At 43.6% G+C, this 61,706-nt stretch overlaps 2 protein-coding genes across 3 annotated transcripts; one reads left to right on the top strand and one right to left on the bottom strand.

Moving 5' to 3' along the window:
• Positions 1-1,119: 1,119 nt before the first annotated feature.
• Positions 1,120-53,618, top strand: doc2d (double C2-like domains, delta). 2 transcript variants are annotated; one of them, XM_036954422.1, is made up of 11 exons: positions 1,122-1,336; positions 9,352-9,805; positions 12,610-12,689; positions 13,734-13,808; positions 26,516-26,625; positions 31,914-32,040; positions 32,190-32,246; positions 34,132-34,256; positions 42,731-42,812; positions 46,708-46,804; positions 49,203-53,618. In XM_036954422.1, the coding sequence occupies exons 2-11, from the start codon at positions 9,370-9,372 to the stop codon at positions 49,340-49,342; spliced, it is 1,329 nt and encodes a 442-aa protein (XP_036810317.1). In that variant the 5' UTR covers positions 1,122-1,336; positions 9,352-9,369; the 3' UTR covers positions 49,343-53,618. The 2 variants fall into 2 exon arrangements, with proteins under 2 accessions (XP_036810318.1, XP_036810317.1); XM_036954423.1 differs by lacking the exon at positions 42,731-42,812 and having other exon boundaries at positions 1,120-1,336; positions 49,203-49,334.
• A 480-nt stretch (positions 53,619-54,098) lies between these two features.
• On the bottom strand, positions 54,099-59,967 carry serping1 (serpin peptidase inhibitor, clade G (C1 inhibitor), member 1). The gene is given in 10 exon segments (NM_001124379.1): positions 54,099-54,562; positions 54,919-55,141; positions 55,244-55,383; positions 55,525-55,728; positions 55,919-56,062; positions 56,271-56,486; positions 56,700-57,023; positions 58,728-59,016; positions 59,422-59,469; positions 59,822-59,967. Coding segments are annotated over 9 exon segments (1,836 nt in total). The 5' UTR covers positions 59,822-59,967; the 3' UTR covers positions 54,099-54,314.
• Positions 59,968-61,706: the final 1,739 nt, after the last annotated feature.

The following is a 61,706-nucleotide window of genomic DNA, read 5'->3' as shown; positions in this document are numbered from 1 at the left end:
GGAGATGATTGGTGAGGATGACATGAACATGTGTTGGGGTTGACATCCATACAGCATTATACTCCGATTTTTACCCCAACATAGTGTGAAATACACATATAAACAGTAGCCTAAATGTAGGCTAATTGTGCTGGTCAGAAATGGGGGGGGGGGGGGGGGGGGGGGGGATTCTGGCTCTATCCACCACAGGGGAACCGCGTTTCCATGGCGTTTCCATGGCGTTTCCATTGTTTTGGATGAACTCTTACCTTATTTATTGGTTGAAATTTTTTATCAGAATGAGCCAGCAAAGAAACAGTGGAATTTCTCTCTCTCTCTCTAAGGGATATTATTAACTTTTGAAGCATCCCTGACACTGATTCATCCCAATTCATTGCCTGTATAGATGGCTGCAATGGGTTGAAATGTGTCAGGTAGCCTCGAGGTTAGAGTGCTGGGCCAGCAAACTTAAAAGGTAGCCGGTGCAAATACTGGAGCCGACAAGGTGAAGAATCTGTCAATGTGCCTTAAGCAAGGCACTTCACCCTAATTGCTCCAGGGACGCTGGTATGATGGTGACCCTGGCCGTGACCCCACTCCCTGCCGGTGTCTCAGGGGGAGTTGGGGATATGCAAGAAACATATGCCCATTACACACTTGTGTGTAACGGGACAAATATAAACACCTGCCTAATAATAATGATTATTATATTGAAATGTGTCAGGAAAGGGCAATGAAATTTCAATCTCTCGCTCTCCCTCTCCCTCTCCCTCTCCCTCTCCCTCTCTCTCTCTCTCCCTCTCCCTCTCCCTCTCCCTCTCCCTCTCTCTCTCTCTCTCTCTCTCTCCCTCCCTCTCCCTCCCTCTCCCTCTCCCTCTCCCTCTCCCTCTCTCTCTCTCTCTCTCTCCCTCTCCCTCTCCCTCTCCCTCTCTCTCTCTCTCTCTCTCTCTCTCCCTCTCCCTCTCCCTCTCCCTCTCCCTCTATCTCTCCCTTTGCCCCTCTTTCCCCCCCACTCCCTCTCTCTGTTTAGTTAAATCCCCTTACTGCGGAGCCACTGAGTGACAGTACGATGTCCATGGTGTGCGCGCACAACCAACTGGGAGAGAATTTAACTACAAACGTCACGGCCAAGTGAACGGGAGGGACAGGGGAGGAGAGGGAGATCGCGGGAGAGAGCGAGAGAGAGCGAGAGAGAGAGAGAGAGAGAGAGAGAGAGAGAGAGAGAGAGAGAGAGAGAGTGGGGAAGGATATATCGAGTCAAAGCAGCTCTGCTTGCTCCTCAGTGTTGTGAGGGAAGAGACAGAGGACGTGTGAGAAGACAAGATGGAGCGCTGGAACAGATGAAGACTGTCACTGGGTACGTGTCTCTGTGTCTACATCTGTCTGCCTGCCTGCCTGTCTGTCTCTGACTGTTTGTGTGAATGAATGAATGAGTGTCTGTGTGTGCATGTGTGAGTGAGTGAATGAGTGTGTCTGTGTGTGCATGTGTGAGGGAATGAATGAGTGTCTGTGTGTGCATGTGTGAGTGAATGAATGAGTGTCTGTGTGTGCATGTGTGAGTGAATGAGTGTGTCTGTGTGTGCATGTGTGAGGGAATGAGTGTTTTTTCTGTGCGTACATGTGTGAGTGAGTGAATGAGTGTGTCTGTGTGTACATGTGTGAGTGAGTGAATGAGTGTGTGTGTGTGCATGTGTGAGTGAATGAGTGTGTCTGTGTGTGCATGTGTCTATGAATGACTGTGTCTGTGTGTGCATGTGTCTATGAATGACTGTGTCTGTGTGTGCACGTGTGAGTGAATGAGTGTGTGTGTGTGCACGTGTGGGAGTGAATGAGTGTGTCTGTGTGTACGTGTGTGAATGAGTGAGTGTGCGTGTGAATGCTGAAGAAGCTGTAAGTCAGACAGTTTGAGTCTAGGCGACGTCTGTGCGTAAGTCTGACTTGGTGAGAGCGTGTGTGTGTCTGGAGGTCTGTGTGCGTCTGTGAAAGAGTAAGTGCGTGTGTATACTCAAGATGCTGTAAGTCGCAGTTTTTTTCCCTCTGTGCAGTTCTGACTGAGTCAGAGCGCGTGTGCATAATTCATTTAAGAGTGGGTGCATGCGAGAGGGTACAGGTATGCTTAAGCCTGTGCGTAGGAGTTTGGGTTTCCTAAGGAAAGACAGAGAGGTGTTGTTGTGGTAAAATGTGGGCTTTTTATTGAACCATTTCTTACATTGATGAACAATTCTGGATTGCATTCTGGTGCTAGCTTCATTTGAGGCAAAAACAAATGTTTTGTGATCTGTCTGTGTGTCTGCTCATTTGTATGTCTCTGCGTGTGCGCCTTGAGTGTGTGTGTGTGTCTTGAGTATGTGTGTCTTGAGGGTAAGAGGTTGGCGGCCCCTTAATTGGGGAGGACGGACTCGTGGTAATGGCCGGAGCGGAATCCTATTAAATACATCAAACACATGGTTTCCATGTGTTTGATGCCATCTCATTTGCTCCGTTCCAGACATTATTATGAGCTGTCCTCCCCTCAGCAGCCTCCACTGGTTTTGAGTGTGTGTGTGTGTGTGTGTGTGTGTGTGTCTGTGTGTGTGTGTGTGTGTGTGTGTGTGTGTGTCTGTGTGTGTGTGTGTGTGTGTGTGTGTGTGTGTGTGTGTGTGTGTGTGTGTGTGTGTGTGGCAGCGTTTAGACAGGTAGCCCAATCCTGATTTTTTTTCCAATAAATTGGTCTTAGGAACAATCACATCAGAACTTTTCACATCAGATCTTTTAAAGAGTTGATCTGATTGGTCAAAAGACCAATTAGTGAAACAACTCCTCTAAATTGGGCTGCCTGTCTAAACGCAGCCTGTGTATCACATTGAGTGTGTACATGTAGGCTAAGTACACAACAACACTTAAAGCAATGTTTTGTACGGATTTCAATAGCCAGTAGTGTGGTCTTTCGGTAATTAAAATTTACACTAGGACAGATGTATTAAAGAATAATGAAAGGAGAGGTACTATAATTGAATGCCCTCAATAAACAATGGGATGATTACCATTTCCATTACAGTTTATCATTGATCTTTCTTTAGAACACGATTGTTCCTTTTATAGGTGACAGACCACTGTCTGGATGGGAGAAAAAGACTTCAAGTACTGTTATGTAAACACTGAGGACAAGGTGGAGCGCGAGAGAGAGCGACGGAGAGAGAGAAGCGGAACGAGTGCAAGAGAGACAGCTAAAGAGATTGAGCTAGAGAGACAAACCTATTTTATTTGTATTCATTTAACCTTTATTTAACCAGGAAGGGATCATTGAGATTTGAAATCTCTTTTTTTTCAAGAGCGCCCTGGCCAAGATAGGCAGCACCAAGTCATTACACAATGTAATGACAACATGAAAAAACTACAGGGTAATGTAGTAAAAAAAACGTAGAATTGACAAGAGTATAACAAAATTATAAAACAGCAAATTAAAAACATTGACAGGTCAGGGAATCAGCCTCAAAATCCTTCATCAATGATTTAAAAACACCAATTGGGACAAGTTCTTCCAGTTTAAAAGTATTTTGTAAGGCGTTCCATGCCAATGGTGCAGAGTACATAAAAGCAATTTCACCAAAGTCATTTCGGACATTTGGAACAGTTAGCAGGATAAAGTCCAGCGAAAGAAGAGAGTACCCTCCACATTTCTGAACAATAAAAATGCTCAAATAAAAAGGTAGTAAACCCAAAATGGCTTTGTAAATAAAAGTATACCAGTGCCTGAGCCTACGAGTGACAAGAGAAGGCCAGTCAACCCTGGGATATAAAGTGCAGTGGTGCGTCAGTGTTTTGCAGTTTAAAATAAATCTCAAAGCTCCATGGTAAAGGTTGTCAATTGATCTCAAACACTGAGCGGAAGCATTCATATATAAAATATCCCCCATTGTCTAGTAAAGGCATAAATGTAGCTGATACTAGCCTCCTTCTGGCTTCAAAAGAAAAACCATCCTTATTCCTAAAATAAAATCCCAACATCAGCTTAAATTTTTTGGTAAATTGTTGAATATGCAATTTAAAAGAGAGGCCGTCATCAGTTAAAATTCCAAGATATATACATGAGGTTACAGTCTCAATCTCATTTCCCTGACAGGTAGTAATAGGTGAAAGGTTCAGAGGTCTATTTCTTGCTTTAGAAAACACCATTAGTTTAGTTTTGTCAGAATTGAGGATAAGCATCAATTGACACAAGGTATGTTGAACAGTATAAAAAGCAGTTTTCAAGTTCTGGAAAGCTTTTGAGAGAGACGAGGCACAACAACAGTATCATAACAGTATCATCAGCATAACATAACAGTATCATCAGCATAAAAGTGAAGTTGTGCATTTTACACATTTTTGTCTAAATTATTTATATAAATAGTGAATAAGAGGGGACCAAGTACAGAGCCCTGGGGCACACCATTACAAACAGACATTTTAACAGACATGAGCCCATCAAATTGAGTGCCCTGAGTTCTATCAGACAGATAGTTAGCAAACCATGCAACTGCATGCTCCGAAAGACCTACGCTCGACAATCTCTGCCTCAGTATAGCATGATCAACTGTATCAAAAGCCTTAGAAAGATCAATAAAAGTGAGACAAGATGCTGTTTTTTTGTTAAGGGCTTCAGTGATATCATTTAAAACCTTCATGGCTGCTGTAATTGTGCTATGCTTCTTCCTGAAGCCCGATTGCTACATTGATAAAATAGAGTTAGTATATAATAATTATTTTAGCTGTTCACTCACAAGGGTTTCAAGTATTTTCACCAGGGATGACAGCTTTGAGATTTGCCTATAATTATTTAAAAGAGTTGAATGTCCCCCTTTTAAAAGTGGTAGGACAAATTCTGATTTCCAGATCCTTGGAAATTCATTATATTCCAGGGTTAGATTGAACAGATATGCAAGTGGTTCAGCTATGAAATCAGCTGCCAGTTTTAAAAAGCAGGGATCAAGAAGATCAGGACCTGCAGGCTTTTTCTGATCTAAGGATTTCAGGGCTTTATGTACCTCCTGCACTGAGAATGGCCAAAAGCTAAAAGTTTGACCAGCTCTCACTGGTTCATCCACACAGGGTTGTACAGAGACAGAGGACACTGAATCAAACAGCCTACCAGATGATACAAAGTGCTCATTGAAACAATTTTTCCTTCAATACACATGATGGTAATTCATTAGCATTACTGTTACCAGACATAGATCTAATAGCCTTCCAAAAAACTTTTTAGGGTCATTCAGGTTATCAGTGGTAACAGACATAAAACATTTGGACTTGGCCTTCCTGAGAAGAAATGAACAGTTGTTTCATAACTGTCTAAAAAGAAGCCAATCAGCATTAGAACATGATTTCCTTGTTTAAGCCCAGTAGATTACATTCATGAATAATACAAGACAGCTCAGAAGAAAACCATGGATTAACCCGCCCTTTAACCCTGAACCTACGGAATGGGGCACGTTTGTTTAGTAAAAAACCATCATGAAAGAATTTCCTGTGGCAAGCTCAATCTTTCTCCAGGCAAAAACAAATCATGAAAGAATTTCCTGTGGCAAGCTCAATCTTTCTCCAGGCAAAAACAAATCATGAAAGAAAGCCTGCTCATTAAAACTATTAACATTTCTCTTACGAATAAAGCGTGGGTTTGTCTTAGGAACCTTAGTGTTTCTAACAGCAACAACAGCACAATGGTAACTTAAATCAAAACACACCAACCGCAGAATATTTATGTGGAACATTTGTCAATATCAAATCAATCAGGGTAGATTTCTCTGGACATTTGAGATTTGGGCGAGTGGGTGAGTTAATCAACTGGGTAAGATTCATAGATTTACAAAACATTTTAAAATCATCAAGACACCGGCTTTAACAAACACCAGTTGAGATCACCAATCAAAATCATTTCACTGTAAAGAAGTTTAGACATAAGGTGAATCAGAGAAGAAAATGCATCACCGAGAGCAGAGGGGAGGTCTATAACAGCCAATCACAGTTATAGAGAGCAGAGGGGAGGTCTATAACAGCCAATCACAGTTATAGAGAGCAGAGGGGAGGTCTATAACAGCCAATCACAGTTATAGAGAGCAGAGGGGAGGTCTATAACAGCCAATCACAGTTATAGAGAGACCCTTTGAAACCTTTGAAACCTCAAGATTCAAAGCAAGAAATTCCAACTGTTTACAAATAGTTTCAGACTTTAACACAGTTACAAGGAATTTAGTCTTTAGATATATGGCCACACCCCCACCATTCTTAACTCGATCAGTGTGATACACATTGTAACCGTTTATACAAATATCATTATCAAGAATAGACTTGCTGAGCCAGGTTTCCGAAAACACAATTACATCAGCATCCGTTGATATAGCCCAAATCCTAACCCCATCCATTTTTGACAAGCGTACATTTAAATGAAAAATAATAGGTTTAAAAGGGGGGTTGAAGACATTGCACATCAGGGCCAGGGTTAGGTTGCACGTTACCTGATGTCAACAAAATAAGAATAACTAGGCACCTCTGTTTAATAGCCTTACACGGCGTCACTTTTTTAAGAGACCTACTGCAAGTCATTTAAAACCATTAGACTTTGTTAGTGACACAAGTTCGCACTGTTCACATCATGCCACAAATGCATCGGCACTTGGACGAGTGGACCGAGTGAAAAAGAGCGAGTTCCCGCAGACAATATGTCTAATGGACGGGAGAGCACATTGTCAGATGTACTCACCCATCGACAATGTTCGTTTTCTCCAGAGTTCAGTACAGTCAGTGCATAAAGAAATACCACGAAAATTGACATTTTCTCTGCGAGATGTAAGAAATAGAGGCCAAGGAAAGGTAAGGGGAGAGAGGGACTGTGTGTATGTGTGAGTCTGTGTGAGTTGATTGAGTGAGGGGGTCGATTGAGAGAACGGGTTGGGGATTGTTGAGCTGCCTCTGGCAGCCAGGAGGAGAGTGAAGGGGAGCAGCGTGGACGAGACACTCCGTGGAGGGAAAGCTGAGGATAGAACCCAGGCTAGCCAGAGATAAGGTTACTTTGGTAAACTTCAAGTAAAGAAGTGCAAATAGCGAGAGAAAAAAATGGTGTATCCGGGTTGTGGGAGACACGCGATCTTTACACCAGCAAAACAAAATAGTTTGCACTACACAACAAGGATATTGTGGATTAGGTTATTAGTAGGTTCAAATCTACTAGTCACAGACAAACGACTTCACATTCTGCCATCTTGGATCGTGAAGGCATGTACAGTGCCTTGCGAAAGTATTCGGCCCCCTTGAACTTTGCGACCTTTTGCCACATTTCAGGCTTCAAACATAAAGATATAAAACTGTATTTTTTTGTGAAGAATCAACAACAAGTGGGACACAATCATGAAGTGGAACGACATTTATTGGATATTTCAAACTTTTTTAACAAATCAAAAACTGAAAAATTGGGCGTGCAAAATTATTCAGCCCCCTTAAGTTAATACTTTGTAGCGCCACCTTTTGCTGCGATTACAGCTGTAAGTCGCTTGGGGTATGTCTCTATCAGTTTTGCACATCGAGAGACTGACATTTTTTCCCATTCCTCCTTGCAAAACAGCTTGAGCTCAGTGAGGTTGGATGGAGAGCATTTGTGAACAGCAGTTTTCAGTTCTTTCCACAGATTCTCGATTGGATTCAGGTCTGGACTTTTACTTGGCCATTCTAACACCTGGATATGTTTATTTTTGAACCATTCCATTGTAGATTTTGCTTTATGTTTTGGATCATTGTCTTGTTGGAAGACAAATCTCCGTCCCAGTCTCAGGTTTTTTGCAGACTCCATCAGGTTTTCTTCCAGAATGGTCCTGTATTTGGCTCCATCCATCTTCCCATCAATTTTAACCATCTTCCCTGTCCCTGCTGAAGAAAAGCAGGCCCAAACCATGATGCTGCCACCACCATGTTTGACAGTGGGGATGGTGTGTTCAGCTGTGTTGCTTTTACGCCAAACATAACGTTTTGTATTGTTGCCAAAAAGTTCAATTTTGGTTTCATCTGACCAGAGCACCTTCTTCCACATGTTTGGTGTGTCTCCCAGGTGGCTTGTGGCAAACTTTAAACAACACTTTTTATGGATATCTTTAAGAAATGGCTTTCTTCTTGCCACTCTTCCATAAAGGCCAGATTTGTGCAATATACGACTGATTGTTGTCCTATGGACAGAGTCTCCCACCTCAGCTGTAGATCTCTGCAGTTCATCCAGAGTGATCATGGGCCTCTTGGCTGCATCTCTGATCAGTCTTCTCCTTGTATGAGCTGAAAGTTTAGAGGGACGGCCAGGTCTTGGTAGATTTGCAGTGGTCTGATACTCCTTCCATTTCAATATTATCGCTTGCACAGTGCTCCTTGGGATGTTTAAAGCTTGGGAAATCTTTTTGTATCCAAATCCGGCTTTAAACTTCTTCACAACAGTATCTCGGACCTGCCTGGTGTGTTCCTTGTTCTTCATGATGCTCTCTGCGCTTTTAACGTACCTCTGAGACTATCACAGTGCAGGTGCATTTATACGGAGACTTGATTACACACAGGTGGATTGTATTTATCATCATTAGTCATTTAGGTCAACATTGGATCATTCAGAGATCCTCACTGAACTTCTGGAGAGAGTTTGCTGCACTGAAAGTAAAGGGGCTGAATAATTTTGCACGCCCAATGTTTCAGTTTTTGATTTGTTAAAAAAGTTTGAAATATCCAATAAATGTCGTTCCACTTCATGATTGTGTCCCACTTGTTGTTGATTCTTCACAAAAAAATACAGTTTTATATCTTTATGTTTGAAGCCTGAAATGTGGCAAAAGGTCGCAAAGTTCAAGGGGGCCGAATACTTTCGCAAGGCACTGTATATCCTTACTGAGAAAGAGATGTAGAGAGAAAGCGAAAGGAAGATGAGGGAGAGCGATGTAGAGAGAGATGCAGGGATGAACTTGTACAGTAGAGGTATGAATAACAGTAAAAGGAGAGAGTAGAACGATACACTGTCAAACATGAATATGTATTCGGAGATCTGACATAGTAGCTCAATATTTTGACATGAAAGACTATTGAGATATTGGGAGTAGCTTACATCAGCTCAGGTACTTGAAGAAGAGCATTATGAACAGTGGGAGAGTGAGGGAGAGAGAGGGTCAGCAAAAAAAAACAGGAAGTGAGATATACTCGATAAAGTGAGTGATACTATCGCTCTGTCTCCCACCCTTCCTTTCCTCCCCTCTCATTCATTTTTCCCTCTCTATTTCTCTCTCTTCATCTCATGTCCATCCCCACCCCCCACAACACACACACACACACACACACACACACACACACACACACACACACACACCTAACTACCCACACACACACGCCTACCCACAGTCCCATCCGGCGGTCCACATGAGCGTATCGAAACCTCCTCCGCCCCACTCCCACTTCGCCCCCCCACCCAACTCTTCCACCTCCTCCCATCTCTCCATCCCTCCCTCCTCCTCCACCCCATCCTCCCCCGCACCGTCTCGTGCTACCTCCTCTGCTCCCAGATCTCTCCCTCCGCCCTCTCCCGTCAAGATCTCCATGCAGGAGCACTTTGCCATCAACGTGTGCCCGGGGCCCATAATGCCTATCCCGCAGATCTCCGACTTCTTCCCGCGCTTCCACGACTTTCCCATGACCCCTCCCCCGCCCCGGGAGAAGAAGATCCTGAAGGAACCAGATTTCGGATTGAGCAATGGAGGGGAGACGGACGGAGAGAATAAGGAGAAGGAGAGGAAACCCATCGAAGAGGACCGGGGGGAAAGGCAAGAAGGGGTGGATTCAGACGACGATGATGAAAGTGAGTGAGTGGGGGGGAGGGGGGTGGGGGTTTGGTGGGGTTCAGGGGTTAGGGAAAGGAACGCCTTGGGTCAAGTATGGTGTGTGTGTGTGTGTGTGTGTGTGTGTGTGTGTGTGTGTGTGTGTGTGCGTGCGTGCGTGCGTGCGTGCGTGCGTGTGTGTGAATCTATTTCGAATCATTCTAGTGCCAACGCAAACATTCTCAATAAGATGCCATATCCTCAATTAATCTCAATGTTTATAATAATTAAGAACATCGCTTGGTAACACGTCATTAGACAGGGTTTTAAAGAAAGAGAAGTGGGCCAAATTTTCCTTCTCACATCTCCAACAACATCCAATTAATATCGCATAGATCCCATGTTTTGTTCCAAGTATATTTCAAAGGAATGAGCAATACACAAGCACAAATGAAGTGTTTCATGGATATATGAGGACGCAGAACAGAAAGGATTAGAAATTGAGAAATCTCATTTGACAATATGATTTTTTTTCCAAAACGTTCCACACAACGCATTCACAACACATCACAACCATTGCACATTTCCTCCTGGGTGTATTTTAGCCACAACGGTTGTGCAAACGTTAGTTTTGTGCATACACTCATTAAACATATACAGTGCCTTCAGAAAGTAGTCATACCCCTTGATTTATTCCACATTTTGTTGTGTAACAGAAGAAAGGATTCAAAATGGATGAACTAAAAAACAAATCTCACCCATATTCACACATTACCACATAATGACAAAGTAAACATTTAACATTTTTGAAAATTTATTGAAAATGAAATACAGAAATATCAAATGTACATAAGTATTCACACCCCTGAGTCAATACATTGTAGAAGCATCTTCGGCAGCTATTACAGCTATGTCTTTCTGGGTAAGTCTCTAAGAGCTTTGCACGCAATATTTGTACATTGTTCTTTGAAGTCTTGAAGCTCTGTCAAGTTGGTTGTTGAAAATTGCTAGACAGCCCTTTTCAAGTCTTGCCATAGACTTTCAAGGCGAATGAAGTCAAACTGTCACTCGACCACTCAGGAACATTCAATGTCGTCTTGGTAAGCAACCCCAGGGTATATTTGGCCTTGTGTTTTAGGTTATTGTTCTGCTTAAAGGTTAATTAATCTCCCAGTGTTTGGTGGAAAGCAAAATAGTCAAGGTTTTCCTCTAGGATTTTGCCTGTGCTTAGCTCCATTCCAGTTCTTTTTTATACTGAAAAACTCCCTATTCTTTAACAATTACAAGAATACCCATAACATGATTCAGCTACCACTATGCTTGAAAATATGGAGAGTGGTACTCTATCTTTGTAGTGACTGGGTGCATTGATACACCATTCAAAGTGTAATTAATAACTTATTATGTGACTTTTGAAGCACATTTTTACTCCTGAACTTATTTAGGCTTGACATAACAAAGGGGTTGAATACTTTTTGACTCAAGACATTTCAGCTTTTCATTTTTCATTAGTTTGTCAACATTTCCAAAATACATAATTCCACTTTGATATTATGGGATATTGTGTGTAGGCCAGTGACACAAATGTCAAATTAAGGCTATAACACAACAAAATGCGGAAAAAGTCAAGGGGTGTGAAAACGTTCTGAAGGCACTGTGTGTTTTATTACAACGATTTTGACAATTGTGTACATCGATTGGTCAAAGTATGTGAGGCTCTAGTCAGTGTGGCTTGTGTTTCGTTTGCTTGTCTTTCTGAATGCCCTTATGGTTTGAACTGTGGGTGTTAAAATGTCAGGCGAGTTAATTAACAATGTTCCAGTTGTGAAGTCATGTATTCATGCATGTCTGTTTTCTCTGTTTGTCTCTGAGTGTATTTGTGTTGTGTTTGACTTTGTCTCTATGTGTGTGTATGGGTATGTTTATCACAGTGTGCACAGGTGTCAAATTGTGTGTGTTCGTGCATGTCTACGCACATGAACTCGATGGAGTCCGTGCGGTGATTTATGTAAATGAATGTGTATCCTAGTTAATCATCGGAAAACAAACACGGGCCTCAATATTCTTGCGGTTTAATCCCGACTCTCGAAGTCGCCATTTGTTTGTGTCAAAACCACTTTCTGGGTACATTTCTCAGTGTTAGCTGGCACTGCATGTGTTTAAAGCGGACTGATTGTGAGTCGAACATCTTCTCCACCGTCATTGTCTCGCGTTTGTTGTCGCTCGCTCCGAGTTTCTCCGACAGAGGGGCTCACACACACTGACAGACACACACACACACACACACACACACACACTGTGTGATTTATTTTGCTGTGTCGGAGTAATGTTATTCGGTCCTCAAGCCTCTATTTTTCTTTCCACTCACAGCGAGTAATACAAACAAGGTGTGTTTTTTTAAGAGAGTGTCAGGAAAATAAGCATTGGCGTATCCAGATTCCAGAATTGTGCAGGAGGCTGGAGTTACAGGTTTCTGTGTTTGGGGAGGTGGGGGGGTGGAAGGTGTGTGTATGTTGGTGTTTATGTTTATGTGCATGCCATCTGTGCATGCATATGTGTTTATGTGCATGCTTCTGTATGGCCATCTGTGCATGCATATGTGTTTATGTGCATGCATCTGTATGGCCATCTGTGCATGCATATGTGTTTATGTGCATGCTTCTGTATGGCCATCTGTGCATTTATATGTGTTTATGTGCATTCATCTGTATGGCCATCTGTGCATGCATATGTGTTTATGTGCATTCAGTTAATTTATACACACTTTTCTTTAGGCTGTATTCACAGCCAGGGCCAAACCAACGGCCAATAATGGATTGTCTGTGTCGATTGTTTTGTTTTACAGCTTATCTGGGCACCCTGGAGTTCACCCTGCTCTTCGATCACGAGAACAACTGTCTACACTGTACAATCCACAAGGCCAAGGTAAGAAACTCAACTGTTCTAATCTCCGTCAGGGGCTAGGCTTGAAAACAAGACTCCACTTACACCCCAAGCCTAAGCTAATCCACGTCCCCTCCACACAACGCGTCAAGACTCAAAGGGAAATTAGCTTAAGCGCTATCCAATCCACTGCAAGCCTCGGGTTAGCGTTGCAGCTTCAAACGTTACTCTATATGTATTTTCCCGCGGAGACAGGCTTAGCTCTGACCCAGCACATCAAGCCATGAAGCCGTGAAGACAATGGTGCTTGCCTAGAAAACCCGTGAGTGAACTCTATTCGGTGAGAGAGAACCAAGATTTATCTCTTAACAATGAGGCAGAGTTGAGTATTGATGTGATCCGGGCTAGAAAGATACGTTTCGCATTCAGCCCACACCAGGCAAACATTCAATATATACTCCTTATGGGTATTATGGTAGACCCATTCAATAATATAACCTGACTAAAAGTGTGTCCCAAATGTTACCCCATTCGCTATAAAGTGCGCTACTTTTGACAAGCGCTATATGAGTCCCTGTCAAAAGTTGTGCACTACATAGCGAATACGGTGCGATTTGGGATCCAGACGTAATTCTGTGCTTTCCTACTACTGTAATTTCAGGGAGTTCCTATCATTTGTCCTTTTTTGGAAGGCGATTGACTATGCTTATACCCAGATAAGCACCCCAACCCAATGGAAAGCATTGGTAGTGCTGGCACACCTACATACAAACAGACTAGCTTGAGAAATGATGGACGTAGATTGAAAACGAGTTGAGTAGAATGGCATGCGACAAAATAGACAAAACAAGAGGAGAGTTGAACACCAAAGGACGTAATGCTCTTTTGTCATGCCCTGACCTTGTCTGGCGTACAGCCTGTGGTGTATGACTGTATGCCATGTGTATGATAGCTAAGCCTTGACCAAGTGTGTTCTGTCTGTGCCTGTGTGTGTGTGTGTGACTCTCACTGTGTGCGTCTGCATATGTGTGCGCGAGTGCGTGCGCGTGTGCATCTGTAACCATCCCTGTGTGTCTCTCCCCACAGGGACTAAAGGCCATGGACTCCAACGGACTGGCCGATCCATACGTCAAGCTCCACCTCCTGCCTGGAGCAAGCAAGGTCACCACAACCTCCCTCTCCCTCATCATCTTCCACATTAGTGGTACCCAGTCTATTAGTCGTGTGTGTGTGTGTTCCTTTCCACTGAAACAGCTTGCCTCACAGCGAAGCGCTAAATGATCTCTTACCCAAACCACCATGACGCAGTGCTTACTGTAATCCAAAACGAATTTGAAGTACTGCAGCTTTCGATAGCATGGCACTTAAGATTCCTAGAAATGATTGGCGTACTTTCATGGACATGGTCCATTTTGAAATGATTCCAGTTGTGTATATTGTGGATGATATGTTGAATTCGGAGTGCTTCTCTGCTGTTTACGGGACAGACAATACCAGCTGTGAGGTTGGTCAAAGCACTGGGCTTAATCAGTGTTTTCCATAAGCAGCGGTGGTCGGCTCAACAGATGATAACAGACTCATTATCTGTGTTCAAATACTTATACTAACCGCACTAACCGTACTATTTGTAATGTAAATTGAGTATATAGAATGCTTATTGGTTGTAGCAGAAGGGTAGCCTAGTGGTTAGAGCATTGGACTAGTAACCAGAAGGTTGCAAGTTCAAATCCCCGAGCTGACAAGGTATCTGTTGTTCTGCCCCTGAACAGGTAGTGCTGGCACACCTACATACAATAAGAATTTGTTCTTAACTGACTTGCCTAGTTAAATAAAATAGTCTGGATATAGTTAGTTTGCCATAAACTCCCGGATGTCGTACTACATTCGCCAAAATATCAAGTATACAAACAGTGGACACTATATCTGTACTTTTAGGGCCCATAATGACATTCTTCAGAAAATGGGTGTGGCTTCACATCGTTTGCAGATTTGAAGAAAACGCTGGAAAATATGCTGCCGAAGTCCAACGAGAGTGGATACAAATTCATCGCTAGGGCGAGTGAAATGGTTAGAGTGAGGTGTTCTCTCATTTGTGTCTGGAAATAGCTAGCAAGCTAGCCAACGTTAGCTTGAGTAGTTGACTGCCATTGACAGATTAGAACGCTCGAATCAACCCTACTCCTCGGCCCGAGTGTCCAGTGTGAGCTCAGAGTACGAAACTCTCTGGATTTACAAACAGACAATCTGACAACGCTCTGAATTTATGAACGCCCAGAGCACACTCTGAGTGCTCTATGGCACTCCAGATTGAATTTAAGAACACACCCGAAGTCGTAAAATGTCTAGCTAGTAATTTGTTATACTAACAAGCTAGCAAGAGGTTGCATAGCAACAGCATCAACTTCCGGTAGACAGGCGAAGAGCTAGTACACTCAATTGAAAGGATACCGCTCGTTTACAGTATACTAAAATGAACTAATAGTATATAGCATGTAGTATATACTCATTAAGTATGTAGTATACAGTATGCTAGTATGGGTATTCGAACACAGCTATTGTCAGCTGGCTACTTTTTTCAACGAACTAGGCTTCTTTTCATTTAAAAGTTTCAATAAGCTCGACAGAAACGTTGGTATAGTCTTCTCTCGCCTGAATTAATGATATGCATCGTCTAGTGATCTATTGATAGGACAGGCGCGTGTCAGTCACAAAGCGAGTGATGACTGGGAAACTGCTGGTTTGTCAGTCTGCTCTTTTTTCTGCCTCGTGGTATCTGTGCTCTTCTTGTGCACTGTGGTTGGCTGCAGTCAAAGTTTGGGAGAAGACAAACCAAGACGCAGGTAAAATTGCTAAATTCCAAAACCAGTTTAAAACAGCAATTAGAATAAAGAGTAAAAAAGTAAACGCTGCAAATGTCCCAGCAGCGTCCTTAGCCAGCAGCCATTTTCCGGCAAACAGGAAAAGGAGTGGGGAAGTACAGATAGACAGTTAGGATCCTGTTCCTGTTGTGTCCAGTTGCGGAGGGAGGTGTTTAATCTCAGGGTCCTTAGTTTAGTGTTGAGCTTGGAGGGCACTATGGTGTTGAACGCTGAGCTGTAGTCAATGAACAGCATTCTTACATAGTTGTTCCTTTTGTCCAGGTGGGAAAGGGCAGTGTGGAGTGCAATAGAGATTGCGTTATCTGTGGATCTGTTGGGACGGTATGCAAATTGGAGTGGGTCCAGGTTGTCTGGGATGATGGTGTTGATGTGAGCCATGACCAGCCTTTCAAAGCATTTCTGTCACGCCTGCTCCCGCTCCTCCTCCCTGGCGCTCAAAGACGCCAGGCTGCCCATCATTACGCACACCTGCCACCATCATTACGCACATCAGCGCTTGCTGGACTCACCTGGACTCCATTACCTCGTTGATTGCCCCTCATATATCTGTCTGTCCCTCGGTTAGATCCCTGTGTCAGCATTATTGTCGTAATGTCGTTTTGTCCCCCCTGTCCAGACGCTGTTCTTGTTTTGTTATATGTCTGTTGTTTCATTAAATGTTCACTCCCTGTACTTGCTTCTCGTCTTCAGCGTCTGTCCTTACAATTTCATGGCTACAGATATGAAGGTTATTGGGCAATAGTCATTTACACAGGTTACTTTAGCGTTCTTTGGCAAAGGGACTATGGTGGTCAGCTTGAAACATGTAGGTTTTACAGACTGGGTCAGGGAGAGGTTGAAAATATCAGTGAAGACTGATACAGCTCATATTTGCCCCATACAGCTCATTCAGTGCTGTCATAGTGCCAGCATCGGTTTGTGTTGGTAAATATACAGCTACTCTCTTGGCGAATAGTATGGTCTACAGCTTATCATGAGGTACTTTAACTCGGGTGACCAGAACCTCTCGAACAGAGCTCTCCCAGTTTGTTTATTGTATGTTCACTAATAGAACTGGGGGTAGAGGTAGATTATTTATTTGCCGACGTGGTTTTGTCAGGGTTCCCGCACGTTGGCCTCTCTTACGTCGCCTTTTCCTCTTCTGAGTCTCTGGGATTAGGGCCTGGTCCGGGGGTCGGCAGTATGTCCTGCACCGCTGACTCGTTGAGGTAGAAATCTTCATCCAAATAGAGGTTAGTGATGGTTGTTTTCTGTCATAGGGAAGGATGACGGAAACATTATGGAGGTAAACGGAACGGAAGCGCATCGGCGAGAGAGCCGTTCATTTGGCTACCTAATTTGCATACGGGCAGGCTATTACTGCTTTCTGGCGAATATCTGCAGATATATTACATTCAATTGTCACTGCAGGAACAATAGGTGGCGGAGAGAGAGACTCATTCTCTTCCAAAATATGATAAAAGAAAAGAGATTGAAGGTTAACAAAGCTAATGTCATGATACTTATTGCTATAGGCCCACTGATTTGATTAAAGTGTCTAGTGGTGATTTTAGCATGCAAATCCAAAGTGGGAAAAACTCAACCAATTGTTTAAGATGCATGCCAGAAAAGCCACGACACAGCACAACACTAAACAATACATTTAATGCATTATAGCAGTGACAAACGGTGCCCACAAACTGTTAGGGCCTACAGAAAGCTGTCCCGTCAGCCGAACTTTCCTTTCAGCACCATGGAGTGAATCCTTACCACCGCTACACCTGGCTATCAACGGGGCCTCATCTGGCAGCGAAACCGTTCAGTCAGCCTAATTTACTGCTTTTTTAAAAACCATGGCTGATATGGCTGACTTGCTTAAATAAACATGGCTACTACTGACTCCTTGTGGATTTGTGTAACTCCATAAAGAAAAAAGCATTCTCCTTCAAGAATAACGAATACCGACTTTTGGACCATACACAAACATTATTATATTTATGTTCAGTAAATTCGTAATGTTTATTATCACACTTAGCTCTATGTATGAGCAAGTGCTTATTCGTTCAGCACTTTCAAACTGTAAGATAAATTCAGATAGATGTTAGTTCAGATAAATTCCAGCAAGATGTTGAGGCCTTAACTTTACTCTTCTTTGTCACCACAAACACACAGAGAGAGAGAGAAAGAGAGAGAAAACGACGGTATCTCAGCTGTTAGTATACCATTTGAAGTATTTTATTGTGTGGTCTAAAAGTAAGGAAAATACAATCACGGGGCTCCACTTTTATAGACATTAGACCAACGCAAAGACAGAGCATTGCACAAACAAAACAACCCTCGGAATATGAACTGGAATTACGTGAACTTTTTTGAATGTGAAGAGACTGTTACTGGAAAACATGGTTACAGGCCATCATATACTATGATGTTCTGGTATATAGAGAACCACGTAAGCGAATTATAATAGGCTACACAAAGTAAGCGAAACAATGAAATGCATCATTGTAACATAGCCTAAGATGATGAATAATATACTAATCCGATAGACCTGTACATGTATAAGCAATATAACAATGGAGACTATGACATTAGGGAATGATGAGCAGATAATAGTCAAGCCGTAATTTCGATTAAGACATGAGTGAGCTGAAATGTACAGCGACAGAATTCAGAACATGGGACATTCTTACAGTATTCTCCCTGTACACCAAGTCAGAACCGTAGGATAAATAACAGGGGAACATAAGCAGACAATGAAAGCTCTTACAATATTTGATGATGACATTTCTCTAAAACAGGCTATAGGCTACATGTCCAAGTCAGAAGAGTAGGCTAAGTTCTGAGGTGGAGAGGGACAACATTTTAGGGTGAGACACATGGGCCACTAACAGCTTACTACACATACACTTACTTTTTTAGCTACAGTTATTCATACAGTATGTTCCTGGCATACTACGTCACTTATACAGCAGCATTTTGAAAACCATTTTCCTGCAATTCTATATTGTTGTTTCTCAACATGTTTACTTGACAGAACACATTTTTTCTTAGGTTTTTGCCAAACAAACTAAATTGAAAGAGTACAGTACAGTTGAATGTACAGTTGAAGTCGGAAGTTTACATACACCTTAAGCCAAATACATTTAAACTCAGTTTTTCACAATTCCTGACATTTAATCCAAGTAAAAATGTCCTGTTTTAGGTCAGTTAGGATCACCACTTTATTTTAAGAATGTGACATTTCAGAATAAAAATAATGACATTCCCAGTGGGTCAGAAGTTTACACACACTCAATTAGTATTTGGTAGCATTGCCTTTAAATGGTTTAACTTGGGTCAAACGTTTTGGGTAGGCATCCACAAGCTTCCCACAATAAGTTGGGGGAATTTTGGCCCATTCCTCCTGACAGAGCTGGTGTAACTGAGTCAGGTTTGTAGGCCTACTTTTTCACACACGCTTTTTCAGTTCTGCCCCCAAATTTTCTATAGGATTGAGGTCAGGGCTTTGTGATGGCCACTCCAATACCTTGACTTTGTTGTCCTTAAGCCATTTTGCCACAACTTTGGAAGTATGCTTGGTCTTTGTCCATTTTGAAACCCATTTGCAACCAAGCTTTAACTTCCTGACTGATGTCTTGAGATGTTGCTTCAATATATATACATAATTTTCCCTCCTCATGAAGCCATCTATTTTGTGAAGTGCACCAGTTCCTCCTGCAGCAAAGCACCCCCACAACATGATGCTGCCACTCCCGTCTTTCACTGTTGGGATGGTGTTTTTTGGTTGCAAGCCTCCCCCTTTTTCTTCCAAACATAACGATGGTCTTATGGCCAAACAGTTCTATTCTTGTTTCATCAGACCAGAGGACGTATCTCCAAAAAGTACGATCTTCGTCCCCATGTGTAGTTGCAAACCGTAGTCTTACTTTTTTATGGCGGTTTTGGAGCAGTGGCTTCTTCCTTGCTGAGCGGCCTTTCAGGCTATGTCAATATAGGACTCGTTTAGCTGTGGATATAGATGCTTTTGTACCTGTTTCGTCCAGCATCTTCACAAGATCCTTTGCTGTTGTTCTGGGGGTGATTTTGCACTTTTCGCACCAAACTACATTAATCTCGAGAAGACAGAACGCTTCTCCTTCCTGAGTGGTATGATGGCTGCGTGGTTCCATTGTGTTTATACTTGCATACTATTGTTTGTACCGATGAACGTGGTACCTTCAGCCATTTGGAAATTGCTCCCAAGGATGATGCAGACTTGTGGAGATCTACAATTTTTTTTCTGAGGTCTTAGCTAATTTCTTTTGATTTTCCCATGATGTCAAGATGCAAGGTTGGCCTTGAAATACATCCACAGGTACACCTCCAATTGACTCAAATTATATCAATTAGCCTATCAGAAGCTTTTAAAGCCATGACATAATTTTCTGGAATTTTCCAAGCTGTTTAAAGGCAAAATCAACTTAATGTATGTGAACTTCTTACCCACTGGAATTGTGATACCGTGAATTATAAGTGAAATAATCTGTGTCATGCATAAATTATTTGTGTCATGCACAAAGTAGATGTCCTAACCGACTTGCCAAAACTATAGTTTGTTATCATGAAATTTGTGGAGTCATTGATAAATGACTCCAACCTAAGTGTATGTAAACTTCCGTCTTCAACTGTCGTTTTTGAGATGTAGTTTTTGCCACAATAAATTACATTGAAAGAGTAAACTAAATCAAAATCAAATCAAATCAAATTTATTTTATATAGCCCTTCGTACATCAGCTGATATCTCAAAGTGCTGTACAGAAACCCAGCCTAAAACCCCAAACAGCAAGCAATGCAGGTGAAGAAGCACGGTGGCTAGGAAAAACTCCCTAGAAAGGCCAAAACCTAGGAAGAAACCTAGAGAGGAACCAGGCTATGTGGGGTGGCCAGTCCTCTTCTGGCTGTGCCGGGTGGAGATTATAACAAAACATGGTCAAGATGTTCAAATGTTCATAAATGACCAGCATGGTCGAATAATAATAAGGCAGAATAGTTGAAACTGGAGCAGCAGCACAGTCAGGTGGACTGGGGACAGCAAGGAGTCATCATGTCAGGTATTCCTGGGGCATGGTCCTAGGGCTCAGGTCCTCCGAGAGAGAGAAAGAAAGAGAGAATTAGAGAGAGCATATGTGGGATGGCCAGTCCTCTTCTGGCTGTGCCGGGTGGAGATTAGAACAGAACATGGCCAAGATGTTCAAATGTTCATAAATGATCAGCATGGTCGAATAATAATAAGGCAGAACAGTTGAAACTGGAGCAGCAGCACAGCCAGGTGGACTGGGGACAGCAAGGAGTCATCATGTCAGGTAGTCCTGGGGCATGGTCCTAGGGCTCAGGTCCTCCGAGAGAGAGAAAGAGAGAAGGAGAGAATTAGAGAACGCACACTTAGATTCACACAGGACACCGAATAGGACAGGAGAAGTACTCCAGATATAACAAACTGACCCTAGCCCCCCGACACATAAACTACTGCAGCATAAATACTGGAGGCTGAGACAGGAGGGGTCAGGAGACACTGTGGCCCACTCCGAGGACACCCCCGGACAGGGCCAAACAGGAAGGATATAACCCCACCCACTTTGCCAAAGCACAGCCCCCACACCACTAGAGGGATATCTTCAACCACCAACTTACCATCCTGAGCCCACAAAGACCTCCGCCACGGCACAACTTAAGGGGGGGGGGGGGGGGGGCGCCAACCCAGACAGGATGACCACATCAGTGACTCAACCCACTCAGGTGACGCACCTCCTCCAGGGACGGCATGAGAGAGCCCCAGTAAAGCCAGTGACTCAGCCCCTGTAATAGGGTTAGAGGCAGAGAATCCCAGTGGAAAGAGGGGAACCGGCCAGGCAGAGACAGCAAGGGTGGTTCGTTGCTCCAGAGCCTTTCCGTTCACCCTCCCACTCCTGGGCCAGACTACACTCAATCATATGACCCACTGAAGAGATGAGTCTTCAGTAGAGACTTAAAGGTTGAGACCGAGTTTGCGTCTCTGACATGGGTAGGCAGACCGTTCCATAAAAATGGAGCTCTACAGGAGAAAGCCCTGCCTCCAGCTGTTTGCTTAAAAATTCTAGGGACAATTAGGAGGCCTGCGTCTTGTGACCGTAGCGTACGTGTAGGTATGTACGGCAGGACCAAATCAGAGAGATAGATAGGAGCAAGCCCATGTAATGCTTTGTAGGTTAGCAGTAAAACCTTGAAATCAGCCCTTGCTTTGACAGGAAGCCAGTGTAGAGAGGCTAGCACTGGAGTAATATGATCAAATTTTTTGGTTCTAGTCAGGATTCTAGCAGCCGTATTTAGCACTAACTGAAGTTTATTTAGTGCTTTATCCGGGTAGCCGGAAAGTAGAGCATTGCAGTAGTCTAACCTGGAAGTGACAAAAGCATGGATTAATTTTTCTGCATCATTTTTGGACAGAAAGTTCCTGATTTTTGCAATGTTACGTAGATGGAAAAAAGCTGTCCTTGAAATGGTCTTGATATGTTCTTCAAAAGAGAGATCAGGGTCCAGAGTAACGCCGAGGTCCTTCACAGTTTTATTTGAGACGACTGTACAACCATTAAGATTAATTGTCAGATTCAACAGAAGATCTCTTTGTTTCTTGGGACCTAGAACAAGCATCTCTGTTTTGTCCGAGTTTAAAAGTAGAAAGTTTGCAGCCATCCACTTCCTTATGTCTGAAACACATTCTTCTAGCAAGGGCAATTTTGGGGCTTCACCATGTTTAATTGAAATGTACAGCTGTGTGTCATCTGCATAGCAGTGAAAGTTAACATTATGTTTTCGAATAACATCCCCAAGAGGTAAAATATATAGTGAAAACAATAGTGGTCCTAAAACGGAACCTTGAGGAACACCGAAATTTACAGTTGATTTGTCAGAGGACAGACCATTCACAGAGACAAACTGATATCTTTCCGACAGATAAGATCTAAACCAGGCCAGAACTTGTCCGTGTAGACCAATTTGGGTTTCCAATCTCTCCAAAAGAATGTGGTGATCGATGGTATCAAAAGCAGCACTAAGGTCTAGGAGCACGAGGACAGATGCAGAGCCTCGGTCCGATGCCACTATTTTTTTCTGACCAAATTACTAATGTACCACCTCCCTCAAAGTCCCACGCACAGTGATTGACAGGTCTGAAACCCTACCAACTCTGTGACTCACAAACATCCTGCCCCCTCTCCTGACAGTTCCACCCACAGTGATTGATTGACAGGCCAAACTGTTAAAGGTCAATACAAATTGACACATTGGTTTCCTTACCCTAAGTGTCCACAGCAGCTGAGCCATTAAAATACATATTTGAAGAACAAACATAATTGTGGCAATTCCAGTAAAACTGCAAATGGTTTTCATCTCAAGAGAACACAGGTTTAAACCTGCTAATTTTTACTATTTTTCTAGTTAGATCTGTCATTCTCATTGAACGCAAGTCTAAGAAGCAGTACATATGTTCTATGTGCACTATTTCTGTTTCCTGTTCTTAAGTTTCCTTTTTGTGTCTCTTTACAACAGACTGAATTCAAATTACTTTCAGTCATTTTAAATGTAAATTAATGTCTTTCTATTCAATACCACAACTTATTTTACAAACCTGGGAGTTAAAGTTGTTAAAGTTTGGGGCGGCAGGTAGCCTAGTGGTTAGAGTGTTGAGAGTGCAAGATCAAATCCCTGAGCTGACAAGGTACAATTATGTTGTTCTGCCCCTGAACAAGGCAGTTCACCCACTGTTCCTAGGCCATCATTGAACATAAGAATTTGTTCTTAATTAACTGACTTGCCTAGTTAAATAAAGGTAAAAAAAAAACTATTCAATAATTTAGCTGTGTATTTCGGTTGGAATCAAGGCATTAAAATGTACCGGAGGCCACCAAAATAGAGCTTGTTCTGCAAATTTGATTTACCCTAGCCCGGGAACTCTACTTTTTCTATTTGACTGGCTAGTCCAAATATCAAAACTGGGCTTTGGCTTTAGGCCAAATGTTACTAGCTAGCTAATGTAGCATGTTGACATGCTACATTGACTGAAAAGGAGTTGTTTTGGCACTTCGCTGGTTAATGTGACATTTCTCTGTGCTCCACAGCAGTGTTTTGGTCCCATTTTACCGGCTTTGTTGAGATTTTTGGAGTTGTTGTTCTTGGGAATGGTTGGGAGGTTTGGCAGCTGACAATCTTCTCAGGTTGATTGTTGCTGGTGGCCATCTTGGGTTTGGCTCAACATCAAAGTAAGTTGTGATAGCCGCATGGAGACAGAGCCAGACAGGTATTATAAACACTATGTCTGTGGTCGAACCCAAAAAATACAGGTCTGCTTCTGTTAATTCCCCCCCTCCTCATTTTGTTCCACACCGTATTTCTCCATCCTGCCCTCCGTCCCGTCTCTGTCACTATCTCTCTATCTCTATGTGACCCTCTATGACCTTGAAATAGCAACACAGTACCAAGAGAAGGGCGGGAGGTAAAGGGGTGAGAGAAGGAGGGATGAGGGGGGGGCAGCAGCAGGTGGTTGTCATGGAAACTGTGCCGATTGTTACACTGCTCACGTCAACAGGCGAGTGTAGATGGGGGGGGGGGGGGGGGGGGGGGGGTGATATACGTCAGCACATACGTAAGTACCCACAAACCCCCGTTTGGTAAATATCAACCACATGAGTCTACGGCGCCGAGGAGTGGGGAGCACGTGAGCGTGAAACAGAGGATGACAGGCAGGGAGGGACTCACACGCATACACACCTCCTTGCACACACAGGGGCACGAGCACACACACACACACACACTCTCCCTCTCCCCCTTTCTCTCCCCCTTTTTTCTTACTTACACTCACACACACATACACACACATACACACACACACACAGGGAGAGACTCCCACATAGATACACACTCCTTCACACACCAGCTTCCACACATACAGGGGCACAAGCTGATTCCTCCTACTAAAGGACCGCCGGACGCACATGGACAGAAACACCTGACTAAACACACCTCCACAGAAACACACACTTGCTCTCTCTCTCTGATGCACAAAAACATAACAAAAAAATAACACACACCATTACACACTCTCTCCTACCTCACACATCACACAGAGAGAGAGATGAAGAGAGAGAGAGAGAGAGAGAGAGAGAGAGAGGGAGAAAGAAAGAAAGAAAGACACAGAGAGAGAGAGAGAGAGAGAGAGAGAGAGAGAGAGAGAGAGAGGAGGACAGAGACAGAAACCGAGAGAGAAAGTGCGAGAGAGGTGAAAAGATTGAGAGAGAGAGCGAGAGCAGTGAGAGTGGTTCTAGGTATCTTCCCGGCTCAACGTTCTCGTCTGCTCCCTGTCCCAATTGTGGCGCATGGAGAATGAGATTTCTGAGTCACAGTCTTAGCCAGTTGTGTGTGTAAGCTCGGGGAACAGGGGAGAGAGAGGGAAAGGAAGAGAGGGAGAGGGTCCATATAGACGGATGCAGGGAGAGGGAGAGGCTAAGAATGAAATATTTAGGGGAATATGTAACAGCATTGATGACGGGGGGAAGGGGGCAGGGGAGAGAAAGAGAGATGGAGCCAGGCAGGCAATTTTTTTTTTATGACACCATATGCTGTTTTGGCCGGGATGTACCTGGGGGTATCGATGGAAAAGCGGAGATGAGAAAGAGGGTGAAAAAGAGTTAAGGATGAGAGAGAGGGAGAGAGATGAAACGAAGTAGGGAGGAATGGAGGAAGAGAGAGACGGGGAGAGATTTGAGGAAGAAAGTGAGAGATAGAGAAAGGTTTAGAGAGAGAGAAGGATGGAGAGTGAGAGGCAATTAGCTCCGGAGCACCAGAATGCCCCGGGGAGTCGGGATTTAGGCTCGCGCTTGAGCGACTTGGGAGTATACAGTCCTTCGCTCTCTTGGTGTGTTTGTGCACGTCTGTGTGCGTGCGTGTGCATGTGTGTCCGTGTGTGTGTTTGTGTGTGTGTGTGTGTGTGTGTGTGTGTGTGTGTGTGTGTGTGTGTGTGTGTGTGTGTGTGTGTGCACTGGGGGGATTCAAGACCAAGTAAGTGAGGAAGTGTGCCTGGTCTCGGCATCAAAACAAGACACAGCCGTTGTGTAACCAAGAAAATAAATGAAATATGTAAAACAGCAGCACGTCCCGGAGGCAACATATAATGGAAAATAGTAGCTAGAAACGGCCAATGTGATAACCCTGCCTTCTCAATCATTCACGAAGGGGAAGTTAGCGTAGCATTATCGGACGCTAACGCTGGGCCTTTCTTCATTGAGAGGCGTTGATTTTTCATGCTAATTGTGTTAGCGCGGGCTAATTGACAGGTGTGGTGTGTTAGCGTTAGCGCAGTGCTTGTTTGCAGGTCTGGCCGGTAGTGGTGCTAGCGTCAGGCTAGGGGAGACAGACAGACAGGTGACGCGGGGAAGCCTCATGTCCTCCTGTTCTCCTCTATAAAGTAGGTGAGCAGATGTCTACCATTTCCTGGGGGAAGGAGATAAATTACGTTTCCTCTCTCTCTCTCTCTCTCTCTCTCTCTCTCTCTCTCTCTCTCTCTCTCTCACTCTCTCTGTCCTTTGCTGTATCATCTCACTCTATCTATCACTTCCTCTCATCATCCTACCCTCTCTGTGTGTCTCTCTCTTCCTAATTATTTCCCTCATATCTCTCTATCATCTCAACTCCCTCTTACTCCACCCCAATTGCCCTCTCCCGCTCCAACTTATTGCCTCACCTCTCTCTCTCTCTCTCTCTCTCTCTCTCTCTCTCTCTCTCTCTCTCTCTTTCTCTCTCTCTCTCATATCTCTTCCCACCTGTCACTTTCTCAGTCCCCCATTTATTTCCCCTATGCTCCCACACCCACTATTTTCTATACTTTTCATTTCTCTCTCCTCTCTCCCTCTTTCAACCAATCCTTTCTCTCCCCCTTTTTGAACCTCTCTTCTCCATTTCCATCTCTCATCCCTCTCTCCTTCTCACTTTCGTCCCCTGCAGGCGAACAAGCTCCGCACCAAAACACTGAAGAACACTCTGAACCCGGTGTGGAGTGAGACACTGATGTACCACGGCATCACCGCTATCGACATGACCACCAAAACCCTCAGGTACTGAACTACAGAGAACTACAACTCCTATATGTATATTATACTGGCATATTTTATGAAACAACTTGCCTACAGTTCCCAGAGGGCCATCGGGCCAATTAATTATCCAACGGACGAACAAAAAAACTGCCACACACACTGGCCAACTGTTCCATTAGCAGTCGCCGCGGTAACACACTCAGGTGGCTCTCCTCACACTTGGCTCTCCTTCAGAGTCTCAGCCCCCTCATTCCTCAAGTGCTCTTGATACAGAGCGCTGAAGTGATGTAGGTCGAGCGCGGCAACTTTGTGCGCATGTGTTTGTGTTTGTGTGTTTGGCACCGTCATGATAATGCAGCAATGTCAAACCCATGCCTCAGGGATATACACACACACACACACACACACACACACACACACACACACACACACGCACACGCACACGCACACACGCACACACATACAATGCCTTCAGAAGGTATTCACACCCCTCGACTTTTTCCACATTTTGTTGCGTTACAAGGTGGAATTAAAATGGATTTAAATGTCATTTATTTGTTAGCAATCTACACAAAATATTCTGTCAAAGTGGAAGAAAAATTCAAACTCTGTTTAAAAAATATATAAAATAAATACACTATTAAACCTGGATTACATAACTATTCAACCCCCTGAGTCAATACATGTTACAATCACCTTTGGCAGTGTTTAAAGCAGTGAGTCTCTCTGGGTAAGCCTCTAAGAGCTTTGCCAACATGGATTGAACAATGTTTGCACATTAGTCTTTAAGGAATTCTTCAAGCACTGTCAAGATGGTTGTTGATCCTTGCTAGACAGCCATTTTCAAGTCTTGCAGTCAAAACTGTAACTTGGCCACTCAGGAACATTCAATGTCATCTTGGTAAGCAACTCCAGTGTATATTTGGCCTTGTGCTTTAGGTTTGCTGAAAGGTGCATTTGTCACCCAGTGTCTGGTGGAAAGAAGACTGAACCAGGGTTTCGTCTAGGATTTGGCCTGTGCTTAGCTCCATTCCATTTATTTTTATCCCAAAAAAGTCCCCAGTCCTTGCCAATGACCTGCATACCCATAACATGATGCAGCCACCACCATGCTTGAAAATATGAAGAGAGGTACTCAGTGATGTATTGCGTTGGAATTTCCCCAAACTTAACTCCGTATTCAGGACATAAAGTACATTTCTTTGCCATATTTTTTGCAGTTTTACTTGAGTGCCTTGTTGCAAACAAGATGCATGTTTTGGAATATGTTTTATTCTGTACAGGCTTCCTTCTTTTCACTATGTAATTTAGGTTAGTATTGTGCAGTAACTAGAATGTTGTTGATCCATCCTCAGGTTTCTCTGTTTGCGGCCATGGTCTCATGTTGAAATCCTTGGGTTGTTTCCTTCCTTTCCGGCAACTGAGTTAGGAAGGACGCCTGTATCTTTGTAGTGACTGGGAGTATTGATACACCACCCAAAGTGTAATTAATAACTTCACCATGCTCAAAGGTATATTCAGCGTCTGCTTTAAAAATTTTGACCCATCTACCCAATAGGTGCCCTTCTTTGCGAGGCACAAAAACCTCCCTGGTCTTTGTGGTTGAATCTGTGTTTGAATTTCACTGCTTTACTGAGGGACCTTACAGATAATTGAATGTGTGGAGTACAGAAAGGTAATTCAAAAATCATTTTAAACACTCTTATTGCACACCTAGTGAGTCCATGCAACTTATTATGTGATTTGTTCAGCAAATTTGTACTTCTGAACTTATTTAGGCTTGCCATAACAAAGTGGTTGATCACTTATTGACTCAAAACATTTCAGCTTTTCATTTTGAATTCATTTGTAAAAATATCTAAAAACATAATTCCATTTTGACATTACGGGATATTGTGTGTAGGCCAGTGACGCACAATTTCTATTTAATTCATTTTAACACAGCAAATTGTAGAAAAAGTCAAGGGATGTGAATACTTTCTGATTGCACTGTACACACACTTCTCACCCCTTATTCTAATGCATCCGGTCTGCAGTGTGTGCTGGACAGATACCCTCTGGCATGCAGTCAAGGGCAGACACTGGGCAGAGAAGCCATGTAGCACCCCCTCCCCACAGACACAAACACACACCAAGCCCCCCTCCAAACACACACACACACACACACACACACACTCACACTCACACTCACACTCACACACTCACACTCACACTCACACACACACACACACTCCATCTCTTTGTAGATAAGGATTCAGGAAAGACCCTGAATGACCGGGGAACCCACCTGACCTCCAGCCAAGGATACCGCTTCCAGACACAGGCCAGCACAGAAGCTAGGGAGAGTCAGAAAAGGGAGGACAGAACAGAAGAGGGAGAGGGAGGGGTGCCAAGAAAGAGAGGATAAAATGTGGAGAAGAGGGGGATGCCAAGAATGAGGGAAGAGAGAGAGAGGGATGCCAAGAAAGAGGGTATAGATGAGGATAGACAGGGGGAAGGAAAGAGAGGAGAGGAGAGAAGAGAGAATTGGGGTTCCTAGAAAGAAGGGATAGAGGTGGAGAAAGAGAGGGAAACGGTGGAGAGAAAGAGGCACAGTGCTTGGGAGAGGGGGAACATGTTCAGACGAGTAGGAGAGAGAGTTATATAGAAATATATAGGCAGTGGGGGAGTGGATGCAGGGAAAACCATGAAAGAGAGAAAAAGGTGAGGGGAGAGAGTGATAGATGAAAAGAGAAAGTAATCACTGGGAATTTTGAATTAGCATAGCATAGGCAGTGGATGTGAATAGGGAATTGTAGCGTAGCATAGAGTGGATGGGGATAGGGGATTATAGCGTAGCATAGAGTGGATGGGGATAGGGAATTGTAGCGTAGTATAGAGTGGATGGGGATAGGGAATTGTAGCGTAGCATAGAGTGGATGGGGATAGGGATAGGGAATTGTAGCGTAGCATAGAGTGGATGGGGATAGGGAATTGTAGCGTAGCATAGGGACTGATAATGGTAATATGCATTTAGCATCCAGCAAGGACTTTTATTGTGTGTTATAACTTCAGGCGCAAGGCAATAGCTGTAACCTAAATTGTTCAAAAGTTCTGCTCCTATACTTGTTAGTAATCTACAGGGTTGGGTCTTGGCAATGGTGCTGTAAATGTCATCCTCTTATGTCATATTTCTCTGCTTCAAACAATAAATGTATGCCAAAGGGGAGATAATCACGATAAAAAAAACTTTTGCATTCTCCTAACTAATGGTTAAGGTTAGGATTGGGCCAGGGGAAGTTTATCCTAGATCTGTACCCAGGGGAAACTTGACCCCGCGGCATCCTACGGTCAGTCAATGGAGAGCTCCACAGCGGTGTAGAAAAGGTTCTGTTGGCTCGGTGTGACAAGACCACGGCCTCCTGGTTCAGCACCTTGTCATAGCCCAGGCAAGACCGACAGAGTGCCAGTCTGATGGCAGAACTACATTGTTCCCACCTCTCTATCTCTCGACAGTAGAACCTCAAAGACACAAACCTCAGAGGACCAACCAGTCAACTGAACAGGCAAGATTAAACCCCTCCAGTACACATATTAAATGAGGAAGAAAAAAACGTCTGTCTGCTACAGACAAACATTAAAATAAAATGTGTAATGTCTGGCTAAATTTATTAGAGAACACAATAAATCCTTTTCTGTAATGGTTTGATGCACTGTGAATTTCTGACGTTTCGGTTCAGACCTCCATCCAACATGTTCCCATCACTGAGGTCCTACTGTGTCTCTCTACACTGAGTATACAAAACAATGATATCTCCATGCCTTAGACTGACCAGGTGAATCCAGGTGAAAGCTATGATCCCATATTGATGTCACTTGTTAAATCCACTTCACTTTGTGTAGATGAAGGGGAGGAGACAGGTTAAATAATTATTTTTAAGCCCCGAGACAATTGAGACATGGATTATGTGTGTGTGTGTGTGTGTTATTCAGTGGGTGAATGGGCAAGACAAAATATTTAAGCGCCGTTGAACGGGGTATGGTAGTAGGTGCCAGACTCGCCGGTCTGTGTCAATAACTACAACGCTGCTGGGTTTTTCACACTCAACAGTTTCCTGTGTGTATCAAGAATGGTCCACCACCCAAAAGGACATCCAGACAACTTGACACAACCCGGGGGGAAGCATTGGAGTCAACATGTGGAAACGCTTTCGACACCTTGTAGAGTCCACGCCCCCGACGAAATGAGGTTGTTCTGAGGGCAAAACAAACATCTCACCATCATTTAATATAGAATGACACATAAAATGGCGACTGATCCCGTTATATAAGAATTGGTCAAATGCATGTTACTGCGACCCTGAGGTATGTCTCACACTGATAAAGATGCAAAGAACACGGTTTGGGTGAAATTGTGGGAGTATGAGAGAGAGAGAGAGAGAGAGCGAGAGAGAGAGAGAGAGAGAGAGAGAGAGAGCGAGAGAGAGAGAGAGAGAGCGAGAGAGAGAGAGAGAGAGCACCCGGGCTACAGCCCAGAGGGATATGCAGCAAGGTGAGAGAACATCTGAGAGCAGGAGGGTAGAGTAGCAGTTGAAGGAGTAAACACGACTAGCATACCGCAGTTGTCATAAAGACGTGAGACAAACCTTAGGCCATTCTCAGTTCTTGAAACGTCTCAAGTGCACTACAGACAAAGCGGACAGACAGACTTTCAGACAGGCAGGCAGACAGACATGTACAGCACAGAGTGTAGCTACAGTTAACTGGCAAAATTAAGGAAACACCAACATATGGTGTCTTAATAGGGCGTTTGGAACAGCTTCAATGCAAAGCTTCAATGCACATTGTCGTAGATTCTATAAGTGTCTGGTGGTGGAAAATGTTGTCTCAGGTGACGCTCCAGAATCTCCCATAAGTGTTGGGTTGAGATCTGGTCACATGATCATGGCATATGGTTTATATCATTTTCATGCTCATCAAACCATTCAACGGCCAGTCCTGCCCTGTGGATGGGGCATTGTCATCCTATGGGGGCATAGCCATCGTAGCCTAAGCATGCTGAGATGTTAATTGCTTAATTAACTCAGGAACCACACCTGCTTTTAATATACTTTGTATCCCTCATTTCCTCAAGTGTTTCCATTATTCTGGCAGTTACCTGTAGATCAGTGGGGCTTCTATTTCCAGCTTGGAGAAGCCCAGAGTTTACCGATAGACACGGATCCAAATGAGCGTAATGCTCACTGCTAGCTCTTGAGAGGACATGTATCTTTCTCACTTTCTGCATGTGCATGTGGCCTGCCTGTCTGTGTGTATCTGTGTGTGTGTAGGCTGTGTGTGTGCGACATGGACAGGCTCGGTCGTAACGAGTTTATCGGAGAGGTCCGGGTCGCCTTGAAGAAACTGAGCAAGGGCGAGAGCAAAAGATTCAAAATGGGTCTGGAGAGAATCACACAGGTATGTAGTGGATGTGTGTGTTTGTGTGCGCGCGTGTGAGTATATGTGTGTGAGTGTGTGTGTGTGCGTGTGTGTGTGCGTCAGTTCGCCAATGCGCTCTAATGATTTACAAACTGTGTATTGAAATCAACCTCCCTTCTCCCACTCAGAACAAAGACATCAATAAAGAAACTGTGGAGCAAGGAACACCTGTGGCTGAGGAAGAGGTACGAAGATTACCATAATTGTCATACATGTTGTCGACTCTGTCAATCACCACATCCTCATCGTCAGACTCGATAGCCTTGGTTTCTCAAATGATTGCCTCGCCTGGTTCACCAACTACTTCTCTGATAGAGTTCAGTGTGTCAAATCGGAGGGCCTGTTGTACATGCCTCTGGCAGTCTCTATGGGGGTGCCACAGGGTTCAATTCTTGGACCGACTCTCTTCTCTGTATACATCAATGATGTCACTCTTGCTGCTGGTGAGTCTCTGATCCACCTCTACGCAGACGACACCATTCTGTATACTTCTTGCCCTTCTTTGGACACTGTGTTAACAACCCTCCAGACGAGCTTCAATGCCATACAACTCTCCTTCCGTGGCCTCCGATTGCTCTTAAATACAAGTAAAACTAAATGCATGCTCTTCAACCGATCACTGCCTGCACCTGCCCGCCCGTCCAACATCACTACTCTGGACGGTTCTGACTTAGAATATGTGGACAACTACAAATACCTAGGTGTCTGGTTAGACTGTAAACTCTCCTTCCAGACTCATATTAAACATATCCAATCCAAAGTTAAATCTAGAATTGGCTTCCTATTTCGCAACAAAGCATCCTTCACTCATGCTGCCAAACATACCCTTGTAAAACTGACCATCCTACCGATCCTCGACTTCGGCAATGTCATTTACAAAATAGCCTCCAACACTCAATAAATTGGATGCAGTCTATCACAGAGCCATCCGTTTTGTCACCAAAGCCCCATATACTACCCACCACTGTGACCTGTATGCTCTCGTTGGCTGGCCCTCGCTTCATACTCGTCGTTAAATCCACTGGCTCCAGGTCATCTGCTAGGTAAAGTCCCCCCTTATCTCAGCTCGCTAGTCACCATAGCAGCACTCACCTGCAGCACGCGCTCCAGCAGGTATATCTCTCTGGTCACCACCAAAACCAATTCTTCCTTTGGCCGCCTCTCCTTCCAGTTCTCTGCTGCCAATTACTGGAACGAACTACAAAAATCTCTGAAACTGGAAACAGTTATCTCACTCACTAGCTTTAAGCACCAGCTGTCAGAGCAGCTCACAGATTACTGCACCTGTACATAGCCCATCTATAATTTAGCCCAAACAACTACCTCTCCCCCTACTGTATTTATTTATTTATTTTGCTCCTTTGCACCCCATTATTTCTATCTCTACTTTGCACATTCTTCCACTGCAAATCTACCATTCCAGTGTTTTACTTACTATATTGTATTTACTTCGCCACCATGGCCTTTTTTTGCCTTTACCTCCCTTATCTCACCTCATTTGCTCACATTGTATATAGACTTATTTTTCTACTGTATTATTGACTGTATGTTTGTTTTACTCCATGTGTAACTCTGTGTTGTTGTTTGTGTCAAACTGCTTTGCTTTATCTTGGCCAGGTCGCAATTGTAAATGAGAACTTGTTCTCAACTTGCCTACCTGGTTAATAAATAAAGGTGAAATAAAAATGTTTAAAAAAAAAATAGTAGAGATTGTCATATAGATATAGTAGTGGCCGTAGCAGGAGTACTAACATTAGTTGTGCTACTACTAGTACTGTAGTAGTAGTAATAACAGTGGTGCCACGATTACAACAGTAGTACTAATCCCAGGGTTATTGACAGTCCTGTCATTGATTTCCCAACATGCAATTCAATTAATATTATTATTTTCATTCATTTTATAACTTTAATTACCCTATTGTATGTTTTTAATTGCCTGTTTTACATGTGTTGGTTTTAATCTGACATTAAATCTGACATTTAATTGGCATACATTAAGGGCACTATGAATAAAGTTGATTTTTAGATTTGTAGTGGTGTCATGGCTAATTGTGTCACCCCTTCCCCCAGCGTGGTCGTATCCTGGTGTCGCTCTGCTACAGCCCAGAAAAGAGCTGTTTACTGGTTGGCATCGTACGCTGTGCCCACCTCGCCGCTATGGACTCCAATGGGTACTCTGACCCCTTCGTCAAGATGTAAGTCTTGACACACACACACACACACACACACACACACACACACACACACACATACACACACACAAAGGACGGAATGATGATGTGATGATGGATGGAACGAATGGAGGAAAGTTTGTTGTTGTTGTCCCTTGTCGTTTCACATTACTTGTTGTTATACATTAGTAGGTCTTGTGGTGTCCTGTTGCTAGATGCCAGTCAGCAGTCATCCCAGTTGTGCCGGCTGGATCATATAGGTCAGCAGCAAAGGCTCTCTAGCATTACTGCAAAAATGGAAGAGGCAAGTGGAAGGGGGAGAAAGTACAGAACTTGTCTGTCGGCCCTGAATTAAAGACCAAAATTGGTTAAAGAAAATTGTGCTGAACAAAAAAAGTATACCAGTGTCATATAAGGACAGCTGTGCCATATAGATTGCAACATAGTTGGGAAGAGATTTTTGCTTTAGCGTTTCCATAGAACAACGACAGATTCAAAACGTAGAGTTTTTTCCATTTAAATGACTCTACAAAGTTCTTGCAACCAATAGGATGTTGTATACAGTACATATATTGTTATACAGTATGTCACATTGACAGACTCTACCACAACCTTAGTGCATGAGTCATGACACATTGAAACTTTATTTACGCTCTATACAAATTGACAGGGGAGACTGACTGGCATAGATGAATACAAGCAACATAAATAAATAATCAACTGCTCGTACTCTCTAGAGTCGACACTGTCACTAGTCAATGTTTCCCAATCTGTTCACACTTACCCCCTCGACTGCATATTTTCTCTTCCAGTTTGGGAAAATAGCACCCCTGATTCAACTAATCAGCTACTCGTCAAGCCTTTGATTGGTTGAATCGGGTGTGCAGGATGTGCTGGTTCTGGGCTGCAGCTAAAGAATTGTGCAGTCGTGAAAGGTTTCCCAGGAGCACATTGGGAATCACTGTGGTGGCATTATGTAAGCTAGCGGGTTCATTGTTATTCATATGACAACCTGTACTGTACATATACTGTCGGCATCATGTCTTGACGGAGCATTCAGGCTGAGCCAGAGTCCCAAATGGCACCATATTTCCTGTGGGCCATGGTCAAAAGGTAGTGCACTAGGGGAAATAGGATGCCATTTGGGACGACACTCTCGGCGTAAATGGCTAATCGTTATTCATGCACTTCGCACCTGAATATGAAAATCCCCGACAGTCATTCGATTCGGGTTCTACGCCTACATGGTTTCATCAACTAAACAACAAAGTCCTTTTTGCTGTTTGCTTGTAGTGTTGATTTTGATGAGGCATCATCTGCAACTTTCGATTGAAACAGAGCGGTATATCTACATAAGATTTTTACAAAGTGTCTTTGCTGCGAGTTGAGAGCCAATGAAATCCGATCCCCTCCCGGTCGCAAAGGTTGTGCCGGTCTTCCCCTTCCTTTGAGGAAAGATTTCAAATTGGTGTTTTAAAAAAAGAGTAACGTTAAAATATCTATCATGTTACACATTTAATCATGTCAGAACGCGTTGAAAACTTCACCCATAGTAAAACCTTTTGTAGGATTTAATACAAATGTTTTATTGATAGGAGCGGGGGAAACACCAAAACACAGCAAAGACGTCATTCACGATAAGTAATCAAATAAAGACAGCACTTCTAAAAGCCTACTTTCACACCATAGCCTGCTGAATTTGCAAGATCAATTTTCTTTCATTTAGATTTTGGCACAAATGTAAATGTGGCACTGACTCGCCCGTGGATTGATGTTTCAGCGTTGTCTCAATGAAGAGTTTGGCGCCCGACTATCCACGTGCAGTTAGCAGCTGGCTAGCTTCAGTTAGCTGAGGAGATCTAGCTTGCTTCGTAGTATTACCCCTCTGATTCATAGCGTTGGGCTCTGTGTTCACTTGTTTGTAAACTGTGGTGAGGAAGGGTGGGACTTGAATGGAAAGACTATACATGCAAGTGTGTAAATCAAAGACGAGATTGGACAACGGTACAAATAATAAGAAATGTATAATCAATCAAATGTATTTATAAAGACCTTTTTACATCAGCCGTCACAAAGTGCTGTACAGAAACCCAACCTATAACCCCAAACCGCAAGCAATGCAGATGTTGAAGCACGGTGGCTAGGAAAAACTCCCTAGAAAGTCAGAAACCTAGAGAGGAAACCAGGCTCAGAGGGGTGGGCAGTCCTCTTCTGGCTGTGCCGGGTTAGAGATTATAACAGTAGATGGCCAAGATGTTCAAACGTTCATAGATGATCAGCAGGGTCAAATAATAATAACAATCACAGTGGTTGTAGAGGGTGCAACAGGTCAGCACCTCAGGAGTAAATGTCAGTTGACAGAGAGAGAGATTTGCATGCATTGGAGTGATATAGATATGTTTAATGCATCACCAACCCATATGAGAGAGTGAGCTTCTGGCATCATATTGAATCATACACAATACCTGTGACTGTGCAGTATCTCGGAAGTCAGTGGGCTTAAGGACGGAGAGAAGATGTTAGTCGAGAGGAAGATGGGTTTATAAATGACGACGTATATCCTCATTCTCCTCGACGACTCCCTCCTCTGCACTCCCCCCCCCCCCCCCCCCACGTTCCTATTAGGAAAATATGGAAAATATGTAGGAGGTAGGAACTCCGTCTAAAGACCAAGAGATGGAGAGGAGAGGTTAGTCAACAGGGGCAAAAAGAGGTCTATCACCAACCACATATACTCTCATTCTCATTCGTGACTCCCCGAAACTCGTGCTACTCCTCCAACCTCCCCATTGAGATGATTGAGCTGTGAAGCGAAGACTAGAATCAGACAAAGGAACGAAGCAGTAAGCAGACCCGTGGGGGACAAATAGAGCTGTTTTTTTTCTTTCTTCTTTTTTTTCCCCTTTTCCTCGTTTTTCTCCACTTTTTGCTGTTCATTGATTGGTTCCTGTTCTTCAGAGCCAGAGCTGGGTGTCTTATCTGCATCTATTTTGATGTACGGCAGCGATAGAGTCCTGGAGCCAAGAGATTGTCTCTGTTTTTCTCTCATTTTAATCTCTTTAAAAAAATATATTTGACATGCAGTATCTGTTGTTTAGTATGTCAGAGCTGCGTTCAAGGAGCTCTCTTATTTTACCGTCACAAATCTTATTTTAAGCACAGAGTTTCTCATATTTTGCTGTGTTTGATGTGCAGTTCAGTATCTGAGTTATGTTCAAGGCACTCTCTTATTTTACAGTCACAAATCCAATTATTTGTCTACGACATCCACTCCATGTGATTAAGTAGGCTTCTGTCTGAGTTGCGTTCAAGTCTCTTTTCTCTTAGCTTCTCATCTTCCCTGTCTCTGAGATTCCTCGCCTGTTATTCAGGAGCGAGGCCTATATCTGAGCTGCGTTCGACCCTCTCGCTCTCTCGTCTTGCACAGTCTCAACTCTCTTAGAATTTTTTTGTCGGCATACACTGCCTGTTATATAGTAGCCTGTGTCTGAGCTGCGTTCGAGACACTGTCTCTTCTCTCACAGTCTCAAATCTCTTTGAAATTCACCAGCTGCTTTTTAGTTAGTAGCCTTGTTATGTCTGAGCTGCGTTCGGAGACACCATCTCTCTTCTCGTTGTTCTGTGTGTTTTGTTTGAAGTGTGTTCAGTCAAGCTGGTCGGTAGAATCAGAAGCAGCGGAGTGTTGCAACTGCGGCTGCTGTTGTATCGCCTCAGAGCGAGGAGTCCTGTTAATCCTATTTTGACGAGTTCTGTCGTGCCTGCCTGTGTTCTTTTGTTGTTCCTCAAAGGGAGCAACTATTTGCCTGTACTGCTTGTGACGGCGGTTCAAAGACATACTCTGTAAGTCTGTAGGGAAAGACAGTGCTCAAAAGTGAGTGGAGGTGCAGCTGAAATGTAAGGTTTTACATGAGTGGGAAAAGGCGCAGCTCTCTGTTTATTTCGGTTAAAAAAGCATTGACGTTTCATCATCATAAGAATGGTGAGTCATCATTTCCCCCTCATGGCGGTCTGTATAACTTTTACAATTATAAGTCCACACTTGCTTGCAAACTGTGACCCTGACTCCTTGGCTGTGTTTGAGAGTATCATTCTAGATCTACTGACTGATCTGCAAATGACAGTTATTGTAGTTATTTAGGAGGCAAGGGTGATTTGTCGATCAGTCAGTCTGCTCGGTGAGTCAGTGATCAGCGACGGAGCAGAATTGATGCTCTGAAACACAGCCAAGATGTGCAGCCCAATTGGCATCCTATTCCCTTAACAGTGCACTACATTTCACCAGGGCCCACATGGCTCGGGGCAAAGTAGTGTTTTAGGGAATAGAGTGCTATTTGGGATGCGGCCTGTGTGATTCTTACCTGTCAGACTTATTCTCAACTGTCTGTAGGAGAGTGACTGCAGTGCGTGTGGATGCCACTATATCTCTCTCTCACTCTGTCTCAGTGTGTGTGTGTCGCTGAACCTACTTTTAAAGCAGCTAAAATCCGCTATGCCCCTGGCTTCCCAGAATGCATTGCTTCGTACACACCTGCACGGCAGTAGTTGGCTGCTGGTCAGGGACTTAGCGTGTGTGTATGTACACGTGCATGTGTGTGGGTGTGGGTGCATCTTTGTCTGTGCGCGTGCATATGTGCATGTGATATCAGCACGTATAGATATAGCCCACAGTACACTAAGCTGGAAGTTGATTTGTGTGCTGTCTGCAGTTTCACACACCTGCAGAAAACGTGTTAAGAGATTAAGTAGGGTTCAATATTTGGGCTCACATGAATTTACACATTGGCCGCATCCCAAATGGCACTCTATTCCCTGTCTAGTGAACTACTTTTGACCAGGGCCCATAGGGTAAACTTTACAGAGGACAGGGTGCCATTTGGGACACGGCATAACTTATGGCTGCTAGTCTCCAACTCTGGTCCTGGAAAGCTATTGGGTGTGCAAGCTTTTGCTCCAACCCAGCACTAACACCTCTAACATGAGGAAAGAGAACAACAAGAGACAGAGCATGATCAAAATGATCAACGCATGACACTATTTCAGAGCCATTTTTAGAGAGGGGGGGAGACAAAAAATATAGACAGTGGGGCAAAAAGGTATTTAGTCAGCCACCAATTGTGCAAGTTCTCTCACTTAAAAAGATGAGAGAGGCCTGTAATTTTCATCATAGGTACACTTCAACTATGACAGACAAAATGAGAAAAATAATTCCAGAAAATCACATCGTAGGATTTTTAATGAATTTATTTGCAAATTATGGTGGAAAATAAGTATTTGGTCACCTACAAACAAGCAAGATTTCTGTCTCTCACAGACCTGTAACTTCTTTTTTAAGAGACTAAATACTTTTTTGCCCCACTGTATATGCTAATCATCGATGAGCGAGTCAAAAGCTGGAGCCAAGAGCAAGACAAATGGGTTCCCAGAGTCCCTGAGTCAGACTCTTAATAACCTTCTCATTACAAATGTCCAGGGGCTTTCAACCAAAGCCGCCCCCCCAAAAAAAGACGGGGCAGAGCTGTGTGAATGTCAGCTTCAAACAATCAACGTTGACTCCAAAACACATTCCTTACCCCGGCATACTTCAACTGTTGACTATCCGGGAGAATTAAGAAAAAGGAGCACTCCGAAGGAGTAAATCCGATCGATTCATTGGTGGGAGAAACGATCCCCTTTCGGCACGAATCGCCTTTGTCGGAGCCTTAAGTAGGAAGAATGTGGTAGGCACCTACATACCCTTGCAGGGGAGGGTCCCACTCATGTCAATCAAGCATGTCAGTAATGTCAATACTGTCAGTAGCAACTACACAGGTTATTTAAACAAGAGTGTGATCATCATTTGACTGTTTGAAAAAAAAATATATATATATATATGCTAGGCCGGAACAAAAGCCTGCACACCCATCCAAGATTTGATGGATGATCTTGGACTAGGAGATCCCTGACTCAGGCACTCTTGTAATAACCATAGAGATGCATTATGTTGTACTTAATTATATGCCTGTGAACATCTCATTACAAACGTCCTGGGGGCCTTTTCCTATCCTTTCCGAGTTATGATTGACTCGTATGCTTGGAGCCGCCTACTACTGGACCTTACAATTCACTTAAGCATATTTCAAAATCACAATTACCCACACAACCCCTTCGGCCTTGTTAAGAATGACCAAGAGGCTACTCCATCAATGTCTTTGTAATGAACACGATGGGAGACAGAGAGCTGGTTCCAAGCGCAGTGCGCAGCAGGTGTTTATTGGTAAAGGACCACAGGAAGAGGCAGGTAGCTGTGTCCAGGGGCAGGCAGAAGGTCATACACAGGGGGTCCAAAAAGGCAACGGCGCAGGCCGGGAAAAGGCTAGTATCGTCGTCTGGGAGATCAGGCAGTAGGTTGATAACAGGAAATACGAAGTACAGATAGGGAATAGGCAAAAGCTATCATACACGGGAGGATTCAATTACAGGAAAACCAGCGCTCCGACTAGAAGTGTGTCACAAAACAAACAATACCTCACAAAGAACTGGGGTGCAAAGAACTGAACAAAATAGTGTGTGATAATGACGTCCAGGTGTTTGAACAGGTGAATAGAATTCAGGTGATTGGAATCTGGAGAGCGAGCTGCGTTCAGGGGGATCTATGTGTTTGAGAGTGTGAGTTGGAAGCAGACATTACAGTCTTGCCGACCAAAATTGACCTCTAGGTCAGTTGCTCTAGGTGGGTTGCCTGCCTTTCCTCTGTTTTCCTCTCTTCTCGGATACAGATCAACTGAAATATTAGAGCAACGTTCCATCAACATTTTAAAGACCAATATAAACCTCTCCAGAGGAGCTGGTGTGTTGCCTACTAGCCGTTCCTCTATTTTCCTCTCTCTGTTAATGCAGATGATAATTGCTTCAAACCAGACGCCATAAAGAGACATGATATAGTTGAAACAAGGATGTCAGTTTTCTGTATCCCAAATGGCAGTCCATTCCCTATATAGTACACTACTTTTGACCATGGCCTGTAAGGTTCTGTTCAAAGGAAGCACACTAAGTAGGGGTTAGGGTGCTCTTTGGGATGCAAACCCTGTTCCTCTGGTGCTGAGTGAGCAAACTGTCATCTTAGTCTGTGTTGTGTTGATGTGTGAGCCTCTGAACTGGGCAGTTAGTTTTGCTCCTCTCTCTCCTCGCTCTCCCCGCTGTCCAACTGTCACTCTGTTTCTCTATCCTCTGTCTCTGTGTGAAATTGGCTGTTGTTTTTTTTACTCTTTCACTCTGGTTTGCTCTCATTCGCTCTCTCTCTCTCTCTCTCTCTCTCTCTCTCTCTCTCTCTCTCTCTATCACTCCTTTTTTTCTCTATCTTTTTTTTCTCTGTGTGAAATTGGCAGTTTTTCTCGTTATTTCACTCTTGTCTCTCTCCCTCCATCCCTCTCTCTGTCTTAATTTTTCTCCTAGCTTAAATTTCCTATTATCCAATTTCTTTCACTGGGTTGGTTGAGGACTCTATCTCAATCAATCAACTTCAAATTTGTTTTCTAAATCCCTTTTTACATCAGCAGTTATCACAAAGGGCTTATACAGATACCTAGCCTAAAACCCCAAAGAGCAAGCAATGCAGATGTAGAAGCACAGTGGCCAAAGAAGCAACCTAGAGAGGAACCAGGCTCTGAGGGGTGGCCAGTCCTCTTCCATCTTTCTATCTCTTTATTTCTCTAAACATCCCTCTCTCCCTCTTCTCAAACAAACCCAGTTTGTTTCTTTCTTTTCACTGGGTTGGTTGAGAACTCTCTCATACTGGATATTTTTTCTTTCTTTCTCTCTCTCATCCCTCTCTCCCTCTCTCCTGTCTTGTTGTTGTGTACAAACCCCCAACCCTAGCGGCCCATCTATTAGCTTGTCAGCGAGCACGTGTTATTGACGTTGGGCTGAAGGTGGGTGGCGTTGGGGAGTGAGATATCTCTCCCCCGCTAGAACATCTTGACTTCTCCGCCTGAATTTATGCTGATGACTCCTCCAATAAAAACCAATGGCCTTCTGGGAAGCCGTCTGTCCCGCTCTTGGCTTGAGCTTTCGAGTGTCTGACTCTCTCATCAGCGATTTCTCTCACCCCCCCAAAAAAAAATTAAATGAATTTTTTCTCCTCTGTTTTTTCTTTCACGCTTTGAGAATTTTGCTAACGCTCTGTCTCTCTCTCTGTTCTATTTTCCTCCCTCGTTCAAGTGGGGTTTAATGTCACGCCGTGGCGGAAGACATAATGGCAGATAATTGGCTTTGATGTTTCAGAAGTAAAATACCTGTATAAAAGACCTGCATCAGAAAAATGGGGGGAAAGTGGCATTTTCAGTAGCCATGCTGTCAACTGTCTAATTAAGATTCCCTCTTTTCATACCTCGCTCTTCCTCTCCCTCTCAATCTCGCGTTCGCTTGCTCTCTTTCTCATCTGTGCTCTCCCTTGCCCTCTAACTCTCTCTTACTAAGCCTCTCTCTCCCCTCGCTCTTTTCTCCCCCTCTCTCTCTCTCAGTGTGCTGCAGCCTGATATGGGGAAAAAGTCCAAGTACAAAACCACAGTGAAGAAGAAAACTCTCAATCCCGAGTTTAATGAGGTCCTTCCACCCGCTCCGAGCACCACAATACACTAATACATAAACAAATATCTGTCATTTTTTCCCAATAATCACATACAGATGAAGGATCTTAATTTGAGCCGTTTGCTACAGCAGGAAAATAATCCTGCAACAACAAGACATTTGAGTTGTTATGTGGATAATGAAAAAAAATGTGTATGGGTTGATACATTGCTCGTAATGGCAAATAAATTCCCAAAATTTAAAAGGGGGAAATCAAGTTTTTAGACATTTTCTTTAAACTCAAATACATGACAAGTTTGCTGTGTGGAAAAATCCTCAGCAACAAAGGGGTGATAAAATTAAGATCCAACATCTATCTGGCAACCCATTTCTCTGACTCACATTTGGAAACCAGATGTGCACAATGTACAGTGCCTTGCGAAAGTATTCGGCCCCCTTGAACTTTGCGACCTTTTGCCACATTTCAGGCTTCAAACATAAAGATATAAAACTGTATTTTTTTGTGAAGAATCAACAACAAGTGGGACACAATCATGAAGTGGAACGACATTTATTGGATATTTCAAACTTTTTAACAAATCAAAAACTGAAAAATTGGGCTGGCAAAATTATTCAGCCCCCTTAAGTTAATACTTTGTAGCGCCACCTTTTGCTGTGATTACAGCTGTAAGTCGCTTGGGGTATGTCTCTATCAGTTTTGCACATCGAGAGACTGACATTTTTTCCCATTCCTCCTTGCAAAACAGCTCGAGCTCAGTGAGGTTGGATGGAGAGCATTTGTGAACAGCAGTTTTCAGTTCTTTCCACAGATTCTCGATTGGATTCAGGTCTGGACTTTGACTTGGTCATTCTAACACCTGGATATGTTTATTTTTGAACCATTCCATTGTAGATTTTGCTTTATGTTTTGGATCATTGTCTTGTTGGAAGACAAATCTCCGTCCCAGTCTCAGGTCTTTTGCAGACTCCATCAGGTTTTCTTCCAGAATGGTCCTGTATTTGGCTCCATCCATCTTCCCATCAATTTTAACCATCTTCTCTGTACCTGCTGAAGAAAAGCAGGCCCAAACCATGATGCTGCCACCACCATGTTTGACAGTGGGGATGGTGTGTTCAGAGTGATGAGCTGTGTTGCTTTTACGCCAAACATAACGTTTTGCATTGTTGCCAAAAAGTTCAATTTTGGTTTCATCTGACCAGAGCACCTTCTTCCACATGTTTGGTGTGTCTCCCAGGTGGCTTGTGGCAAACTTTAAACGACACTTTTTATGGATATCTTTAAGAAATGGCTTTCTTCTTGCCACTCTTCCATAAAGGCCAGATTTGTGCAATATACGACTGATTGTTGTCCTATGGACAGAGTCTCCCACCTCAGCTGTAGATCTCTGCAGTTCATCCAGAGTGATCATGGGCCTCTTGGCTGCATCTCTGATCAGTCTTCTCCTTGTATGAGCTGAAAGTTTAGAGGGACGGCCAGGTCTTGGTAGATTTGCAGTGGTCTGATACTCCTTCCATTTCAATATTAGCTCTTGCACAGTGCTCCTTGGGATGTTTAAAGCTTGGGAAATATTTTTGTATCCAAATCCGGCTTTAAACTTCTTCACAACAGTATCTTGGACCTGCCTGGTGTGTTCCTTGTTCTTCATGATGCTCTCTGCGCTTTTAACGGACCTCTGAGACTATCACAATGCAGGTGCATTTATACAGAGACTTGATTACACACAGGTGGATTGTATTTATCATCATTAGTCATTTAGGTCAACATTGGATCATTCAGAGATCCTCACTGAACTTCCGGAAAGAGTTTGCTGCACTGAAAGTAAAGGGGCTGAATAATTTTGCACGCCCAATTTTTCAGTTTTTGATTTGTTAAAGAAGTTTGAAATATCCAATAAATGTCGTCCCACTTCATGATTGTGTCCCACTTGTTGTTGATTCTTCACAAAAAAATACAGTTTTATATCTTTATGTTTGAAGCCTGAAATGTGGCAAAAGGTCGCAAAGTTCAAGGGGGCCGAATGCTTTCGCAAGGCACTGTATAATGTATCATATTAACTTTTTTTTGCTAAAGTTGAATTGTATGCCCTTGGATGTGATGGATATCCCTTACCCTTTCTCGTGCATTTGTGAAAGATTATTGTCCCATGCATTTAATGCCACAATTTAATTCCAGCACTGTATACAGTATGTGCCATAATTTAAATACATTTTCCATCTCCTTCAATACTGCTAAGGATCGAACCCTTATTTTCAATTTCCGCCTAAAATGACATAGCCAAATCTAACTGGCTGTAGCTCAGGACCTGGAGCAAGGATATGCATATTCTTGATACCATTTGAAAGGAAACACTTTTAAATTTGTGGAAATGTGTAATTCATGTAGGAGAGTATAACACATTCGATCTTGTGAAAGATAATACAATCAATCAATCAAATGTATTTATGTAGCCCTTCGTACATCAGCTGATATATCAAAGTGCTGTACAGAAACCCAGCCTAAAACCCCAAACAGCAAGCAATGCAAGTGTAGAAGCACAGTGGCTAGGAAAAACTCCATAGAAAGGCCAAAACCTAGGAAGAAACCTAGAGAGGAACCAGGCTATGAAGGGTGTGGCTAGTCCTCTTCTAGCTGTTCCCTGGTGGAGATTATAACAGAACATGGCCAAGATGTTCAAATGTTCATAGATGACAAACAGGGTCAGATAATAATAATCACAGTGGTTGTAGAGGGTGCAACAGGTCAGCACCTCAGGAGTAAATGTCAGTTGCCTTTTCATAGCCGATCATTCAGAGTATCTCTACCGCACCTGCTGTCTCTAGAGAGTTGAAAACAGCAGGTCCGGGACAAGGTAGCACGTCCAGTGAACAGGTCAGTGTTCCATAGCCGCAGGCAGAACAGTTGAAACTGGAGCAGCAGCACGACCACGTGGACTGGGGACAGCAAGGACTCATCAGGCCAGGTAGTCCTGAGGCATGGTCCTAGGGCTCAGGTCCTCCTCCGAGAGAGAGAGAATTAGAGAGTGTATACTTAAAGTCACACAGGACACCGGATAAGACAGGAGAAATACTCCAGATATAACAGACTGACCCTAGCCCCTCGACACATAAACTATTGTAGCATAAATACTGGAGGCTGAGATAGGAGGGGTCGGGAGACACTGTGGCCCCTTCCGACGATACCAAACAGGCCGGATATAACCACGCCCACATTGCCAAAGCACAGCCCCCACACTCCTTCTATCCTGAGACAAGCCCGAGTATAGGCCAAGGAAGATCTCCCCCACGGCACGAACCAAAGGGGGGGCACCAACCCGGACAGGAAGATCACGTCAGTGACTAAACCCACTCAAGTGACGCACCATCATCTTTGAAATGCAAGAGAAAGGCCATAATGTTCTATTACAGCCCAGGCACAATTTAGATTTTGGCCACAGGATGGCAGCAGTGTATGGCAACGTTTAAGACTGATTCAATGAACCATTGCATTTCTGTTTAAAAGACTGGCGAAATGTGCCTAATTGGTTTGTCAATACATTTTCAAGCTCATAACGGTGCACTCTCCTAAAACAATAGCAAGGTATTATTTCACTGTAATAGCTACTGTAAATTGGACAGTGCAGTTAGATTAACAAGAATTTAAGCTTTCTGCAGATATCAGATATTTCTATGTCCTGGGACATTTTCTTGTTACTTATAACCTCATGCTAATCACATTAGCCTTTGCTAGCTAAACCATCCCATGGTGGGGGGGGGCACCGATCCCGTAGAGGATAACTACCTACCCTACCATCAACGTGAATTTAAGTCAATGCATGTTTCACATTCAATGTTAAACATAATCTGAATAACTTTCCGCTAAGTGTGAATACATGAATACCTTCCTCTCTCTCTCAACCTCTATTCCTTACAGGAGTTTGTTTACGAAGTTCCACATGACCAGCTGGCGAAGAAAACCCTGGAGATCTCCGTATGGGACTATGATCTGGGGATGAGCAACGACTTCATAGGTAAGTGAACGGGGGAGTGAGTGAAAGGAGGAGAGGAGGTAGAGAGCTAGAAATATAGCTAAAGAAAATAATGTAATAGAATTTGGGTGTGCGAGGAGGAGAGCAACGCAGGCCACAGTGTGATGAGCAATGACGTCATAGGGAAAAGAGAGGGAGGGAGTGAAAGGAGGAGAAGAAGTAGTGAATGAATGGAAGAACTGAAGAGGGGGATGAAATGAAAACGAGCAGAAAAGAGGGAAAGGACTGTATGTGGAGAAGCAAGAGCATTGGGAAATGAAAACGAGAGCGACAGAAAGGAGTCCTCAAACCCTCGACGGGGTGAAACACCGGATTCACACGGCTTTGTGAGGCACTAAACGGCTCTGACGGGGCCCGGCGTGTACTGTATATCACAGGAGGCAGGCGCTTCGGCGCGGGGGGGAGTGAGGGAGAACCGGTGGGGAGGCAGCTGGAGGAGAATGGATTGCCTCCCAGTGAGCTGGAAGAGCCTTGAGATCAAAGTGTTTTACTCCCGTCTGGAGGCTCCCTGTAACAGGCTGAGTCGCTCTCTCTTTCCGACTGTCTCCCTCGTGCCCTCTCTATCGCTCCCTCTCCTCTCTCTCTCTTTCTCAACTCACACTTTCTATTTATCCCAGGCCTGCTCTCTCTTTCACACGCACACTCAATCTCTCCCTCATGCCCCCTCTCTCTCTCTCTCTCTCTCTCTCTCACCCCCTCATGTCATCTCTCTCTCCCTCCATCTCTCTCTCATGCTTTTTTTTCTCTCTCTCTCTCGAGCTGGGGCCATAATGTTTGTGAGTTATTACCCACGCCAGAAGAGTAGGGGGAAACGGCCATCGCTCTGACACACTGGTCTGCTATCAAGACTGTTGACTGTTATCATTGTGGTGTAATGGCCGACATGCACGACGGCATAGACCTGTTAGTACTGCGGAAAAGGCCTGTGATACCGGGAGAGACAGGAGGAAGGGGGGAAAGAGAAAAGGGGGAGAGACCGAGAGGGGGGAAAAAAGGGATAAGACGGATAGAGCAGAGGGAGAAACAAATGAGGTGTCAAATACTCTCTGTAAAGGTCAGGAAGAATGACGGAAGAAGAAGACAAGGGAGAAGGGATGGAAAAATGAAAGAAAGAAAGAAATAGAGTAATCATGGAAGGAAGAGAGATAGGAGGAGAGACGGAGCGAGAGTAGCAGTGTCCCCACCCTGATTTGTGGGAGCAATTGATGTGCGGACTGGACCTCTCGTTTTGCACAAAGACAGAGGTGTCGAGGAGGGAGGAGAAGGGGAGGAATAGAAGAGGAGGAAAAGAGAGAGAGGGAGTGGGACGGCCCCCGCCAGGTCCTCCCTCATCCATCTCGTCCCATCCGTCAGTGTTTCTCTCTCGCCTTTCTTTCTCACGTCCCACGCCGCGTCACACTGTCGCCCTCCGTTTGTCACTCACACCCCTCCGGGCTCAGGGAACACGGTATCGCAATATGTGCATGTGTGTGTGTGTGTGTGTGTGGGGGGGGGGGGGGGGTCAGGGAAGGGAAGGGAAAGGAGAGATGGGATTGGAATGTCATCAGGGGGGTACGTGAGTGGCCTAGAAAAACTCAGCAAACAGGTAATGTGTGTGTGTGTGTGTGTGTGTGTACAACTGTGTGTGTGTGTGTGTGTCTGTGTTTGGGAAGGGGTCATTAGGAAGGTACGTGGGAAGAGTATGCAAACACACTTGCTCTCTGAAACTTGGGCGCTACGAGGGGGCGAGGTGTGTTTGCGCACATACAATTACACACATCCCACTAGGCAAACCACTGGTTGAATCAATGTTGTTTCCTCATCTCAATGAAATTACATTGAACCAGATAGATATTGAATTGACGCCTGTGCCCAGTGAGATGTGTGTGTGTGTTTGTATTTTTATACTTGTGAGGACTGTGTGTGTCTGTCTTGATATGTGTCTGTCTGGTTCCAAGGGAGTGTGAGTTACGTAAGGGAACAGTATTAACCTCCCCCACACCTCTCACTGTATCTGAGTTTAATGCCAAGGCTTAGTGGGGCCACAGATGAGCTATTGAGAGTGTTTGAGGTGTTGTGAAAGCCGGCGTCTGCAAAATACTGTGTTTAAAACTTCACACTCCATCAACTATGCAATCACAGCCAGGAAAACCACTATCTGTCGGGTGACCCTCCCAGGGATGACTCTCTTTCTCTCCTCATCTCTCTCTCCTTTCCTATCTGTCAATTAATCGATATTTATCAATTCCCCCCCCCCCTTTTCTTAATCTCTCCCCTTTTTCTTGCTGTTCTCTCCCTCCTTGTGTGTCTCCCTGTGTGTCCCTCTGCGGGTCTGTCTGCGTGTCTCTCTCTCTCTCTCTCTCTCTCTCTCCCTTCCAACTTCTACCTCCCTCTCTCACAGGTGGAGTTGAACTGGGCATAAATGCTAAGGGAGTGAGGCTGAAACATTGGTTTGAGTGTCTCAAACACATCGGCAAGAAAGTCGAGTACTGGCACGCCCTCACGCAGCAAGGAGCACCTCCAGAGCCCCCCCCGCAGTGACTGACACACACTTTATCGCAATTATTAAATGATAACCAATGAATGGTGAAGAAAGAACAAAATAATAATGTAACAAAGTAATAATAGTGATAAAACATGCAATAATGAGACGGATAATGATGATATAATAATAACAATATGAATTATAATACAAATAATAATAGTGGGTAATTATCCCAATTTAGCTTTTTTCTAAGTAAATACATTTGTGAAAATGTCCCTCATTGAAATGTTTAACGTGAAAGTGCTAACCAATTTGACCTTATCCCTCAATATTGTGACGTCACTTGCATTTCAGCCATTCAAATGTACATGAACAGTGTAGAACCTCTTACTTGCACTGTAACTCCAATACTGGAACAGTCTGTGAGCGCCTGTGGGCCCATTGCCCAACAAGGTCTTGTTACGAACGTTGTAATCGCCAGGTTGTTTCTACCAGGGATGTAGTTGAAAAAGGTGGGTAAGAGATGACTGGCATCTAGCAACGCTAATGCTAACTGCTCTAACTGTTCTAGGACGTATGGGCGACTGCATACTTGGTGTGTCTCTGAAAGTGGACGTGGCGAATAAAGTGGGTGGATCGACAGCGATGGGTGTGACATCAGCGCTCTGTTATTGGTTAGACGGTTTTGACTGAGCGGTGTTGTTGTTTTTTCTCTCGTTTCTTCGTTGCTTGGACTTCAGTTTTGAAGCCAGAAGATGAGTCCAAATTGTATTTCACCGCTACAAAGAATTGTATGTTTTCAGTGAATAAAACTGACTACTTTTTATTTTTTTCATTAAAAGTACTGATGATGGGTGTACTGTTGCTTGTATGTGTTGTATCTGTGTGCTTACTGTGACTGTCACCCTGATGTTGGCTACAATAAGTAACTACTTCCCACACCTTTGTGGGACAAAAGTGCTTAGCGAGCGGAAGCGAAGGACACTGTGTCCCGGTGTTGTGGCCGTTCATGCCCTCCCTATTGAGTAGACCGTATCAATGTGACACCGAGATAGTTATCAATATTTGTTATGTATTGTTGCCATCCTAATTGAAATAAAAAATAATGAGAGGGCAAAAAATGGCCGTGCTAGCTACTGCTGGCGATACAGCTGATACAGCTGCCTAGTGGGAAGCACCCTCAGGTTGGCAGACACCTCGATACAACAGTAACGGTGCACTAGTCATTCTCACTGGCTTATACACTCCCCATGCAAAACGATCTTTAGCGCCAACAAATCTGCCTAATTAGCTGATTCACTTTCCATAAACCTACTTGTGCTGATCCAACCACTTCTTTTGTGTTCTTGTGTTGATCCAATCACTTCACGTCCACTTTCAGACACACTCCATGTATGCAGTTACCCATGACTCAGTTCTAGCATTAACTGTGCCAACAGCGCTAACAATGCTAACAGTACTAACAGCGCTAACAGTACTAACAGCACTAGCAATGCTAACAGTACTAACAGCGCTAACAGTGCTAGTGCTAATTTAGCGTAATAGGTGTGAAAACAGTATTCACCAAGGTGCGTTAAAAGCATTAGCATGTGTTTACCCTCCTCTGCATCCCTGATTTACTTCACAAAGTACCCAAGTGATGAGGACAAGTTGGATAAGTCACCTGCTATAGATTTTTTATTATGGTGGTTGTCGCTCTGATGAAAACTGTCACACCATAGCGTTAAAGCACAAAAGGTTCCGTCTGACTGTACTGTCACTGTGTACTTGTCCGATGTCTGTACGTGATGACAGTGGGTGTCTGTATCTCCCCATATCCTTCTGTGTGTATGTGTCTTTGTGTGTGAGTGAGTTGTTGTGTGTGCATACATTTTGCATGAAAATGTGTGTGTGTGTGTGGACGTGCGTTTCAGTGTGCATGCACGCGTGTGGGTTTGACTGTAAGCGTGTCACGTCCTTCTCCAAATGTCTCCATCCGTGAACCCTGAAGCATGGAGCTGTGAAGAAAGACCGAACAAAAGAGACGAGACTCACTCCTACAGTACGAGACTCACTCCTACAGTACGAGACTCACTCCTATGTTCCCTGGATGTCCCCATGGTCTAACAAACTGATGTCCTGTCACATGTGCAACAGTATGGCTGGCAGTCCAGTGAGTCAATTTTCCTTGGTGACAGTCACACAAGATAACCCTCAGTCTGAATTATTCTCTGACCCCTGCTCTGTGCCCTTTGACCTTTGAATTTTAGTGAATTGAAAGCTAGAGAGCACAGAGAGATTTCTGCGGCAGTCTCAAACAAACTATAGCCCCCTACTCTAAAGAGGGGTTATCAGAGGTTATCAAATACCAATTATTGGGTGTGCAGGCTTTTGCTCCAGCTCCAGCCTAATGCAGTCTGGACAACAATAAGTGTCATCGGGTGTGTTCATGCTGGCCTGGAATAAAAGCATGAACATCCCAGTAGCTCTCAAGGAGAGTTTCCTTCTAGTTCTCTGCGCCCTTACGGTAAGATTTTATTTATAAATGACTGGATTTTTTCAATTTCGGTGAGTCTCTTGTAGACATTCAAATGTTCCATCTTGGAGAAAAAATAAGAAAAAAACTATTTGTGTGAAAAATATGGCAAAAACTCCATCTATAGCCAAAGGAATAGGTTAATTTGACATTTGATCAATGTCTAAGATGGGGAATTCAAAAAGTGTCTAGGTCTAGGAGTGTCTAGGTCTAGGAGTTTAGGTCTATAAGTGTCTAGTTCTAGGTCCACAAGTGTCTAGGTCTAGTAGTGTCTTGGTCTAGGAGTTTGGGAAACTATGCGAGAGAGACTACCCAGGCTGTTTTTATGAGAGAGGACTACCATGGAGCTTAAAAGACTACTATGGGGTTCCCGGGGATGGGCAACAGAGACCCCCCCCCCCCCCCCCCCCGCCTTGTGATGGATTTCCCAAGAGGAAAGAGAGATTGGCTGTGATGAATTATACTCAGCATAGCAACAATCCCTCCCAGAGGCTTGACCACTGGACTGCGTGGACAATCATGGACTAAAATACCTGCAGGATCAAAGGATACCGACACAACGTTTGTGTGTGTGTGTGTGTGTGCATGCTTGCAAGTGTGTGTGTGTGCGTTGTGTACATGTCTGTGTGTGTGTGCGTGTTCATGCATTGAATCTGAACACACTCATGGACACCCCTCTCCCCCACCCTCCCTTGCAACAAAAAAACTGCCATAACGTAGACAGTGACCTCTCACCATGGATTCCTTTACCAGAGACAGACCTCGAGGGGTTAACCACCCTAAGGACAGAGGCCCAATCCTGTGGCCCCTGGCTACAGTTTGGACACCTTATAGTTCCAACGTTGGTCCACTAAAGCACACTATTACCCTGTTCACACTACTGAGCCAGACACAGCCAAGTCAAGCCAAGCTATATCACACTGGCCTGGTAACTCATCTACTGTAGTTGCTTGAATGAAAAAAGGACAATGTGAAAAGAAATTTACCCAGGCCAGCACAGTATGGTTTGGGTCAGCCCTTTTAGTGTGAATTAGACATCTCAGTCAGTCAACAGTCTCCTGGACTTTTTCTTACTTTCTAATCGTTGTCTGGGATCTCTCTGTTCGTAATTCTGTACTTGGGCAAAAGTGTGAATGAGGGCATCATGACGGATAGCAAAATTAAAAATAAAATTAAAAAACTATTCAACATGGCTCGAGGCCAAATGTGACACGGATCGTGGATCATCAAAGCTAGGGACTGAACTCTGAGACCACGAGTGAGAAGTTCAGCTCGTCTGGTCTTTTGCGGTCACCAAGAACACACGTTGAGGGACCTTGACAAAGATGGTGGTGGAGTGGAGAGGGCGGAATCTGTTCTATGCACACCAATGACGACACAGAAATCCTCTCCACACGCAGCAACAACAGTGAAGTTGATAATCAATTGATAAACATCTCCGATGTCACTCCGTGATATGTTGTCAAAGATGCATTCATGGGTTTTTTTTGTACGCAATACTGAGTATGTATAAAACGGGTGGGTCTAATCCTGAATGCTGATTGGTTAAAACCGCATCCCAGCCGGTGTCTATTCCACAAGTTACTTAGTATGTATGTACTTCCCTCTCCGGGATATTCCTTATCATGTGAAGCCAGGCTTGGACTTGGAGATATTTATTATCTTGTCCAGGTGATCTGATTGGTTTATTTTCACTCAGATTCTCTCTATCTCTGCCTTTTACTTGTTGTCGGTCAAAGCCAACTCGACTTTGTTCATCATGTGACATAAACAAACCATATGCATCATAACATTCTAATAAAGAATTGCATGTGTAACGATTGTCATATATATGCACATGTAACTAACATTGTGACTAACATTGATCAATGGCAATTTCTTTAGGGTTGACATCATTGACATGGTATCATCAATCAAATCTGTTTGAGCTATCATCGCTGATGTGTACTCGTTGGTTTGTAATTTTTGTTTGTAAAAAGAAAAAGAAGGGATAATTCAGGGTAAGATGCTCAATTTGACGCTTTACTCGGTCCGCAGTTGCTTTAAAACCTTTAGCGTCGGGGAATGGGGAGACAGGGCGGAGCGGGAGGACTATTGTTACAGCATCCCTGTGTACTCACTGACGTAATGGCTATCTCTATGTGGAACATACGGTGTGATTGACATCCTGTGGTGAGTTTGTGGAACTACTTTTTAAAAAATAAACTAAACCCGTTTCAGTGACCTACTGTGTACGTTGTTGGACAGAAGAGTGATTTAAATAGCACATTCGTCCAAAAAGATGTCCATACCACATGTGGAGAGATGTCAACTTTTATTTTTTGATAAGTCATGCATTTTGTGACAACCTATAGCAAGCCCTCCCGAGTATTTATTTTAAAACACTTTGACAGTCACTCTACGAAGTTACAATGAACATGTAACTTCATAGAAGGAAGTTGTCCTTTTCTTTTGCAAACATGGCTTTTTTCTATATGCATGCTACCCTCTCTCCCTCTCTCTTCCTCCTTCTCTCACGGCTCGGTCACTCGACCCACGAACAGTGGGACCTTGGCCTGGTCGCTCCACAGTATCATCAGGAAGGGCCTGAGGGCTGAGAAGGAAGAGAAGGAGCGGGAGAAAGAGAGGGAAGTGGCCGCCCCAGCCTCCACACCTTCCTCCGTCAGGGAGAGGAAGGCCCGGTGGCGGGCTTCCGTCAGGAGCAACTCGTTGTCGGGGTAGAGGCCACACAGGTTGGCGCTGTCGAACAGCTCCGACAAACCTAAGGGAAGAAAGAGGTGTGGGAGTAAGAGGAGGGAGATATGGAGAAGGAGAGCGGAGAAGAGCAGAAGGTAGAGGGAGGTAGAAGAAAGGGAGGGAGAGAAGTGAGAGAGGCAAATCAAGAAACGCCAGAGTTGTTGGTTTAGGTTGACTTAGAACAACTCGGTGAAATCCATTTGCTGCTCCTGGATGAAGACATTTTTGTTGTAGCCAAGCAAAAACATCTGGTTCAACTAATCAAGGGCTTGGTGGTTAGTTGAATCAGGTGGCTACAACAAAATGCACAGTCTTATAATTCGAACAGTCAGGCAGCAGGTAAGCTATAAGACAGACATATAGACACGCATACAGACAGACCTATCTTCCTGAGCAGGGTGTTCATCTCGGTCCGGATGTCCAGTTTGATTTTGGGAAGAGTGACCTCGGTGGCCTGGGGAGACACCTGATTCATCTGCTCCACCATCTGGCTCACTGCCCTGTCCGTCATCTTCCCCTCCACCAATTGCAGGTCTGTGAGCTTGGTAGTGGGCGGGAGCAAGATGAACAAGCTACTTGCACCAGAGAGAGGGAACATCGCCACCTACGGGTGATTGACAAGGTTAGAATCTTACGTAGGTTGTGTGTGATTGCTTACAGTGTATCTGTGCATGTAAGTGTGGGTGTGTGTAATCCAAATGGTTACCTGTGCCTTCACTGCCGGGACATATTGCACAGCCAATTTGTATTTGGCACTGTAGAGGACAGGCACCTTCACAGTATCACCATTCAGTTTCACAAATGGAAACGTTTTGGATTTTGCATCAAATTTCATCTTCCATTGACCTGAAACAGATATTATTATAATCCACATACTCCATATCCGCTAAAATAGACTATATCCAATCAGATAGATTGAGCATCGGTGCTTTACCAAGAGCTTACTTGGATCACACACATGCACAAACACACAAACAGGATACTGACCATTGAAATACACAGCATTGAGGAGTAGCAGTTCGGTGTGGGCGGGAACAGAGTCGACCAGCTCTTTGATTTTATTATTTGTCTGCTTTGCAACCCAACTGTTGATCATTTCCACGTTTACCTCACTGGTATTGGTCAATTTGACTGGATCCGCATCGTAGAACTGCATGGATTGGTTGGTAAAGGACTCACTCAACTTCATATCTGAGGGGGGAGAGAGAGGGAATGTCAGAGACAGACGGATGGACGGACGGTCAGACAGACAGGTTCAGTGAGTTAAGTTAAGGGGGGATGGCGACTCATGATTAAATTGACAATATACGACGAGAATTCAAAATTATATGTGGAGAACAAGCTATAATTATCATGAGTACTAATTGTGCTCTGGTAGTACTGGGGTTGTAATAGATCTGGGAGGCCATCTTCAGTGTGTCCTGAAGTTTCAGCTTCAGTTTCTTCATCTCGGAATGAACACAGAAGAAGTCGTGAGACAGACAGAGAGCCGTCTCCATGTCTCTCCTTGTCTTGCCACGAGCCCCTAATGAGAGAGAGAGAGAGAGAGAGAGAGAGAGAGAGAGGATGAAACAGCATGTATTTTATTAGGCCTTCCATGCATCAATCATTCAGTGAGAGTTGATATCAAGTGTTGCTTTATTTTCAAAAGAACTGAGGTCTAGAGTATGAGTGCAGTTGGACAACCTCTCCCCATGTTCCATTTTAAAGAAACCCCACCCTTTCTTTCTTACCTAGTAACAGGTGGGTTAACACCCCGCTGATGCTGATTGGAGAGAAGAGCAGGTTTTTCATGGGCTGTGATTGGCTGAGGTGGGCATAAAGCTTCATGGAGAACTCATTGAGGGATTCTCCTAGCATGGCCTCCCACGACCTGCTGGTCTCGTCCTGGCACGATTCCCAGGGGGTCATGAACCCAACGCAGGAGTAAGGAAGAACGGTGGGCGCAGCTAAAAGAAATGGCAAACGAAGATTCGAATTTCAACAAATCAAGAGCGGGACAGTGTCTTGAACATTGCAGGTGAGAGTCTAACATTTGGGCATTATGGCTATTTGGAACCAATTGATGTTACATTTGCGAATTACACGAATTTATTAACAAATGTGTGTATATATGCAAAGGTTTGAGAGTTTAATGGAAGAAGAAGGTTAGCTAAACGTACCTTCCACAATTAGCTCAATTGTATTAAAGTTGCTGCTGTCTCTGCCCTGCTCAGCTGTCTCACAGTAGTACATGCCGGCATCCTCCATTTTGACCTCATTAAGTGTGATTGTCATATCTTTTTCAAGGGGGCCATAAAGCCATTCTAGTCTGTCACCCTCCACCATTTCTCCAGTCTCTGCAGGATTCAACTGCTTCCGTGTGCCGTTCGTCATTCCTTTATCATATCTGTACCAATGGACCGGGTCTTTGCTGGATGGTGGGCGATCACAAGGTAAATTCACAGTGGACCCTTCGATTACTTTGAGAATGTAGCTGCTGGACACTGGAGGGAGAGAGCAAGATGGAAGACAGAAAGACAGCACAACAGTAGAAATCATTTCTGGAGCCAACCTCAAAATGCATGCAATGTTTGCTGGCCTGTGGAGTTTGCTAAACTGTAACAAAAGAATTGCCCCATATTTCACCAGTTTTTAAGAATTACAATCTATGAATACACTGAAGTTCTGGGGCTATATGTTTAAATCGACTGAATGCCTTATTCATTGTGATGTAAACCCTCTTGTCATGACTTGCCGTTTAAGGTGAGGATCATAGGCGCCAGATTGTGTGTCCCCCCCCCCTCTCTCCTCTCTTCGTCCTAACTGTATCTTTGAATGTATATTTGAATGTATATATTTCCCAGTTGTCAGGGTCACACCCAAATGTTGGGAGAACTTATATGATTAAATATGAAACTATTTGTGAAGATGTAATGTGATGTTAGCCTTGTTTTTCATATGAAGTTCAGTCAGTGACCACACCCACGTGAGCACAGACATTACGACAAAATGAGGGAACGCCCCTTTTTCCCAGAGTGCTTAAATAGGACTCGTGACAAAATGTACATTAGGCCAGCGAGACTGACAGCATGAGCTGAAAGGTACGGAATGGCTAGAAACTCTGAAACCTTCATCAGAGAAGAAGAAAATCTCTACAAGTCCAGACATCATGAGAACCACACAAATGGTTAGACTCTATAGACCAGCTACGTGCAGCGCCAGCTGAATGCATTACAAATGGTTCAGAAATCTACAAAACTAAAGACTACACATTTACAGTCTACAGCTGTATATGTAAAAACAGTCTAGGAAACTGACCGAAGACAAGAGACAAAGAACAATTTCCTCTCACCACCCTGTTCTAAGAAACCCAGCCGCTGGACAAGCTACGACTGCAAAGGACATGGTGACCTCTGGTGGACAACCAGAGACTCTCTGTCGACTGACTCTCCAGAAAATTTCCATGAGCGTAGTTATCAGCTGTACGTATGATAGTGAAGTCCTTTGTCTTTTCTCCCGCTCTTTCTTGCCCTCCCTTTTCATTTTGTGTAGCAAGCCGTCATATCGGTTTAGTCCACTAGGGACCTTTCATTGCTTTATGTAGTAATCAATGTGTAAGCTATTCTGTTTTTGTTTATGTTTTTCTGTGTGATTAGTTATTAAATAAATAATTAAGACAATTTGTATTTAGCTCTGATTCATCATTTATGCTAGGGTTCGTGCAGATATCCAAGGATTTTGCGACATTCAGAATGAGACCTGGTAGAAGGTAACAATTAATTGATGACTGAAATGTAAGAGATCTTTATATCTATGAGAGTTAACTCGTTAAATAACCTTCTTCCGTGGTGCCCCAAGATTGGTAACGAGTAAATTGTTACAGGATTAATTTAATCATTGTAATAATTAATTCATCGATTTGATAAAACAATCGTCGTAACATTAATGATAGCCAAGACACGACATTCTGCTAAAGTTGTCGTTCTATTTCTCTTCTCAACATAAACTTGAAGATGAATTACTAAGTGTAAAAATGTAGGCACACTGTACAAATAATGAAAAGAGAACCAATGATTGAGTTTTAACTTGTAACATGATTTAAAAATATATATATTTTTAAACGAGGTGGAGTGTCTATTTCAAGAAAGGCCTACATCACGTCATAGGCAGTTGTGATGAAAATAGGAGGTGACAGTATGTGTCCTCACCATCAACCTGGACTATGTGCACTTTTTGCCACTCCATATCATTCTGCTTGATCACACATTCATATTCCCCCTCGTTGGCTACACTGACGGGAGAGATTTCCAGATAGAAGCCATCCTTGGAGGCCTTGAGTTCCTTTGAGGATTCTGGGTAGTCGGGAACCAGATAGTCGTTGTATTTCCAGGTGATCTTAGCCCCAGCAAAGCTTTTTTGGTTTTGGCCAGGGAGACATGGGAAGACCAGGGTGGAGCCAGGTACACTTTGCAGGACCCCAACGGAAGAAGAGAAAAGCTGGATAGAGAGACAGAGATGGACAACCAAACAAGAAGGTGGAGGCAGTAAGGTACATGAGGTGTCTCTGTGCCACATTAGCATTTGTCCTAAAAACCAGGGTTTGATATTACAAAACAAAATGGGCCCGTTTCCCAGAACCAGATATACGCCTACACTCCTGGGCCCTTATTCAAAAAGTGTCTTAGAGTAGGAGTGCTGATCTAGCGTCAGGTCTGCCCTGTCCATATTATCATATTCATTATGATCTAAAAGCTAATGCCGAACAGCAATCCTACTCTTTGTAAATGCAGGCAACGGACCCGGGACTAAAAAGCATTTTCAACAGAGATTCTCCGTTTAGCATGCTTTTCAGTCCAGGAGTGTTCTTAATCTTTCTCCAGGAAACTGGCCCTTTGTGTTTACCTCAAAGACAAGCAGGAGGGAGACACACGATAGGACTGAAATCCCCATCTAGGGAAGATGAAGAAAGATAAGAGGGGGAGAGAAGAGGTAGGAAGGGATGGCGGGACACAGCGGGCAAAGGGGCAGTGGGAATGAAAAAATCAATAGAACAAAAAAACAAGACTAGTTTGGCACATATTCGTGGCTCTTTCCTAATCCGATTGGTCAATTCACTCATGCTCTATATCTCAGTGGAACAAGCAAAATATTAGACATGGCATTCGCCGTTATAACAACATAGGCAAACAATATCAGCAATATTATATCTAGAGTAACTAACCACGATATCCCTATGACAGTAGGCCTATCATGATTGAGTTATTGGTAGGTCTTTAGAAAGGCATCGAAAAAGTTTACTCACACTGCAGGTCACTTGCAAATATTACAGCATCAGAAATAGTCTGAGTAAGATGATGATATATTTTCTCAACTGGAAAAAAAAGGGTTCACGTCCTACTGCGTGCGTTCAGTATGTGTGTGTCCTTCCTTCCCTTCCCTACTCTCACCAAAAATAATGACTTATCTGTTTATTGTTTGATTAGTGGTCTTGTGTGTTTGCACTTTGAACGGGCTGATTTACTGAAAATCACATGGTTATTTGGCAAAAGCTCCCATAATACACTGAACAAAAATAGAAACGCAACATGTAAAGTGTTGGTCCCATGTTACACGAGCTGAAATAATATAAAATTAAATGTTCAATACTCAGAGAATTATTTCTCTCATGTTGTGCACAAATTTGTTTACATCCCTGTTAGAGAGCATTTCTCCTTTGCCAAGATAATCCATCTACAGTGCCTTGCGAAAGTATTCGGCCCCCTTGAACTTTGCGACCTTTTGCCACATTTCAGGCTTCAAACATAAAAATATAAAACTGTATTTTTTTGTGAAGAATCAACAACAAGTGGGACACAATCATGAAGTGGAACGACATTTATTGGATATTTCAAACTTTTTTAACAAATCAAAAACTGAAAAATTGTCCGTGCAAAATTATTCAGCCCCTTTACTTTCAGTGCAGCAAACTCTCTCCAGAAGTTCAGTGAGGATCTCTGAATGATCCAATGTTGACATAAATGACTAATGATGATAAATACAATCCACCTGTGTGTAATCAAGTCTCCGTATAAATGCACCTGCACTGTGATAGTCTCAGAGGTCCGTTAAAAGCGCAGAGAGCATCATGAAGAACAAGGAACACACCAGGCAGGTCCGAGATACTGTTGTGAAGAAGTTTAAAGCCGGATTTGGATACAAAAAGATTTCCCAAGCTTTAAACATCCCAAGGAGCACTGTGCAAGCGATAATATTGAAATGGAAGGAGTATCAGACCACTGCAAATCTACCAAGACCTGGCCGTCCCTCTAAACTTTCAGCTCATACAAGGAGAAGACTGATCAGAGATGCAGCCAAGAGGCCCATGATCACTCTGGATGAACTGCAGAGATCTACAGCTGAGGTGGGAGACTCTGTCCATAGGACAACAATCAGTCGTATATTGCACAAATCTGGCCTTTATGGAAGAGTGGCAAGAAGAAAGCCATTTCTTAAAGATATCCATAAAAAGTTTTGTTTAAAGTTTGCCACAAGCCACCTGGGAGACACACCAAACATGTGGAAGAAGGTGCTCTGGTCAGATGAAACCAAAATTGAACTTTTTTTTGGCAACAATGCAAAATGTTATGTTTGGCGTAAAAGCAACACAGCTGAACACACCATCCCCACTGTCAAACATGGTGGTGGCAACATCATGGTTTGGGCCTGCTTTTCTTCAGCAGGGACAGGGAAGATGGTTAAAATTGATGGGAAGATGGATGGAACCAAATACAGGACCATTCTGGAAGAAAACCTGATGGAGTCTGCAAAAGACCTGAGACTGGGACGGAGATTTGTGTTCCAACAAGACAATGATCCAAAACATAAAGCAAAATCTACAATGGAATGGTTCAAAAATAAACATATCCAGGTGTTAGAATGGCCAAGTCAAAGTCCAGACCTGAATCCAATCGAGAATCTGTGGAAAGAACTGAAAACTGCTGTTCACAAATGCTCTCCATCCAACCTCACTGAGCTCGAGCTGTTTTGCAAGGAGGAATGGGAAAAAATGTCAGTCTCTCAATGTGCAAAACTGATAGAGACATACCCCAAGCGTTCTTACAGCTGTAATCGCAGCAAAAGGTGGCGCTACAAAGTATTAACTTAAGGGGGCTGAATAATTTTGCACACCCAATTTTTCAGTTTTTGAT

The sequence above is a fragment of the Oncorhynchus mykiss genome, chromosome 19, assembly GCF_013265735.2.
Source record: "Oncorhynchus mykiss isolate Arlee chromosome 19, USDA_OmykA_1.1, whole genome shotgun sequence".
Taxonomy (NCBI): domain Eukaryota; kingdom Metazoa; phylum Chordata; class Actinopteri; order Salmoniformes; family Salmonidae; genus Oncorhynchus; species Oncorhynchus mykiss.
The sequence above is the reverse complement of the archived record's forward strand: the minus strand, read 5'-3'. Positions and strand labels throughout refer to the sequence as shown.

Coding starts and splice junctions, on each gene's coding strand:
- doc2d (XM_036954422.1), top strand. CDS start 9,370: ATGAGCGTATCGAAACCTCCTCCGCCCCACTCCCACTTCGCCCCCCCA. Junction 9,806..12,609: donor TTCAGACGACGATGATGAAA/GTGAGTGAGTGG, acceptor TTTGTTTTACAG/CTTATCTGGGCACCCTGGAG. Junction 13,809..26,515: donor TCCTGCCTGGAGCAAGCAAG/GTCACCACAACC, acceptor CGTCCCCTGCAG/GCGAACAAGCTCCGCACCAA.